Source organism: Ostrinia furnacalis, unplaced genomic scaffold (assembly GCF_004193835.3).
Source record: "Ostrinia furnacalis isolate ACB-3 unplaced genomic scaffold, ASM419383v2 OfSCF0710, whole genome shotgun sequence".
Taxonomy (NCBI): Eukaryota; Metazoa; Arthropoda; class Insecta; order Lepidoptera; family Crambidae; genus Ostrinia; species Ostrinia furnacalis.
The window spans coordinates 656,033-715,669 of record NW_021130949.1 but is presented as its reverse complement, the minus strand read 5'-3'; the positions used below and the strand labels follow the sequence as shown (position 1 = coordinate 715,669).

General features: G+C 38.3%; 9 protein-coding genes and 1 long non-coding RNA gene across 11 annotated transcripts; 6 read left to right on the top strand and 4 right to left on the bottom strand.

Moving 5' to 3' along the window:
* Nucleotides 1-2,058: 2,058 nt before the first annotated feature.
* Nucleotides 2,059-3,490, bottom strand: LOC114349875 (accumulation-associated protein). The gene is made up of 3 exons (XM_028300466.1): nt 2,767-3,490; nt 2,429-2,530; nt 2,059-2,224 (listed from the first exon to the last, which is right to left on the bottom strand). The coding sequence occupies exons 1-3, from the start codon at nt 3,307-3,309 to the stop codon at nt 2,084-2,086; spliced, it is 786 nt and encodes a 261-aa protein (XP_028156267.1). The 5' UTR covers nt 3,310-3,490; the 3' UTR covers nt 2,059-2,083.
* A 2,931-nt stretch (nt 3,491-6,421) lies between these two features.
* LOC114349836 (uncharacterized) lies at nt 6,422-8,932 on the bottom strand. Its single transcript, XM_028300407.1, has 4 exons — nt 8,854-8,932; nt 8,065-8,759; nt 7,938-7,992; nt 6,422-7,528 (listed from the first exon to the last, which is right to left on the bottom strand). Coding segments are annotated over exons 2-4 (1,089 nt in total). The 5' UTR covers nt 8,067-8,759; nt 8,854-8,932; the 3' UTR covers nt 6,422-6,496.
* Nucleotides 8,933-10,274: 1,342 nt separating this feature from the next.
* Nucleotides 10,275-10,769, top strand: LOC114349883 (uncharacterized). Its single transcript, XR_003655659.1, has 2 exons — nt 10,275-10,441; nt 10,544-10,769. It is a non-coding gene; the product is annotated as an uncharacterized LOC114349883 (long non-coding RNA).
* A 17,524-nt stretch (nt 10,770-28,293) lies between these two features.
* On the bottom strand, nt 28,294-29,478 carry LOC114349857 (DBF4-type zinc finger-containing protein 2 homolog). Its single transcript, XM_028300441.1, has 3 exons — nt 29,049-29,478; nt 28,660-28,965; nt 28,294-28,465 (listed from the first exon to the last, which is right to left on the bottom strand). Exons 1-3 carry the CDS (start codon nt 29,388-29,390, stop codon nt 28,418-28,420), a joined length of 696 nt encoding a protein of 231 aa, XP_028156242.1. The 5' UTR covers nt 29,391-29,478; the 3' UTR covers nt 28,294-28,417.
* A 189-nt stretch (nt 29,479-29,667) lies between these two features.
* On the top strand, nt 29,668-30,371 carry LOC114349872 (small proline-rich protein 2B). The gene is made up of 2 exons (XM_028300464.1): nt 29,668-29,980; nt 30,129-30,371. Exons 1-2 carry the CDS (start codon nt 29,747-29,749, stop codon nt 30,318-30,320), a joined length of 426 nt encoding a protein of 141 aa, XP_028156265.1. The 5' UTR covers nt 29,668-29,746; the 3' UTR covers nt 30,321-30,371.
* Nucleotides 30,372-30,785: 414 nt separating this feature from the next.
* On the top strand, nt 30,786-32,853 carry LOC114349877 (uncharacterized). Its single transcript, XM_028300468.1, has 3 exons — nt 30,786-30,821; nt 30,892-31,107; nt 32,523-32,853. Exons 2-3 carry the CDS (start codon nt 30,932-30,934, stop codon nt 32,716-32,718), a joined length of 372 nt encoding a protein of 123 aa, XP_028156269.1. The 5' UTR covers nt 30,786-30,821; nt 30,892-30,931; the 3' UTR covers nt 32,719-32,853.
* A 772-nt stretch (nt 32,854-33,625) lies between these two features.
* LOC114349826 (uncharacterized) lies at nt 33,626-38,223 on the top strand. Its single transcript, XM_028300389.1, has 6 exons — nt 33,626-33,846; nt 35,307-35,346; nt 36,348-36,748; nt 36,852-37,069; nt 37,163-37,370; nt 37,829-38,223. Exons 1-6 carry the CDS (start codon nt 33,804-33,806, stop codon nt 38,044-38,046), a joined length of 1,128 nt encoding a protein of 375 aa, XP_028156190.1. The 5' UTR covers nt 33,626-33,803; the 3' UTR covers nt 38,047-38,223.
* Nucleotides 38,224-40,335: 2,112 nt separating this feature from the next.
* On the top strand, nt 40,336-42,304 carry LOC114349866 (uncharacterized). The gene is made up of 2 exons (XM_028300454.1): nt 40,336-40,619; nt 40,987-42,304. Exons 1-2 carry the CDS (start codon nt 40,491-40,493, stop codon nt 42,133-42,135), a joined length of 1,278 nt encoding a protein of 425 aa, XP_028156255.1. The 5' UTR covers nt 40,336-40,490; the 3' UTR covers nt 42,136-42,304.
* An 856-nt stretch (nt 42,305-43,160) lies between these two features.
* Nucleotides 43,161-47,680, bottom strand: LOC114349844 (guanylate kinase). Of its 2 annotated transcripts, none has more exons than XM_028300420.1 (5): nt 47,535-47,680; nt 47,178-47,445; nt 46,017-46,240; nt 45,655-45,762; nt 43,161-45,111 (listed from the first exon to the last, which is right to left on the bottom strand). In XM_028300420.1, the coding sequence occupies exons 2-5, from the start codon at nt 47,432-47,434 to the stop codon at nt 45,074-45,076; spliced, it is 627 nt and encodes a 208-aa protein (XP_028156221.1). In that variant the 5' UTR covers nt 47,435-47,445; nt 47,535-47,680; the 3' UTR covers nt 43,161-45,073. The 2 variants fall into 2 exon arrangements, with proteins under 2 accessions (XP_028156221.1, XP_028156222.1); XM_028300421.1 differs by having other exon boundaries at nt 43,161-43,321.
* Nucleotides 47,681-49,819: 2,139 nt separating this feature from the next.
* On the top strand, nt 49,820-54,536 carry CycB (Cyclin B). The gene is made up of 7 exons (XM_028300434.1): nt 49,820-50,049; nt 50,137-50,348; nt 50,490-50,622; nt 51,617-52,048; nt 52,163-52,285; nt 52,647-52,867; nt 53,307-54,536. The coding sequence occupies exons 1-7, from the start codon at nt 50,023-50,025 to the stop codon at nt 53,710-53,712; spliced, it is 1,554 nt and encodes a 517-aa protein (XP_028156235.1). The 5' UTR covers nt 49,820-50,022; the 3' UTR covers nt 53,713-54,536.
* The last annotated feature ends 5,101 nt before the right edge of the window (nt 54,537-59,637 follow it).

Sequence of the window (59,637 nt, the reverse complement as noted above, 5' to 3'; positions counted from 1 at the left end):
GAGATTATTGCGACATTTTGGACTTGCTTATATCTCGCTAAACATAACATACTATGCCATAAAACAGAATATAATTTGACGATAAGGTACAACTTATTCTGACTTGCGGTTGTAAGTGAGGTGACGGTGTTATACTGGTTACATGCGTATACAAATTATTTAAAGCTAGACTGGGGATTTTTTAAACGTTTTTTTTTTAATTTGTTACTGCCCAATAAACTTTTTCTACTCTATTCTATAGCTAGACTTAACTTCAAATTGTATTACCTGTGATGGCAGATTAGGAAACACTAATTAATTACTAGACTAAAACTACAACATAAATATCATTAGTGTTTCGGTAGGTGTGCTAATAATTTTACTAAAAATAATTAGCATCATTAATTATATTAAATATCATAGAGTGAAGTACTCGTAATTAAAAAATAATACAGCTACACATTAAGAAATTCATGATAACTAACAACAGAAACTGGTAACACTATTGTATAATCTGTCATCGTAGATTCTGTACTTTATGTACAGATATTTTCCTATAAAAAGTGCATGAAAGGTAGAGTCATAAAACTGTAGATAATGCAGTTAATGCAGTACAACCGGACGAACAGGCACAAGCAGGATGCGTTTATGCAAATGTATCGAGTACTTATGCATGCATCTCTATAAATATTTTACATGAATACTTGTATACCTAGCAGGTTACCGAATGAATAACGGCATAATTATAACCTCTTGATATGATTTTTGCATAAATTAGTAACATACAAAACGTGTAGCATTACATTATGAAATCTGTGAAATATTAAATTATTTCCGTAATCGCTATAATTACAGACTTCGATTAAAAGTTATAAAACATTCGCATGGTTGTGAAACGCTTAACCCTTTACGGCGCAATAACGTATTTTATTATTNTTAATTAAAAGTTTAAAATTAATTAGTTTGAAATCGCACATTTTCTGAACATCCATCTTCTAATAAGTGAATTAAAAATAATAAGGCGAGCTAACTGGCAGAAAATCATCTGATATTAAATGTTCAGCTTCTCTCATATCGGTGCTTGGCTGCGAACGTAATACGTAACGTCACGTAACATGTCAGTATTACAGAGATAGATAAATAACTTTTATTTTTCCGTCTTAAAGTCAAGTAATAAGTTGAAAGATGTTTCGATCGGAGTAAGTGAAAATGTAATACTTTTTAAACAACGTGAGCAGCGCACCTGAACTGCAACGCTCCATCTGCGCGAGCGCATAGTGATGTATCGATTTCGTGCCACAACGATTCTGGGGTAATGCCTGAGCGATAACTATAACCAATTTCAAAAAATAATAGGTATCTAAATGGCGAAGAAATTGAGTATTCTAATGACTTTTTTTTAAAAGCACAATATTTTTATGGTACATAACTAGGTTAATCAATAAAACGGAACATCATTTCACGTAAGTGATTCTTTGTTTGATCGTTTATCAATTTTCAGAAAATCATTTTTCCCTATTGAATTTTCTTTGAAATTTTAGGACCGTCCGTTTTGTTATAAATTACACGAGCCTACACCGACGGAATCTCTAATTACGCGACTTCACTAGTAGCACTCATCAGCTTTCATTACTTTCCGGACTTAATCATGCTCAAGTCAGTTATTTGTTATTGAATTTTACGGTTAGCGGCCGCTGCCGAGTTATGGGAGCGATTTAAATCCATTTGCAAGTAATTAGCGAGATGTGGTGCATTCTACACACAACAGACCCAATCAAAGAAAGATAATGTAGGTTTCATTGGCAACGGCGAGCACGTTATTATTGCAATTTGCTACCAAGTAAGCTACCTACCTATTTTTAAACGAATTTCAGTGTGAATCGAACGTTAAAAGTGCGTCTAAGAGAAAGCAGTTAAGTATGTTTAAACTGCGTTTGTATGTACGTATGTGTGTTATTATGTTCATATTGTGTATTTTAAGACAAAAGAAATGCGAGGGTAGATTTAAATGAAAAGCGAAAATTTATAAAAAGTTACTATTTTTTTCGAAAGTTTCAGTTTTCCTTACGTTAAATGCGCTTTAATTTCGTCAGGTTCTCTTATTTTAAGGTTTTCTCCCAGTTTTGGGGCTCGGCTTGCGATAGCATCGCATGATGAGGTGCATGTCGTAGTACGACATGTGGTGGAATGAGAAGTATTCGGGATTTTTGTACATGCAGCACTTGCCAGCACCGAGGCCGAGAACCTGTAAAGGTAAAATCAGGAATCTTGTATGCTGTCGCGAAAGTCTATGGCTACGGCCGTATACTCGCGACACCACTCGGGCGATGACAGAACGCGCGAACTAATGAAGTTACTGATATGAAGTCGATTGATTGCCCTTACATGATGAATATTATTGCAATTTTTTTACTTACAAAACTGATAAATAAATAACACAGATACTAACTTCGCAATCAGTATTTCTGAAAACCCCAGTCGGTATGTGTGGTAATGGTTCAAAACACATGCCTACGTCGTTTTTTGGTAGACAATGGCCATACTTGCGTTGCTGAAAAATTAAGTAATTATTTCATTTCACACTAAAGGCAAGAAAATAAAAGGTTTTCTTAGTGTATTACAAAACAGACAGGGTAAAAAATTTAATACTTTTTAAAGTACCTATTAATTAATCAAGCGTGAATATAAAAAAAATACTATTGCTGCATGAAAGGCTGATTTATTAGATATTTTTTTTATCTAATTAGACAGTACTAGAATATTGGTATTATAATAGCCGTTACTCACATCGTATACTGTAGGACTCGATGGATTGTTATCAGATTTATCAGATTTGTCAGATTTGTCAGGCGGAGGGCAAGGGCTGCAACTCCAGTCACAAGGTCCACAAGGTCCGCAAGGCCCACATGGCCCACATGGTCCACATGGTTCACATGGTCCGCATGGTCCGCACGGTCCGCATGGTCCGCATGGTCCGCATGGTCCACAAGGCCCACAAGGTTCACAAGGCTTACAAGGCTCACAAGGCCCACAAGGCCCGCAAGGTTTACAAGGCTCACAAGGCATACAAGGCCCGCAAGGCTTACAAGGCTCACAAGGCTTACAAGGCTCACAAGGCCTACAAGGGTCTCCCGATTTACCAGTGCTTGAACCAGAACTTTGAGAACTTGACTTATCGGAGCTTCCAGAACTACAAGTTTTTGAAGAATAACACACTTTTAATTGCTTATAAGGAACGCCTTTTGAAAAGCGCGTTAAAATGCTACCTTCACAATATGCTAGGCCCGATTTGCACATAGGCGTTATGATAAATCTGCACATACGCGACATTGCTTTGAAGTTTTAGCTGGCGTTTGATTTCCTTTTATAGATTTTGTAAAGTTAGTGAGTTTTGTGGTATGGTTTCGGTTTTGTTTACATAATGTCGAGATTAATTATCTTAACTTACATTTCTATGGGTTTAATTTGGATTAGATTTGGGCTATTTTTTTTTGTTTGACTGTTTGTCACTTTTCAGTTGTCAGACCCTATTGACCACTATTGACAGTGATATAAAATGACCTCGGGGCGCCACCGTCAATACCAGTTCTCTGGTTCCGATTTTTGCCATGTTGGAAACTATACAGTTATAGTTCCAAAATACTGGACTGTCCTGTCGATGACATTGACAGTGGGGCGCCACCGTCAATACCGGATCGCTGGTTCAGATTTTTGCCATATTGGAATCCATATAGTTGAACGATGGTAGCGCCCCCCTGTCATTGAGTTTGGTGGGACAGTTCAGCGTGGTTCATCTATAAACGAGCCCCCTGTCAATGAGTTTGGTGAGACAGTTCAGTTTATATGTCATCTATAGCGCCCTGTTGTCAATGTCACGGTTCATTATCGGACATCTTTAGTTTTTGAGGAGGGCGCTACTATCAACTAGGGATGTTATGGATTATGTAGTTTCGTTTATGGATACGGTTACGGATATCGGAATAATATTATACCGGTTTCGGTTACGGATATTTTTTTATTTCGCATATCCGAAAGTTTCGGTTACGGTTACGGATATCTGTGCTTTAGAATGCAATTTGTAATAGTTGTACAACAAGGTTCATTCATGGCCGCACACTTTACATAGAATAAAAATAAAAAAATAAAAATTGATGCTAGATGGCATTATAAGCTAAGCGTGTGCAATGCGTACGATGCGGACAGGTGGACGCACTTATATGAGTTTCATTATAAATAATACTACGATCCGTTGCGTACGATACGTTCGATGCGTACGATACCGACATGTGGACGCTTAGTTTTAAAGGTAAATCAGGCTGTTATGCCTTTACATATAATGCTATACAAAAAACAATTTAAACTATCTACATCCGAAATTATCCGAAACTTTTGAATCGGTTACGGTTACGGTTTCGGATATTTTTTTTATTTCGGATATCCGAAAGTTTCGGTTACGGTTACGGATATCCATAACATCCCTGCTATCAAAACTGAAATAATGTATGTATAGATATACAGTGTGAGTCACGTTAAAGTGTACATATGAAAACAGATGAAACTAGACCTATTTTTATCGACAAAAAAGAGGTCAAAAAATTTTTGAGATTTTTTTTTATTTTTTTATAGAATTTTTTTTCTTCCAATTACGTATTGTAAAGAAAACGTAATAACTTTTAAACTAAGCGGTATATCCTGATAGAATAAAAACAGTGATAATGCTAAATAACAGGCAATACTAAAAAAATACATAAAATACACAAAAAATGCCAACAAATAATAAAAAATGATACTTTTTGAAAAAAATCTGCTTTAAAATTCGTGTTTATTTGGTTATTTGATAAATTTCTCCAAAATATGCCCCTATAACAGGTGATTTTTATTGTTTTGTATTATTCTCTATCGTATTACCTTTGTAAAACTAAAAATTGCATGTCTCTATCCCTATCACAACATTTGCTATGATAGTTTGAACAAAGGCCTACCACAACATTATTCTCCTCTTCAGGTAGGGACAATTTTAATTTTAACTAAAATGCTTATTTTACTTCGAAATCTTTTGTTTTTACTTGAAATCTAACTTGTCTTTATCAAAATTACAAATCTAGAGCCATTTTCAGTTTCGTTGTTAAGCGTTGAATGGCGCGCCCGGAGAGGCTTAGTTCAAACGATCATAGCAAATGTTGTGATAGGGATAGAGACATGCGATTTTTGGTTTTACAAAGGTAATACGATAGAGAATTATTCAAAGTAATAAAAACCACCTTTTATGTGAGCATTTTTTGGAGAAATTTATCAAATAACCAAAAAAACACGAATTTTTAAGCAGAATTTTTTCAAAAAGTATCATTTTTTATTATTTGTTGGCATTTTCTGAGTATTTTATGTTTTTTTTTGTATTGTCTGTTATTTAGCATTATTACTGTTTTTATTTTATCAGGATATACCTCTTAGTTTAAAAGTTATTACGTTTTCTTTACAATAAGTACATGAAAGAAAAAAAATTCTATAAAAAAATTAAAAAATAATCTCAAAAAATTTTTGACCACTTTTTTGTCGATAAAAATAGGTCTAGTTTCATCTATTTTGATATGTACACTTTAACGTGACTCACACTGTATACTGCCCTACCGGTAACTTTGACAGGGGGCGCCACCGTCAATACCGGATCGCTGGTTACGGTTTTTGCCCTTCTGACCCACCGCACTACCAAACCACACTACCAGTAGTGCCGTGGGGAATATTTTTTCCCTTCTACACTACCAAGCCAGTAGTGTCGTGGGTAATTTTTGAGGGCCTTACATCTTCATTCCCATCGACACTACTACCATAACTGAATGTAAAATTTGCAAAATTTTGGNCCCTTCGAGAGGCCACTGTGGAAAACGAAGGTTTCGTATACATAAAGATTTAGCAGGACCTCTAAAACAAATGTAGCCAGAATGATAAATTTGTAGGTGTTGTAAGTTGGACGCTACAACTACAACCTGCCGAATGTGGTCCCTCAGATGAACTATGTCAAATACGAAATTACTGAATCTGACCAACTAAGATGATTTTGATGAATGGTAATATTTAGGAGGTAAATCGTAGCCCTACCGGTAACTTTGACAGGGGGCGCCACCGTCAATACCGGATCGCTGGTTACGATTTTTGCCATGTTGGAAACTATGTGGAAACAAAGTTGAGCGATGGTGGCGCCCCTCTGTCAACGAGTTTGGTGGGACATGTGTAGGTCATCTATCACTTTGACGTCTCAGAAACGTTTGACAGCACTTTACCCACCTTGGAACAACACTAGTACCTACTTTTGTAGTACTCTTGCTTGTGGTTTGTGGATGACCTACCTATGTTTATAAAGTATGTATCCTACACTTCCTACTACAAAGTATGAATGGTCCTAAAAAGAAAAACTAAATTTAAAAAAAATATCTTTTATTCTTCACGATTAGTAAGGTATACAATAGTATTTTGCACTTTTTCTTAAGCCTTCGAACTTCGATGTGCGCCGTTGTACTCGTTAGCAGAGCTTCATCACCAACACCGGCAAGCCCGCCGCTGGACCGCCACTACTCGACGCACCACCGCCGCCCGACGAGGAGCAACCTGTGCAACATTCAGGCGTTAGCAATTTCATCCGCTCACGAGGCTGGCCTCCACCCTGGCCGCCTCCACCTCTACTTGAAGCTTGTCTAGATGCACTAGCACCACCACCTGTAAGTGGGTTGCGACCCGGCTGTATTCCAGGTGGGGTCTCGAAACAATCTGCCTTACAAGGAGCATCCCATACACATGGCGGCGGCGGCTGCCAATGTACACAACCCGGTCTCGTACAAGGCTCTTCTTTACTAACTGGCTTCGTTGCTTTCCGAGGACGACCACCCGGCCCTATTACCACGTCACTTGGTGCAAGTTCCTTGTTATCAAAGCGCTTCATTATCGTATCTAAAGTTTTCTCGTCAAATACATAAATTGACGACGACTGTGCTTCTGCTGCAGCTGCACTGCTCCCACATGGGCATTTTGAGACTTGAGGGCTTACAGCAACGGCTTTGGCTGCACCAGGTATGCTACTACAAATACAGGCTTGGCCACCACTGGAACTTTGCTTAGGAGGTGGAAACGAACTTTGACACTTACAGCACTTGCCAGACTTGTCCATGGAAGCATCTGGGACGATACCCTTGAGTTCGCACACAATGAACCTCTTGCCTCCCCCGGAACCGGAATCTGCTGCACCTCCCGATGCATTGCCGCCTTGGGCGCGAAGATGCGCTGCAAGGGGCTCAGGATCTGCGAGTCCTCGAGCGCGAGCCAACTGGCTGGGCGCACACAGTGGATCCGGCAGGACTAGACAAGCCGGCTCGCCGCCACATCCAGTGCGACGGCAGTCATGCTGGAGCCCATTGCGCTTGATGCAATGGCAGCTGTAGTACATAATCCCTCCGCGCAGTTCACGGCTCTTTGTTCGTTTAAGCTGGTTTTCTTTTTCATCCTTTTTTTCCGCGCCACCCTCCTCCGCTCTGGCCGCTCCATCAGAAGCTTTTCCTTTCTGGGAACAAAGATATCACTTTAGAAATGCTGAATTGAAATAGCCGGCCACCATTGTGAAATTTAGAATAACGTTACCAAGAGCTAAGGGCTAGGAGGCAAGGCGTCGTTCACGCTACCACTGCGATACAAGATCGAAGTCGCTGAAGCGTGTAACGTAGGTCTTGCCGGGCGGTGGCCGGCGGACGCACGGCGGACAGGGTGGCGGGCACGGCTTCGAACAGCTAGGGCCCGTCCGGCACAAGTACCGAATCGAGCCTTGCTGGAAGTAGTGGCAGTCCTGCAGTCCATTACGCTTGAACGCAGAGCGTGGCAGACACTGAAGCTGAGCATACATTCGAGTCATTAGAATACACTTTAAAATATATAGCCCCAGATGTGGTGTAGAAAGTTTGTGCTTATTAACTTACCGGAGGACCGCAGTCTTCATATTTGTAGCATATCATGGGACCGCAAGGAGTACACCTGAAAGGAAAAAATCAACATTATTAACTTGTGAATTCAAATAGACGTTAAGGAAACCAGAATAAAACTTACATGGTGGAAAATCAAGAAATCGCAGTCCTACCGAAGATGACAAAATTATACGGAGGAGGGGGTTTTTCTAAAAATTTATTGATATTTTAGCTTATACAATCATGAAAAGATTAGAAAGAGTTGTGTAGAAAAATCACTTGAAAAATTTAGAATTTTGATAAATTTGCAATTTTTTTACAATAAATACATCTGAAATAGTCGAAGTCAAAACTTCTTCTGTCAAAATGTTTGTTCTTTTGAAGTGTCTGTATTTTTGTCTTCTGAATTTAAAATCTTCTTATGTGACAGTATTTTGAGGTACTCTTGAAAAGTACGTATACGAATAAAGCTTGATATTCATGGTAATTCTTCAAACATTTTGGGTTGGGCCATCTTGAACTCTGGGGATAATCTTAATTCACTTGAGTCTTATTTACGAGGTTGCATTTTGCAAATGGACGACAATGCTTCAGCGTGAGGGTTTTTGCAATGCGTTTGGCATGCGACTTTAGATGGTTCACATAAAGGTGCCGGTATTAGTTCACATTCTGGTGAGTTTTGACAGCCACTCCTCTTACAGTCATATTGTAAGCCGTTTCGTCGCAAACAGAAACAGTCTGTGTAAAGAATTCCACCCCTGAGTTCTCGACTTTTGCTAGTCTTAACAGCGACGCAGGGTATGCACCGCCTGCATTTCACCATCGTGCTGAATCTGTCTACAAATATAACAAGATAGTTACGTATTTTATTTTGACTAATATCATTAATTAAAAAATCAAAACATTCAAATCTTTCTCCTCCTTTTCTTACCTGGTAGATCGGAATAAAAATTACTTTAAATTTTGATTTATTTTGATATTTTTAGTTAACTTAAAATTTTGTGTTACATTTGTGAACGTTATCCTAAAATAATAGAATTCCGAACTAGGGATAAAACACTATGGTCATGATTTTTACTTTTCAGCTAAAAATTAAACATGTCTAACGTATAAAAAGGATTATTGCGAATACATTCTGTTACGCCCATATCCAAGATGGTTTTATATTTTTCAATCCTAATCCTATACTAATATTATAAATGCGAAAGTAACTCTGTCTGTCTGTCTTGCTTTCACGCCTAAACCACTGAACCGATTTTGATGAGATTTGGCATAGAGATAGTTTGAGTCCCGGGAAAGGACATAGGCTAGTTTTTATCCCGGTTTTTGAAACAGGGACGCGCGCGATAAAGTTTTTCTATGACAGACAAAATTTAACGCGGGCGAAGCCGCGGGCGGAGAGCTAGTACTTTATAATTAACAGGAGACAAAGGTATAAGAATAATATACAAGTGTACATTACACTTGTATATTATTTCTATCTATACCTTTGTCTTATTATGTTATTTTTTTTACATGTAATTTGCATTTAGATACATGAATAAATGTTATCACGAACCTTATTCTAATTTTTCAGTACGACTTAGACAAGTCACGTATAGCCACGTATAGTCAGTCAAATATAGCCACGATAGCCGAACGGTGAAGGGGTCGGAGTGGCCGACTCGAGATCCGAGGAACGCGGGTTCGAATCCCACCGCCGCTCGACTATTGTGGTGAGCCCACTCGTAACACAAGCTTATTTAGCTTAACACGAGGGGCTAATGGGACTATTAGTAGTTTGGGCAATACAAATTGCTAATATCATCTTTAAAAAAAAGTTACCTACAAAACACTTCATTTTTATTATGGATTCGAGCCGTTCACACATTTTAAGTAAAACATTCAGTTTAATAATAATGATAATGAGTGATGGATTATTGATTAATGATGATGATATTATTCCTCCTTTCCCTTGAGTTTCAGTAAAGATGTGGCTCTTGAGAGAACTTGAAAAGCGATGTAGCACTGTTTTGTTTCATTTGCCTTCACTCATGCACGTTCACGAAGACTTATGGTTAATGATAATTATCCATCATTATTACACTACACATTACTAGTTGCGTAAACACAAATTTTAGGAAATTAAAACAAAACTGCTTTAAATAACGCTTCACAAAAACTTATCGTGAATAGCTTTTATGTCTGAAATTTTAAAAAGGAGGTTGTATAGACCAACATCCAGTAAAAACTCTACTTGGTTACTGGCAGTTGACAAAATGGCTAAAAAATATATTTCGAATATTGTGCACCAACTTCCACGTTCGAACCCATACAGAGATGATTTGTAGAAGTACTTTACTTAGGAAGGTCAGTACAATCAAATCCTTTGCGTGATACACATAATTTAAAAAGATCCAAAAAAAACCTCAAATCGTACAAAAATCTAAACAAGCCACAATTTCCACAAACAAACTAAGTCTTCTATAGACCTATTTTCTTTAGGCTTGACAAGTACTCCTTAACCCCAGAACCAAAATGTAAGTTCCCTCTAATTCCCTCTAGTTTCTTTTCGGTGACTCTCGAATCTTCGATTCTAGAATTGTCTAGAAGACCGCTGACTTTCATTTTTTATTCCCCAGGTGCTGCGGAGGTTGCGGACCCTGCTGCGGTGGGTGCTGCGGCGGTTGCTGCTGTCCATGCATCACCATCTACACGTGCTGCACCAAGATTTGCTAGTATCGCACGCTTGCCGTCGCGGGCGGGCCATGGACGCCCGTAGCGGTTTCTTCGGGGAACACCCGAAACTTGCTTCGTCTACGAAGTACCGTGCCGTTTTTGTGGAAAAATAAAACTACTATAAGCGTATCCCAGTTTTTTCCTTTACATCCCGAGGGCGTGACACTCAATGTAGCGAGGGCGTGACACTCAATGTAGCGAGGGCGTGACACTCAATGTAGCGAGGGCGTGACACTCAATGTAGCGAGGGCGTGGGACACTCAATGTAGCGAGGGCGTGGGACACTCAATGTAGCGAGGGCGTGACACTCAATGTAGCGAGGGCGTGACACTCAATGTAGCGAGGGCGTGACACTCAATGTAGCGAGNTCAATGTAGCCAGGGCGTGGGACACTCAATGTAGCCAGGGCGTGGGACACTCAATGTAGCCAGGGCGTGGGACACTCAATGTAGCCAGGGCGTGGGACACTCAATGTAGCCAGGGCGTGGGACACTCAATGTAGCCAGGGCGTGGGACACTCAATGTAGCCAGGGCGTGGGACACTCAATGTAGCCAGGGCGTGGGACACTCAATGTAGCCAGGGCGTGGGACACTCAATGTAGCCAGGGCGTGGGACACTCAATGTAGCCAGGGCGTGGGACACTCAATGTAGCCAGGGCGTGGGACACTCAATGTAGCCAGGGCGTGGGACACTCAATGTAGCCAGGGCGTGGGACACTCAATGTAGCCAGGGCGTGGGACACTCAATGTAGCCAGGGCGTGGGACACTCAATGTAGCCAGGGCGTGGGACACTCAATGTAGCCAGGGCGTGGGACACTCAATGTAGCCAGGGCGTGGGACACTCAATGTAGCCAGGGCGTGGGACACTCAATGTAGCCAGGGCGTGGGACACTCAATGTAGCCAGGGCGTGGGACACTCAATGTAGCCAGGGCGTGGGACACTCAATGTAGCCAGGGCGTGGGACACTCAATGTAGCCAGGGCGTGGGACACTCAATGTAGCCAGGGCGTGGGACACTCAATGTAGCCAGGGCGTGGGACACTCAATGTAGCCAGGGCGTGGGACACTCAATGTAGCCAGGGCGTGGGACACTCAATGTAGCCAGGGCGTGGGACACTCAATGTAGCCAGGGCGTGGGACACTCAATGTAGCCAGGGCGTGGGACACTCAATGTAGCCAGGGCGTGGGACACTCAATGTAGCCAGGGCGTGGGACACTCAATGTAGCCAGGGCGTGGGACACTCAATGTAGCCAGGGCGTGGGACACTCAATGTAGCCAGGGCGTGGGACACTCAATGTAGCCAGGGCGTGGGACACTCAATGTAGCCAGGGCGTGGGACACTCAATGTAGCCAGGGCGTGGGACACTCAATGTAGCCAGGGCGTGGGACACTCAATGTAGCCAGGGCGTGGGACACTCAATGTAGCCAGGGCGTGGGACACTCAATGTAGCCAGGGCGTGGGACACTCAATGTAGCCAGGGCGTGGGACACTCAATGTAGCCAGGGCGTGGGACACTCAATGTAGCCAGGGCGTGGGACACTCAATGTAGCCAGGGCGTGGAACACTCAATGTAGCCAGGGCGTGGGACACTCAATGTAGCCAGGGCGTGGGACACGGGACACTCTCTGTAGCTAGGGCGTGGGACACGGGACACTCTCTGTAGCTAGGGCGTGGGACACGGGACACTCTCTGTAGCTAGGGCGTGGGACACTCACTGTAGCCAAACGCTTGCATTTCTCTGGACGCAACATACGCTCGTGTTCGCGCGAATCCTCGCGGCAAATACACCTCAACTCTGCGGCACTCCAACTGCGGCACTCCTACACCTCAACTCTGCGGCACTCCTACACCTCAACTCTGGCTACTCTTATACCTATAGCGCACCTATTTCTCCTATTTCTATTTCCTGGCCCGATTTGAATTAACATTAATTTGAGAACTGGGCGAGGAATAGGGAATTTTTAATAATAAGAAGTTAAATCTACTCAATCCACTTTATTAACGGCACTATAACTGCATTCACAAAAGCACGGGCCCTGGCTTCAGGCTTCTTGGTCCGGGTCGACGTCGTCGAGTTGACGCTGGCGCCACGTGGGTGCGAGCCGGCCGCGGGGGGCGCGGCGTCGAATGCCGGGAGACATGCTCAGCAGATCTTGGTGCAGCATGTGTAGATGGTGATCTTGGGGCATCCGCAACCGCAACACCTGGAAAAGAAAGCATCAAGATTAGTTCACCATAGTACTCCAGAATGACATCCAACAAGTCGAAGTCCATTCCTTTCACTGACAAACCCACAACCTTTTCTAAAAGAAAAAGGTAAACAATAGGGATAAAACTTACATCTTCGTAGAGTTTTAAAAGCTGCAAAAGCAAACTTAGCTATATAGATATAAGTATATTTTCTTAAAATTATATTTTTATGCGGTCTTTAGGAAATATTTTAAAGTTTTTTTCTTGATTTTATGTTTTCTTCACGAAAGAATTTATAAAACTGAAGTTCGTTCTGAGTCAATGACGAACGATGACTTGACACATATTTAGAACTAAATTGAATTTCAAAATCAGCCAGTAACAAGACAGAAAAATATCCAAGAAGGTTTAACATTAACATCATGATCATGACAAAGTAAGGGTAATCACAAACCGATCAGGGATACGATTCTCATGCAATCGAATTTTTTCCGTATACGATCTCCTGTTTTTGACTCCAAGAAAAGTTAAACTAAAAGCACTACTGCGCCGTAAACAAATGTTTTGTTGTCGATATGTTTACATAATAAAGAACCTTAAGTTTCTTTTTTGTTTTACTTGGCATTCTAAAATTTATATTCGACTTTTGTAATTGACTTTTAAATAACATAATTATACCTACATGTAGTATATTACACTATTTAATAGAAATAATCATCACACTTAGTTACTTCGGAGTAAAAATTAAATTCATAGGTAGGTAGGTACTATCTATGCATATGGCCAGTCATGTCGTCTCGTTCTATCGAAAAGAATCACCATTTGATGAGAGCGAGAGCAAAAACGGAAATGGATAGTTAACACTGTGGCCGTGTGTACTTATTTCACTTACTTATTTTTTACTTGTTTAACATCTCTTTAAAAAATTACATAATTTTACCCCAAAAATGGGGGTGTTACACGGCGCTAGTAACACTAAAGGGGGTAGAGGGGCGCGGGAGGGGAAGTATTTTGGACACAAGTTGCCGCGTAGAAATGTTATCGAACACTCCTTCTGGTTTGTTCTGTATTCTGAGTCTACAATCTATTTTATAAAAAAATATCCTTGGTTAAATTTCTTGGTTTTATTTCACAGTTCATAGGATTATGAATTGGAGTACTTTGACAGGTAAATTCGTGTACGAATTTCAAGTTCGACTGGTACTTAGCACTCGTAGCGTTCTAGTGGTTTTCGATCGAACTTTTTCGATTGTGAACTTCTAAGATTGCACAAACGGTGTAAATAGACGAAAAAACCGAACAATACCCTTCGAATTATTTTTCGAATGTGAACTTTTTCGATTGCATGAGAATCTTTATCCCAGAAATGCAGAAAGATTACAAAAGCGAAGATTAATGTACAAAAAACTATTTTTTGATACCTGAAAGCCTGTGAAATCAAATTAAAAACCGTCGAAATTGATGCATCGACCAAATAAAAATATATTGTTTAATGAATGGGATATTTATTATTGCTTCGATTGAATACAGGTCATTTGCTTGAAAAGTCTATTAGTTTGTTGTTAGCTTGGATACAGATATTTAAACGACTGAATATGTTGAAAGTTGAATTACTGTATCGTACCGAATATAAGTTTATTAAGAATATTAATTATAATTTCTATTTTTTTATTTTCTATATTTAATTGAATCCCCTCAGGGTTCTTAGACCAAACTATCTAAATTCATGTGTAAAGAAGGCTAAAGATAGTCATGGATTCAACCAAACTATCGGCCTCTTCGGCTAATAGAAAGTTTATAGTCAGCCTAAGAAAAATAATAACTTCATGGTTAGAATCATAGACTGGCAGATTTTAAAGAAGAATAAAATAATAAACACCTGTCATTATTGACACATACATCAAAATTTCCGTGCAATTTTAAAAACAACATTTTCTAACTTATTAAAAATGTGCAGCCCTGTACTAAATTTACCGAGTTACAAAGAACCACCAGAATGCTTTCCATGTTATCGAGTTCAGGTAAAGACTTTAATTTTATTCTTCATTGTCATCATCATCCACTGTTATTCACAGCAGCCCACAGCTCATGGCGGACTGCCACAACCATGCTTGACACTTGGTTTACACTGCAAGTCACTTTTCCTTCCCGCCGACTTCGCAACCTCCCGTTACAAGGAATTTCATCTGTCCTCCGCCTAATTCACACCTAGGTCTCTCAGGTCTCTCATTAGGACATAATAGTGGCACCACCGATCGCAATTCGCACCACGGGTGGGTGGTGGCACTGAAGATCTAGCCAGCTCGGTAGTCGCTAGACTAAGCTAGGCTCGGTGGCTGTCTCCTTCTCTATTGTATGTGATAAATAATATAATTTGAATAAATTATAATTTATTATCATTTCCTTTCAGGGTCCCCCATGCCTACCCTGCGGTATGGACCCAGTCACGGTGCGGCGGCCCCTGATCGTCCACGACAGCACCTTCGACTACCGCCCCACCAGCTGGCCGGGCATGCTACTCAACAACCAGGACAAGAAAGTGCGGTACCAGCTCATTAACTATGAAAGACCAGTATGTTTAAATAGTATAATTATTTCCTCATAGGCCCAGAACAGACGGTGAAACGCAACTGCAACGAAACTGCAACTTTGTGATGATTCTGATGAATGAAACTGAAACTGAAAGTTTCAAACTGGTTGCGTCATGTGTGGTCTCTCAACGGACGCTATGGCAGAAACTTAGATGCAACTCAAAAGTAACTAGCAGTTGCAGTTTCGTTGCAGTTGCGTTTCACCGTCTGTTCTAGGCCTTAGTTTTAACATTAAAAGTTTGTCTCTGTTTCCAAAAACCAGGATACAAACTATTCTTATCTCATTTTCCTCGGACTCAAGAGTATCTATTCCAACATCAAAATCGGTTCAGTAGTTTAAGCGTGAAAGCTTAATAGGTGCTACTCGCCAGTTCTTGAACTTGAACAACATGAACTTGACTGGACACGCATTTATATTAATTTCGCATTTATATTTAAAAAAAAAATAGTAGGAAAGTATGGATTATGAAAACGGTTTTTAAATTATTTTACAGCTCTTTATTGAGCACTAGCTTTGCGCCCACGGCTTCGCCCGCGTGAAATTTTTCGGTTTTTTATGTAACCTATGACACTCAGCAATAATGTGGCTTTCTATTGGTGAAAGAATTTTTAAAAGAACACATCACTTTGACTAGCCTGCTTTATTGGTTTGTTTAATGTTATGATTTCTTTACAGGCAACATCCCACTATCCATCCTGTGCACCATCGTATAATTATTAACATTAACTATTGTGAGTACGCATTTGTTATTAATTTTTACAAATTTTTTATTTATTTACNATGTCATTCACCCGAAAAAATTAATACGTCAAAGGCCAGTGTTCTCAGTTATTTACGTGGGAAAATTACCCGAAATATGGGAATTTATAATTTTAAGACTTTTTAGTTGTTTATTACGGCATTACTAGGCATTTTCTTTTAAAATTACTTTTTTATTAAATTTTGTACACTAGATTTCCTAATGAAAATGAAATATGGAAAAATGATTGGATTCAAATAATAAGAAATTGTAACAACGACAACGATTGGATCCCAAGCAAACGTTGCGTCATTTGCAGTTGTCACTTTGAAGAAAATGANTTGCGATTATAATTTGCACTTTGTCTAGACCCACTGATGTCAAAAGGCATAAATATTACAAAAGCGAAGATTATTGTACAAAAACTATTTTTTGATACCTGAAAGCCTGTGAAATCAAATGAAAAACCCTCGAAATTGATGCATCGATCAAATAAAAATATATTCTTGAATGGGATATTTATTATTGCTTCGATTGAATACAGGTCATTTGCTTGAAAAGTCTGTGGCGACGCCACTACAAACTAGTTACCAACAGATGGCGCTGTCACTACTTCACTATGGCACACTCCGCCGCTCATACAAACCTGCATCGCGGTGACGGAGTTTTATATCCTGCCAAGTATATATAGACAAACCAAGATGGTGTAAATTGGACCTTGGTCCCCGAGCATAACACCCGCTCGGAAGGAAGCACTAACATCTAGCTTCCTTATATGTGGATGAACATCATATCCCACAAGTCTATTACTTTGTTGTTAGATTGGATACAGATATTTAAACGATTGAATAAGTTGAAAGTTGAATTACTGTATCGTACCGAATATAAGTTTATTAAGAAGATTAATTATAATTTCTATTTTTTTATTTTCTATATTTAATTGAATCCTCAGGGTTCTTAGAGCAAACTATCTAAATTCATGTGTAAAGAAGGCTAAAGATAGATAGTCATGGTCTCAACCAAACTATCGGCCTCTTCGGCTAATAGAAAGTCTGTAGTCAGCCTAAGAAAAATAATAACTTCATGGTTAAAATCATAGACTGGCAGATTTTAAAGAAGAATAAAATAATAAACACCTGTCATTATTGACACATACATCAAAATTTCCGTGCAATTTTATAAACAAAATTTTCTAACTTATTAAAAATGTGCAGCCCTATACTAAATTTACCGAGTTACAAAGAACCACCAGAATGCTTTCCATGTTATCGAGTTCAGGTAAAGATTTTAATTCTTCATTGTCATCTTCATCCACTGTTATTCACAGCAGCCCACAGCTCATGGCGGACTGGCACAACTATGCTTGGCACTTATCTTGGTTTACACTGCAAGTCACTTTTCCGTCCCGCCGACTTCGCAACCTCCTGTTACACGGAATTTCATCTGTCCTCCGCCTAATTCACACCTAGGTCTCTCAGGTGATCAGGTCTCTCATTAGGACATAATAGTAGCACCACCGATCGCCCCACGCGTGGGTGGTGGCACTGTAGATCGGGTTTCATATTTGCTATCGAACGTCGAAGTATCTATTGTCTAGATATCGACAACTATGCATCAACGGGTCGCTACATCTACGGTATTCTATATTAATCTGCTAGCTCGGTAGTCGCTAGACTAAGCTAGGCTCGGTGGCTGTCTCCTTCTCTATTGTATGTGAAAAATACTATAATTTGAATAAATTATAATTTATTATCATTTCCTTTCAGGGACCCCCATGCCTACCCTGCGGTATGGACCCAGTCACGGTGCGCCGGCCCCTGATCGTCCACGACAGCACCTTCGACTACCGCCCCACCAGCTGGCCGGGCATGCTGCTCAACAACCAGGACAAGAAAGTGCGGTACCAGCTCATTAACTATGAAAGACCAGTATGTTTATAGTATATTATTTTTTCTTCTTTTAGCATAAAAAGTTTGTGTCCCTGTTTCAAAAACCATTATACAAACTATTTTTATCTCATTTTCCTCGGACTCAAGAGTATCTCTATTCCAACATCAAAATCGGTTCAGTGGTTTACCTAAGCCTGAAAGCTTATACACGGTGCTACTCGCTAGTACTTGGCTGGACACGCTGCCGCGTGTCTAGATAACAGAGTTACTTTCGCATTTATATTAATTAAAAAAAATAGTAGGAAAGTATGGATTATGAAAACAGTTTTAAAATTATTTTACAGCTCTTTATTGAGCACTATTATATGATTTTGATTTAATATTATTTTTTCATAACAGACGTGACTCTATAAAGCGCAATACACACTGAGCTCGCCGGACCGCCGACAAAGCCCGGCGACACAACCCGGGCGGCCTGTATGAAAAGAATCATGTTGGCAACATGCGCCCGCGCGTGTTACCCGCCGACATGTTGGCGGCTTGGGTACGCCTGCACTTGAGTGCCGGCGTACCCAAGTCACGAGAGTGCCAATTGCCGGCGACGCTCGACTGTAGTGACGTGCTTGTATGCTGACTGCCAAATAAATTTCTCATCTCAAGCCGCCGACATACCGCCGACCAAATTTTCCGACTTGTAGTACGTGAAGCCGCCAACTAGACCGCCGACAAAAAGTTGCCGACATAAATGTCGGTGGCCCGGCGGGCTCAATGTGTATTTCGCTTGAGATTAGGAGGGGGACACCAATCGAATAATAAATAGAATTATGAAAACTGATGTTTTATCACCCGATACAGTTGACCTGTGTGCCACAAATGAACATATCACTTTGACTAGTCTACGTTATTGGTTTGTATAATAATATTATAATTTCTTTACAGGCAACATCCCACTATCCATCCTGTGCACCATCGTATAATTATTAATAGTAACTATTGTGAGTACGCATTTGTTATTAATTTTTACTCTTATTTTTTTTTATTGAATAATTCTACGTGACACGAGTATCAGGTTTGTTCAATATCCCGTTTAAATAATACGCTTGAAAATTAAGTTTCAGTTACATCCAGCATGCAAATAGCGAGGGCCAAGGACGGCCATTCAATAAAATCTTGTAGGTAGATATTGAAACTTTTTGCACCTACTTGTCATACAAACGTCATAATATTAGCAGCTTTTTGTTTTTTCACATTGACATTTAAAATTAAAGTTGACGTTTGCTTGAATCATTGCCAAACTTTTGGACGTGAACCAAAATTTTTTCNACGTGTAGGTGTAATACACATAGCGCGAAGACACTGTCCTTTCTGTCGAAAAGGACATCAGGACATTGAAGACCGCGGTAATTCCCTACTGAAGACTAGGAAACCAAGCCATTACATTCCTGAAATAGCTATATAATTTATATAATTTATTATTCATTTGACTTCAGCTAGACCTTCTAGCTGAAGTCAAATGAATAATAAATTGTCATGGTAAGAGGCAGTCAACTCAAACGTGTTAGCCGTAACGCCCCTTATGAATGTGTGTAAGTTAGAAGAGTTCTCAGCTACTTGTGCCTAGATAGGAATGTGCCTTTTCACGACTTAATTATGACCTGTAGGCCTAGGATTCGCGCCGCGATAAGCGTTTATCGCGCCATTAATCGATTTTATGTTATAACCCAATTCATTTTGACGTCTAAAATCATCGATTCGATATCATGGCGCGCATTCTAGTCCGGCAAATCAGGAAATTTACATCACTCACCTCACTCACATTCGTGTCATTGTTTCAGCGGCGGTTGCGGAGGTTGCTCGCCGTGTTGTGCGCCGTGTTGCGCGGCACCGTGCTGCGGCGGCGGCCCCGGCTCCCTCGTCACCGTATACAGTCAAGTAGCACATATCCAGTGACGTCGTCACTCGGACGCTTCTCCTTCCTAGCCAAGTCACTTATTGTTTCGTTTNCATCATCCACTGTTATTCACAGCAGCCCACAGCTCATGGCGGACTGCCACAACCATGCTTGACACTTGGTTTACACTGCAAGTCACTTTTCCTTCCCGCCGACTTCGCAACCTCCCGTTACAAGGAATTTCATCTGTCCTCCGCCTAATTCACACCTAGGTCTCTCAGGTCTCTCATTAGGACATAATAGTGGCACCACCGATCGCAATTCGCACCACGGGTGGGTGGTGGCACTGAAGATCTAGCCAGCTCGGTAGTCGCTAGACTAAGCTAGGCTCGGTGGCTGTCTCCTTCTCTATTGTATGTGATAAATAATATAATTTGAATAAATTATAATTTATTATCATTTCCTTTCAGGGTCCCCCATGCCTACCCTGCGGTATGGACCCAGTCACGGTGCGGCGGCCCCTGATCGTCCACGACAGCACCTTCGACTACCGCCCCACCAGCTGGCCGGGCATGCTACTCAACAACCAGGACAAGAAAGTGCGGTACCAGCTCATTAACTATGAAAGACCAGTATGTTTAAATAGTATAATTATTTCCTCATAGGCCCAGAACAGACGGTGAAACGCAACTGCAACGAAACTGCAACTTTGTGATGATTCTGATGAATGAAACTGAAACTGAAAGTTTCAAACTGGTTGCGTCATGTGTGGTCTCTCAACGGACGCTATGGCAGAAACTTAGATGCAACTCAAAAGTAACTAGCAGTTGCAGTTTCGTTGCAGTTGCGTTTCACCGTCTGTTCTAGGCCTTAGTTTTAACATTAAAAGTTTGTCTCTGTTTCCAAAAACCAGGATACAAACTATTCTTATCTCATTTTCCTCGGACTCAAGAGTATCTATTCCAACATCAAAATCGGTTCAGTAGTTTAAGCGTGAAAGCTTAATAGGTGCTACTCGCCAGTTCTTGAACTTGAACAACATGAACTTGACTGGACACGCATTTATATTAATTTCGCATTTATATTTAAAAAAAAAATAGTAGGAAAGTATGGATTATGAAAACGGTTTTTAAATTATTTTACAGCTCTTTATTGAGCACTAGCTTTGCGCCCACGGCTTCGCCCGCGTGAAATTTTTCGGTTTTTTATGTAACCTATGACACTCAGCAATAATGTGGCTTTCTATTGGTGAAAGAATTTTTAAAAGAACACATCACTTTGACTAGCCTGCTTTATTGGTTTGTTTAATGTTATGATTTCTTTACAGGCAACATCCCACTATCCATCCTGTGCACCATCGTATAATTATTAACATTAACTATTGTGAGTACGCATTTGTTATTAATTTTTACAAATTTTTTATTTATTTACTTAGATTAATAAAACCTAGATAGATAGTCAGTGCACGAAAGGTGAGGCAGTTTTTAGGGAGCCGGCACGGCTTACCCGTAAACGTCACATGAACTGTCAAAGTGAAAAATTGGTAAACACGTCCGACGAATTTTAATTATTAAAACGGTTTGTGCTGTGAAAGGGTGTCTAAAATACATCAGAAAAACAAAAGAAAGTGACCAGTGTTACATTTCATAAGTAAGTACTACGATTCGACGCGTATTTTGCTTGAATTTGGCTTTCAAAAATTAAATACGGGAATGATACCAGTTACAAGAAAATTTATTTCCCAATTGTTCGCCGTACAAATACACTTCCTTTTTTATGAAATCGAGACTTTTAAGTCGATTTATCTTATTGTTATTAGGTAGGTACTTTGAATTCAATAAATAAGTAAGTACATGATGCGTTTTGTTTTTGTTAATTATAAAATTATTAAAAACGTATTAAAAATTTCCCTACTTTCGGGAAAATCGCCTTCACTGTCTACACTCCCCAACAAAATTGACACTAATGACATAAGATTTTTGCCTCACTTTTGACGAAGCGTTTGTATGAAGACTATCCATCTAGGTTTTATTAATCTAAGTTTATTTAATAATTCTACGTGACACGAGTATCAAATTTGTTCAATATCCCGTTTATTACGCTTGAAAGTTTCTGTTGCACCCATCATGCAGGATAGTGAGGGCCAAGGACGGCCATTCAAAAAAATCTTGTAGATATTGAAACTTTTTGCACCTACTTGTCATACAAACGTCATAACATTAGCAGCTTTTTGTTTTTTCACTTTGACATTTAAAATTAAAGTTGACGTTTTCTTGAATCATTGCCAAACTTTTGGACGTGAACCAAAATTTTTTGAAGTAGATTTGGTTTTAAATAAATTGCAACGTAAATATATAAACAGAAACATGTGTGACCGAATGAGTCTTATTAATAGATTACAAGGTGTCATGTCGGCTTTAGGGTAAGTTTTAAAACTATACCAAAATGTAGAGTCTTGTCTTCGCGTTGTGTATCTACGTGTAGGTGTAATACACATAGGCGAAGACACTCTCCTTTCTGTCGAATAGGACACCAGTACATTGGAGACCGAGGTAATTCCTGAAGACAAGGTAACCAGCCAAGCCATTAGATTCCTGCAATAGTAGACCTAGCTGAAGTCAAATGAATTGTCCATAGTAGAGGTACTATCGGCAACAGTGTCAACTGCCCATTGCGGCATTGCCAGTCATGTCGTCTCGTTCTATCGCAAAGAATCGCCATTTGATGACAGCGAGAGCAATAACGGAAATGGATAGTTAACACTGTGGCCGTGTCTACATTGTCAACGCAAACTTTAGCCGTGATGGCCCTTGTGAATGTAAGGCGCCTTCTCACGGCTTGATTATGACCTAGGCCTAGGATTCGCGCCGCGATAAGCGTTTATCGTGCCATTATATCGATTATACATTTTGACGTCCAAAATATTGATAAGATTATCACGGCGCGCATTCTAGTCCGGCAAATCAGGCAATTTACATCACTCACCTCACTCACGTTCGTGTCATTGTTTCAGCGGCGGTTGCGGAGGTTGCTCGCCGTGTTGTGCGCCGTGTTGCGCGGCGCCGTGCTGCGGCGGCGGCCCCGGCTCCCTCGTCACCGTATACAGTCAAGTAGCACATATCCAGTGACGCCGTCACTCGGACGCTTCTCCTTCCTAGCCAAGTCACTTATTGTTTCGTTTAACTGTAGTTCGCTAAAGGCTTGCGTGCGATACGTCCGATGCGTACGATACCGATATGTGGACGCTTAGCTTTATCCAAGTCACTTATTGTTTCGTTTAACTGTAGTTCGCTAAACGCTTTTGGATTGTTTTGTTAAAGACCATCTTCATCTCATTTGATGAAATGCAAATAACACTTAAAACCCCCCATTAGGACCTCACCTTATCAAAATACAAGGTGTTAGTAAAATTTTCTTTGATATGTAGTGTCTGACTCTCCCGTTCTATTTTTGCTCTTTAATTTTTCTACTTTTTTGATAGCATTATAGGCTGCTAACTTTTTTTCCATTTTTAACATTTGTTTAGGTACTCATTGTGTCTTTTCCATCCAAACAGATGCCGTGCTAGCAGTGGGACAACCCCCTCGTCCAGTCGCAGCCTTCGACAAGGCGACCATAGCGATCGGACACCACGGCACATGCGTCAAAACTTGCTGACGGAACTCGGCCTTGAAAATATCGTCTAGAACTCAAGTTTCAGTGAAGTGCAGTTAGGGTAGTCCTGTTAAGTGCAAGTATTGTAAAAATCGTATAACGTTTTGCATAAGTGCTGTCTTTTGGTTTGATAAAAATTGTAACCTATATTATTTTATTTAATAAAAATGTTTATTTTTAATCTAAAAACTGTTTTTCTTTCATCTTTTCAAATCAAATGATAGGTAAGTAGGTACCTAAATTAAAATACCTATTTGCGCCTGGTTGCTATACCCTTTTCATGACCTAACCTAACTTCGAAAACAAACGCTCCATCTCTCACAGTAGTGTCCCACGCCCTCCCCTTCGCTACAGTGAGTGTCCTACACCCTCCCCTTCGCTACAGTGAGTGTCCCACGCCCTCCCCTTCGCTACAGTGAGTGTCCCACCACACTCTCCTCCTCGCTACAGTGAGTGTCCTACACCCTCCCCCTCGCTACATTTAGTGTCCCACACCCTCCTCGCTACAGTGAGTGTCCCACACCCTCCCCCTCTCTACAGTGAGTGTCCCACACCCTTTATTGATTTGTCACTCTCAAATTCATTTCGCACACGTATGTCTCTGGGTTTTATAATAGTATACCTTTATTTAGGCTTGTTGTACGCAAACCGTATTTATTATAACTACGCGATACACAACATTGGGTCTAGACAAAGTGCAAATTATAATCGCAAACCAGTCGAAAAGTGGTCGAAAAGCCCCTTTTTTGTATGGAGTTTTGACGGATTCGATTTTCGATTCGATCAAAAAGTGCGTTTTGTCTAAGGGGGCAGAAATACACTCGACAGCAAATAAATCGCACCACCCGCGACAAGCACTTTCAAACGTATGCATCCCCACTTCACACCAATATTGGTACCATTCAAAAGCCTAGTTCTAAACTTCATTTCATTATAGGAAAGGTTTTTACCCCAAAAATGTTTATTTAGAAGGATCCAGAGTCACTTCTTCAAAAAATAGATAGTTACGCTTGAGCCAACTTTTATGGCTATAAAACTGTTAAGTTGGGATTAATCGCTATCCATCTGTTAAAGAGGACACGTGTGATCATTATTTGGTTTTATAACCATAAAATTTGGTCTAATTGATCCCAGAGGTGAGCCCAAAGTGAGGTCTTTTTTCAAGTCACATTTATGGTATATGTTAATCATTTATTAAGAAATTAAATGTGTTTTTCTTTAAGGATATTTATTGGGCTTTCAAATAACACCAAAAAACTGACACGCGTCCGTCCTCCGTAAGCGCCACCGCGCGACTGATTGAGATTGTCCAAGCCGTCATGGACGATTTTTTCCACATTTTTTAACATAGTAACTAAATAAGACGCAATATAAAAATTTCATCCGTTAAAAGCCCTCAAGTTATTTCTGAACTTTAGTTTAGTAAAAGATTTAGAATCTCAAATCGCTTATTTTAAAAATAAAACCATAAATAGAAAACGAATAGAGGTAACTTTGGGAATTTATTCTATCGAGTCAACTTCATCAAATCGTGTTTCCATCCGTTAATAGCCCTAGAAAATATCCTCAACTATGCCCAATAAAAATCTTAGCCTTTAATTTTACTGTTTAGTACCTCAAAAATGAAAAATGAAAACCTCATTTTCGCCATTTTCTCTGCTACCCGGCCTTAACTGTAGTTCGCTAAAGGCTTGCGTGCGATACGTCCGATGCGTACGATACCGATATGTGGACGCTTAGCTTTATCCAAGTCACTTATTGTTTCGTTTAACTGTAGTTCGCTAAGGGCTTTTGGATCGTTTTGTTAAAGACCATCTTCATCACATTTGATGAAATGCAATTAACACTTAAGCCCCCGTCATGACCTCACCTTATCAATTACAAGGTGTTGATAAAGTTTTCTTTGATATGTAGTGTCACTCTCCCGTTCTATTTGTGCACGTGATTGTGTGCATTGATGTTAGAATTCTATATTCTCTTTAATTTTTCTACTTTTTTTGATAGCGATATAAGCTGCTAACTTTTTTTTGCCATTTTTAACATTTGTTTACTCATTGTGTCTTTTCCATCCAAATAGATGCCGTGTTAGCAGTGGGTCAACCCCCTCGTCCAGTCGCAGCCTTCGACAAGGCGACCATAGCGATCGGGCACCACGGCACATGCGTCAAAACTTGCTGACGGAACTCAGCCTTGAAAATATCGTCTAGAACTCAAGTTTTAAGGATTCAGTGAAGTGCAGTTAGGGTAGTCCTGTTAAGTGCAAGTATTGTAAAAATCGTATAACGTTTGCATAAGTGCTGTCTTTTGGTTTGATAAAAATTGTAACCTATTATTAATATTTTATTTAATAAAAATGTTTATTTTCAATGTAAAAACTGTTTTTTCTCTATCATCTTTTCAAATCAAATGATAGGTAGATAATTAAAATACCTATGACTTGCGCCTGGTTGCCAGATAACCTTTTCATGGCCATTGTCCGGGATAACTTGTGATGCCACTCACAAGTTATCCCGGACAATGGCTAATGACCTTTTTTTTTTTTTTTCGGGGAAAAAATGCATTGAATTGCATACCTATCCTGCGGGGACAGGGTAGGTTATGTGGGGCTCACCAAGTCAGAAGGACAAAGGCATACCCACTAAAAAGACCCCGGTGCTCCGTCATTCGCCTTAAGTGGGAAGGAACTGTGGGATTCCGGACAAAGCCTTCACTACCACAGTCCCTCCCGGCGATTGCCCGCCTACACGGCGGGCCTGTGCAATGCAGGCGGGGGCGCCCCCACGCCCCCGGCCCGCTGGCCATCACCGAGGAGAGGAAACTGGAGGCGATCATACTGTCGCCTCCTCTGACCCCTCCGCCGTCGCCGGAGTGAGGGCGCGTTTGGATCATCTTCGCGTCTTCGCGCTCTCGCTCCGCGGCCTCCTTCTGTGATATTACATCTTCGCAAAAGGAGGCAATGGCTAATGACCTAACCTAACTACGAAAACAAACGCCCTCTCGCGCTACAGTGGGTGTCCCACGCCCTCCCCTTCGCTACAGTGAGTGTCCTACAGCCTCCTCCTAGCTACAGTGAGTGTCCCACACCCTCCCCCTCACTACAGTGAGTGACCCACACCTTCCCCCTCGCTACAGTGAGTGTCCCACACCCTTTATTGATTTGTCACTCTCAAATTCATTTCGCACACGTGTGCCCCTGGGTTTTATAATATACCTTTATTTACTTGTTGTTTACGCAAACCGTATTTATTAACTAACTACGCGATACACAATAGAAATACATACAGGAGCAGTGCAACGTTTGAACTTGATAACGTAAGAACAATAACAGACTTAAATCGATAAATCGTGCTGCTACCTAATTCGAGAGTTACATTTAATTTTTTACACGTTTGTTGCATTAAAGCATCTAAGTACTAATGTAGGTACCCACTTGCGGAGCTGAAAAAACAGGGCGGAAAAATTTAATTTCAGGCTGTCGAATGCACATAATCACAATAACATTGTTTTAAAGTTACACTACAAAAATATACGAGTACGAGTAAGAGTAGGCGCACACCGTTGATTTTTCGTCGGGCAGTTGATCAGTATGGGCATGTATGGGAGTGCGCACACTACGCCGATTCGATTTGGCCGATTTTTCATACAAATTAAAATCGGCCACACTATCGGCCAACTAAAAATCAACGGTGTGCGCCTACTCTTAGAGGTATCGTAAGAAAATCCCTGATGGGCGTTATGAAATGGATATTTTCAATATATGTAGGTAGTTAATCACATTGGACACCTTCCTTACTAAGCCTACTGCAGTGGGAATACATTATTTGAAAAAGCCATAGCATACTTGATTATCATACTAGATTTCCAACCAAAAAGGGGTTGGTCTCGTCTAAGCTATAAATACTAGACAGATGGCTATAGCACTCTCATTTCACCAACCTCAACCCCTACGTTTCGGTCTGCCCCAAGTTCCAAATTCCCAAGTTCCGAAAATGCCTGGATATAGTCGATGCCAAGAGGAGAAGCCGTGTGTGCCCACGACCTGCGCACCGGCTGCAAACGTCTGCGGCCTGGCTGGACCCTACGTGTGCCAGAACAACATCCCAGAGACCAAGAGGTGCTACGCCGTCAACCCCTGCATCAATATCTACAGTTGTCACACCCAGATCATGTAAATGAAGAATCAAGTGGATCAAGCAAAGAAACTTTAACAAGTATTATCCTGGTGTCAGATCAATGTGTTTCGTGCTAGTATGCTATATTAAATTAACCATATACATATTGTGGCATTTTTATTTTAAAAGTGGGTGATGATAAGATACTATGTTTTGGGGAGGGATAAAATAGTGCGTCATAGAATAAAATATCGTGCAGGGTTCTCAGTTCTCACTGAAGATGAGCCCCTGTTCCATTATCAGTGTAGTTATACATCTAGGTCTAGCTAACTAGATTCTTATTATTATGCTACAGCTAATCATTCGAGATATGGAATGGATGGAAGGTAGAGACAAACAGCACTTTAGTCCTTATCCAGGCTCTGGTTAAATATAACTTTATGCTGTGAAGATACGGTTGGCTTGAAACCAAGTGACTTTTTTGCCTGATTATGGGTTAGGTAGTTTATGATCTATCTAAACAAATAATAAAAATCGGTTAGCAAGAAAAAGGTTTTATTTATTATAGACAGTAAATAGTTGCGCGTAAAAATAATTTACACAAAGATGCATACACAAATCACATTGCTTTACGCTACTTTAAACAAAGTACCAAGTAATGTTCCTGCACAAGACAACACCTAAACTTGACCCAATTAGTAATTTTGCTACCTTAGTGGAACATCCACATGATGACAGCAACCAGACTGGGGGCCCTGGAAACAAAAAAGTAGCACTATAAAACTCATAGAGACATAAAAACAAATGATTTGAAGTGAAGACTACACAGGTAATTTCTGCCGAACTGACCTCGAACTAAATAAGAAATAAAACAATGGAAGGTAAGTATCAACCTATCGGGATAATGTAAGATAACTGCATGTTCAAATATAGTAAAAAATTTACGAACCTGTCTTACGTAATTAGCGACAGTGTATCGAACGTTGGGATTGCGTCTCGTAAAGCACTCTACAGGTCTTCCCGATGGTCTCTTCGCGAAGACGCTGTCATACACGATCAGTGGTCGTCTTCGAGTCACCGGATCCATTTCACAATCGGGACAATCGCTTCGACAGACTGGGAGACAGGGATAAGGACAAGGTGGCGCTCGAGGGCATATCGGCCTTTGTTTCGGGAGAATAGGCGGTGGACACTGCGGATTGCAGCAGGGCAAGACTGGCTGGTAGCAAGGTGTTGGCTCGGGGCAAGGACGGACCTAAAATGAAAAGTAATTAAAAAAAACAGCAGCAAGTATAGAACAAGAACATTTCTTCTTTTTTTTTCTAATCATTAACTTACCGGTGGGGGGTCACATGGTTCTGGCGGTGGGCAACAAGGCAGCATAGGCGGGCAGCATACAGGTTGAGGCGGTGGTAGAGGAGGAGGATCCTTTGGTGGCGCTCGCCGTGGCCTACAGCACGGCAACATCGGAACAATCGGAGGAACCAGATCTGGGATGACAGGAGCTGGGCACTGCCTGAACACTGGCCTGCAGTTGCATGGCGGGCAAGGTGTGCATGGGCACGGCGGTGGACAGCAAGGCTGGCAGCAAGGAGGAGGAGCAGGACAGGAGTATGTGCAAGGACCTGTCCCGCATGGCAGGATCGCAGGACAAGTCGGGCAGAAACACATCGAACACATTTTCCTCGATACTTTTATTTCTTGTTCATAAAATTTTACTTGTTAATTTTCCCTTTTTTATAAATTTATAAATAAATAAAAATTAATTTTATTTAATTTTCTTGGCAGTTTATCATCTTTTGTTGGTAAATGACATTTTCTGTCAACGTGTACGAGGATTTTTTCTGTGCCAACCTGCCAGTGCTAGAAGATAATAAAACAAACTTTTTTCTGGAAAATAATGAACCACGAATAAAAAATAAAATCCACGAAATGATTCACTTGTCAAAAACTTTCACAATTTTTTGGTCAACCTGAAAATTTTCGTGTATTTTTTATAAAATATTTTTATATAAAAAAACAGCAAAACCGCCAAAATGAGCGCTCCTTTCTACAGCTACGACCCGTGTGTATGCACGGGGATGCCTTGCGGCGCCTGCTACCCCTACAGCACGAAGCCCTGCGTGGCTTCTAGGAACGACCTTGGCGTGTGCTCCGTGTGTCCTGGTGGCGGGTGTTCACCCTGCCCCGCTCCTGTGAGGCCATGTCCAGAACCATGTCCTGCTCCTCCCATACTGCCACTGTTACCTCCATGTCCTCCATGTGATAAGGTATGCACTTGAATGGACACTCCTTTTGAAGGTTGTAGTCCAGTAGTCAGTTTATTGTATTATTTGTCCATTGATTGTCTTGTTGTAAACTGTCCTTTGTAAAACCAATTAATTTGATAATTAATTTCATGAAATATTTTGTTCACAGCCTGCAACACCTGTTCCCAAACCGGTTCCGCTGTGCGACACATGCGCCATCCCTGTGTGCCGGCCAAACCGCTGCAAGCCATGTCCGTGCTACTGCTGCACAGAGCCGGCGGTCTGCTCGCCGAAGCGTTGCAGCTACCCAGGGGTACCAGTCTGTGGCGGCTGCTGCGGCCCGTGCATGCCTGTTTGGTAGTTGGTAGAGCGCTAAAAATGTTGATGTATTTGTACTTTGTGAATAAATCAAGCTGAAAATCGATGTTGTGTTTGAATACTTCAAATGAATTGAAAATACATCTTAATTATGAGAGTCTCAAAATATATCTAACGCAAATGCGTACATGCACACAATGTACTCTATCCTATCTCTATACATTTGGCAATACAGTTTTAATTTATTAGTCCCATATTAAAGAATTTATCCCCTGCATCTACTTACTTTGATCCTGAAAAACGATACACCAAGGGCCGGCCGGTTCCCACAGGATCCGTCCCTGACATAGACTACTTATCCTATTTTTAAAACCTTCTTCATGCATACTGGCTAGAAAGAATCTCTTTCTTTTCTTCATCATAATAAACGTCAAAAATAATAATGTCAAAAATTTATTTCTAAAAAATCCAGTTTTGCATAAAAATTTCTTAAAAATCATAAAAATAGGAAAATTATTTGCAGATATTAAAAAACAGAAATATTGTAAGTATTAATGCAAGTTTATTATGAAGAACGCCGAAGGTAGAGTTTACTAATATGCCCGTTTATTTAGTTACAGATCTTCAAAAGGACACTAGCTGCGATTCACAAGCATGTCAGTACTGCCCCGAGGGTTTGAGTGCGTCAGGCCGGCGCCTCGGTACGGCTGCGTGCAGGGCGAATACAGCATCTACTACAAGCGGCCCAGGTGCGGACAGCCGCGACCGCAGCCCTTCCAGAGGGAGTGCACGGCCTACTGCTCTGGCCCCACTAATGCTCCTTTAGAGAGGTAATATGCATAGTTATTGCGTCTCAAACAATTTGGAAGCCCACGACTATTCGCTTGCAAAACCATCAAGCAATATTCCTAGACAAAATTATAAGAGTGCCCTTAATTTTGTCTAGGAATATAAACTTTTCGGCTATGACGATTTTTCGCTTATATCGCTGAAACCTTAGATTAATAAAACCTAGATAGATAGTCAGTGCACGAAAGGTGAGGCAGATTTTAGTAAGCCAGAATGGCTTACCCGTAAACGTCACTTGAACTGTCAAAGTGAAAAATAGGTAAACACGTCCGACAAATTTTAATTAATTATGACGGTTTGTGCAGTGAAAGGGTGTCTGAATACTTCAGATAAAAGAAAGAAAGTGACCAGTGTTACATTTCACAAGTAAGTACTACAATTCGACGAGTATTTTACTTGAATTTGGTTTTCAAAAATTAAATACGGCAATGATACCAGTAACAAGAAAATAAATTTCCCAATAATAATTGTTCGCCGTAAAAATACACTTCCTTTTTTATAAACTCGAGATTTTTAAGTCCATTTATCTTATTGTAATTAGGTACGTGCCTACATCTTATTTTTGGTTATTACATTTTTTTAGCATTGCATTTCAAACTAAATTTTTAATTTCTATTTTAGTTTACATTTTTAATAAGCTTTAAAAATTATTTGTATTCAGACGCTGAACTAAATCTAAATTAGGGTGCATTACTAGAAAAAGATGTCTGTTAAAAAAATATTTGGTACCTTTTTTCTTGCAATAGTGCAACGATTTGTGCTGCTTCTGAAGGTGTAGAATCCCAGGTAAAGTGTCAAAAGAAGCGGAGATGTGTATGAATCAACGTGTGAAAGCAAAAATCTACAAACGCGTGCTTTTATAGGGGCTAAATAGGCCGCAACTCGCGACGTATCAAACAGTTCATACATGTCTTTTTCGTTACTTCTTCACATCAGCCGGGATATCTTTTTAAATACTGGTCTGATTTAAATAAATTTGGTATCAATTTAAAGATAAAAGTTTAATCTTTAAAATGGTGCCACTTTTTTTGTTACTAACAAATTCGTTAGTACACAAGTTCGCGTGGAAACAAATTCATGTAAGTGATTCCATAGTTTTGCTCGCGAGTGTAGATACAAACATTATGTAATGAAAAATTGGAGAACTAACTCATTAGCGAACTTAAAAGAGACCTAGAGAATATTTCTAGACAGTTAATAGGCGAGCACTGCGTGCGTATGTTATTTCTTAAAATTATTATTGGCTTGCATTCCGTCTCTTTCCATAAATACTTTGTTGACGGTCGCAACTCATAACTGTCGTCGAAAGTACACAATAAAAAGTTTCATGAGCACTAATAAGAAGATATTTGTATTGGAAGTTTGATGGCTGCTAAAAATAAGTTTGTTTTTCCAGGCCCTGCTGCTACGATTACCCTTGTAAGGCGCATTGCTTCAACCACGGTGCGTGTACTCGGCCTAGCGGGCGTTACGCTCGTACGGTGTGGTACCCTGGTGAATGCCGTCCCGCAGTACCTCCTTGCCAGGCCTTCACGTGTCCTAACCCGCCTTTCCATCCTTGCTGCTACCACACTTGTAACAAGCTTGTGTAACACCTACAAAACTATAACAACGTCTCAGATCAAATTGTGGCGCTGAAACTACTGAAGTCCTGAGTCTTCGTGCCTCTTGGGGTCGGAGATTGTGATGTGTTGTAAACATGTTTGTGAATCGTCGCTAATGTCGTCCAATAAACGTTAAACCTAATTTATGTGCATTGTTTCTTTTCATTCTTGTTGATACCTTGCTATTGCGATTGAGATCTAGCTTAATGGAAGTAGTAGAGTCAGTAGTAAGTTATTGAAAATATGGCCTCCCACTAAGTGGACCCGCAATCTGATGTGAAAGTCACGGGAAGCGCTTAGATGTGGGTAGCGCGCAGGACAGACATCCTTGTGGAAATGCCCAAGCTTTCCCAAGGGCTGCGATAGGCTGAAACGGTAGAACGAAGGAAGTTATTGAAAATGTTTGTTAAAAAGCTACGAGTACAATTAGAATTAGGTACATTTAACAATTCCTAGGCCTGTCTGTCTAATGAGCACAGTGTAGATCTGAAATATTGTTTGGTACACAAAACAGCTAGTTATTGCCAGCTTTATTGGTTTTAAACACTGTTTTGAAACTACACAAAATATACTACGAAAACCGTACAAAATCATTTCGTTGTGGTTAACAAACGATCGGAATAAACTTGCGGTAGGTAAGTCTGTAGAAGCTTTTACACCCTTTTAAAACATACATTAATATCAGTCGGTCTGTAAGTAAAATACATGCCAATAAACTTATCTGGCATGGACGCGAGAAGTAACAGTGCCACGACAGTGCCAGCCACTAGACAATCACTCAATGTAGAGACATAAAATGTAGCCCAGTGTACAAATTGCTCTTGCTACATAGCAAATTCTATTCTATACCCCGTACACAACACATAATGTTATTCTGGCATATGCGCACGATTCCTCCTACGATCGCATCATTCAGCTTCGCAAAGTTCGCAATCGAATAGTAGTTTTCGCGCGCTTTTCGCGGTCAGTTGCGTTGTATTTTCTTGTTTTCGAAATAGTTTGCGAGTAAAAACTTTTTGAAAACTTTATATTTTTGTGGCCAGTGTTTTATACACGCGAATGTTTTCCTCAAGATGTCTGTGTTTTTTAAATATTTTTTAATTGGATGTTTTATTGGTAAGTCATTTTCAAAAAGTTACGCAATTTAGCAGGGTTTCTTCTTTTCAAGTTTATTTGGATATATCTAAAGCTTAAAATCGGGAGCCTGTGCCATTTGATTACAACTATAGGCATTTACTTAATTATCTTACTACACTGCTAAATCATAATATACCTAAGATTTTGTGGCGTTGAGACAGACTCGTGCTTCTGTATTTTACTGCTAAATCATGCTTTTTGATTGTATCCCATCCCTGAAAGGACCATTTAATATTTTAATATTGACACTCAAGAAACTGCTTAACATTTCGCCTGCATCCGTCAGAAAGAGTTAGCTCCCGCTCGCATTCAAAAGCACGTTTAAATCAAAAATATTGTTTTTTTTCACGGAGTTGAGATATCACGAGTTTCTCCTGAAAAAAAATGTCTTAGAAAAATACTAAGTATATCATTAAACTATTTTGTCCTCTTCATGTTTTTATGTGACTCCTCTGAAGATCTTTAAGAAGCCACATGAACAGTAGGTATGAAATAAACAGACGACACGGTCTGACTTACTCTCGCTATTACTAATTAATTTAATACGTTTTATGCTGGTTACTGGACTTAAGTAAGTACTTAGCAGTAGTTTATGAAGACTTGTCCACTTACATACTCGTACCTATTACAATTAAAGATCAATTAGGAAGCTAATATCATGAGCCAGTCCGCCTACACGTTACATTCAAATTATGTAAAGTACTTACTAACTACGCCATATGAGTACATGCTTTGTAAAATGATATAAACTCCAGACAAGTACTTAGTAAACATTCTTAAGTTATGTTGATGACACGAGATGACACACCATTTGAATGTAATCATTATTATTTAAAGATTATGATGTCATTTTATTGGAGTTAATAATTGGAATTATCTTTCGGATGCATTAAGCATTCCGCGTTGCAGTAGGTACCATCCTAAATCGTCTTTGTTTACTAATAATAGCTTACAAAGACATCTGCTGAAATTGTAGAGTCATTTAGATTTGTGTACGAGTTTAATCCTTTAGTTAGACTCGTTGAGAGATAAATTATTTTGTGGTGTAAATAAATTACAACAAAGAGATTTTTTCAACGCTATTACCACTTTCAACAATTACACCTAGAGCTTTTTAGGTTTAACCATTTATTTCATTTTCTAGAATTTTTCCGCGCCATACAGATATGTGAATTAAAAATAAAACTACTTTACCAAGAAATGAGTACATTTAGTACATCAAGCGTGTAAAATTTGATAAAGTTAACAATGTCGTAATACAATATTTTACGCAATGAAATTAGACTGATGTAAAGGAAAAGGAACATAGGAAGAGTTCGAACTTAAGAATCGACTTCCCTCCAGTGCTAATCGTACAGAGATAAAAGTAAATGCGAGACGAAAAAACAAGGCAGGATGTGTGAGTGATTATAATGTAAACAAATTAAACGTTGTTGCAGGTCCAGCGGTAACCAGACAGGCGGATATAGACATCAACAGGTTAGTGCCATTTGAAAAGTGGCTGTCCATTTGGCACGCTTGGCGGCCGTCACCTTGGGGCATACCCAGCTGTCATAAATGTATGGAGTGAGCTTTTATTTTACTCGTCCGAAACTTTTAAGCCACTTCGGGCTCTGTCATCGCCATCAATAGGCGTGTCAGACGTTTTTATCTACTCGTAATGTACATACGGTTCAGTTTCGTTTCTTACACACTTTACTAATTTAACCGTAAAGTTTGTAGGCATTCTTTTCTTAACTCCGCCTTTAAAATTCTAAATAGCAAAGGTTTTCCTATATTAACATTATCTGTGGGCAAATAATTATGCGCTAACTGTAGACAACATGTGTTTTCAATCCCACTTTAAAACGGTATGTGACAAACAAACAGACCTATTCGTTGGCCTATTTCATAAAGCAGCTACTGAACATTGTACTGAACATCAGTATAAAATTCCACATTATTTATTAAAATAGATCGTGCTGTGAAAGCACGTGGATTTATGAAAACAAACAAGATTATAGTGCTCTTTGAAATATTGCATCAATGCATACCGATCAGGCTGAAACACTAAAACACCTAGCAAACTACGTCAATTCTATTCTTATATCAGTTATAGGTACTTTAAGATACCTTGATCCAACGTGCATACTTCATCTGGTATTCTGTTTTGAAAACTAACACCTGAGTTTGTAAATATTTACTTTCGACTCTTAAGAGTGAAGATTTCTACTATTTCTAGTTCCTCGTTTATTAATCCACCTGCCCGCAGAACATTTCAATGCCACAACTTCTGCGATATTTTATAAACAGTGGAATTAAGTACCGTCTGGTGTTTTATATCATAAATAGCTATGTATTAACACATCATAACAATTTAAGATTAAGCAGTTAATTTAATATTGTTCTAAATTCTTGGACGATCGCCACATCCTTGTGTTGATTATTTGAAAGCTTTACTTTATGATACCTACGTAACAATTAACGATCAATTGTTACAGAGTGAAGCTTGTATCCAACGAAGCAGTACCAGCACCCCCAGAATATACCAATCACCCGCGCAGATATCCTGAACCGTATTCTCAGTACAAAAGGAGCTATGATTATGACTATCGTAGCGGTGGGCACGCCCCACCGCTCTCGGCGGTACAATCTCTACAATCTCTACATGGTACCTCGGAGGTGCCCGCTGCAAAGACGATCGCGGTCTACCAACCACGGGAGGACCCCCGCCTCTTCTACCAGTCTAGTTCGTATCTTAAGGAAATTGATAGGAAAAACCTGATTGGGGAGGCGTCGTCTATATACCCAGGACGGGAGGTGGTACGTGCTGGCAAAACCTATGGTCTGAGGTCGCTAGAGACGCGACGGATGGATAGAAATGCAAATATGATAAGCCCAGGTACTTAGTATTGAAGAAATCCCCTATTATTGTTCATCAAGCTTATTTTACCACCTACTTTACATAGAGCATTTATTATCATACTATTTTACCTGCGTTACAGGTTACAAAAACGTCTGTGTCAAATGCCCTCAAGATAGAACCTTGATCGCCAAGCCTGGTTCCGACATGGTGGTCTTCCAATACCCTCGGTTAACGACATGCTCTGGGCTGAAAGTGCCTAGAGATGTGCGGTTTATTCCACTGTATGGGCCTAAGTTTGGATCTCTGCTTACTAAGGGATCACATATAGTTATTGGTCACATTTCATACAAAAACAAGGTACGACTAACGACACAATGATTCAAATTATACTAAGATTTACTGATTAAACCAGTTCACACTTATTATTTATGTATTTTTTGCAATTTTCAGGATATCCAAATGTGCAAAATGGAAGTGCATGTCATAGTGCAAAATTGTGCGGTTCCAAGTTATTTAATATCGAAATGCGATGAAAAGACCAAAGTGTGCAATTTCTCCTGCCGGGACCCAAACATGGAGCTGCAAGGCCACACAACGCTGTCCTGTGGAGACACGATGGGCTGGACGGACTGGACGGGGGCACTGCCTGTTTGTAGAGGTATTTTTTTATTATTATGTAGAAAAAAATCGACCGAGGTTTTTGTAACCGGTTGGGTGGCTATAAGGTTTCCACTTTTTTCTACAACACTGAACACACCTATTGGGGGAGGCTTTGTCCAGCTACTGAACCAAGGCTGCTGGACTCCATCAGTGGAGGTCATTTGGCTGAAAAGAACGAACGGATGAACCTATTATTAACCACCTACCTTTGCCTAACCTATTCAAACTGCTCGTCCTAAAAGACCATAATAAATATCCTCAAAACTTAAATCTAAGTCTAAAGAATATAGTTAAATTGATTATGTAAGGACCACAAATATTTTTATTTATTTGTTTTCACCATCTTAAACTATCTTTATTTTATTTCTCATCAACCGCTAATATCCGACGTAGGGAGTTACAACATCAATTCCCGCTTCAATTTTATTTATCTGGAATTTTCCGATTTCCTTCCAGCTCGAACCTGGTGCGAGCGTCCACTGCCCCCGGACAACGGCCGGCTGAGCTGCAAAGGCCTCCCCGAAGGCACGGGCCTAGCTGAAGGGTCTACGTGCCGCGTTCGCTGCGCCAGAGGTTGGCACTGGTCTCCTCGCGCAGCCACCGTGTGTCGACGAGGAGCATGGACCTTTAATATTACGTGCCAGAGGAGAAGTAATCATTCATTTGGGGGATAGAAAGTAATATTCTAACAGTCTTCCTCTTTATAAGTAAGTAGTATTATTCGTTCTAAGTAAAAAATAAACATGTAAGAGTAGGTACCTAGTACTATCGATACTAGTACTACAGTTACTACTCACCCGATGTATTTGTGTGATAAGCTACTTATTTGTTTTAAAAAATTTAGATTTTTAATATACACATAATAAACTTTTAACATTGTATTTAAGTAATTAGTGTATAATAACCATGATTTATTTTTGATAAAGGATTTATTTACAACTCTGTTTTATTCCACGTTTAGATATTAGATACCCTAGAAATTATGGTATAATATGAAATAACAGGACTTTTTGCACAGAAACTAGCGCGCAGGGTATCTCCAGTTGGTGAAATGCTCTAAGTATCCAAAAAAAATTAATAACGTTAACGTTATTATTATAATGTAACGCTACCGTTACTTTATTTCTTTGCCCAAAACGTAATTTTTAAAAATATAAAAGAGTTGCCAGTGTATAACTTCTCCCCAAAAATTTAGGAAGAAAATTGACCCAAATCTAAATAATAAATTAAAATGTTAAAATTGAACATTGCGCGTTTAGTTTTTTGGGATATTTTGGGAAGACAAAATGAACATTTAGTGTCTTGGTTGGGTAACCAACAATAGTTACACAAATTATACCTAGTTGGAGACACCACCACAGTTCACAATATAACATACTTTTATGAAGCTGTCAAAGTGCAATATTCTCGGTTCCACTTTTATACGAAAACGTCAAGCTAAGACCTTTTTTTTTTTTGGCAACTCAAGAAACGTTTTTTTGGTCTCAAAACTATTCAAATCCAATTTTTTACTTATTTTATTTGCATTTTTGAGCTAAGAATTTAAAATTGTGAAAATTTTCAGAAAATATTGGTCTTGGGATAGTTAGTGTCTTAAATTATTTTACTTTTTTATCGCATTCATATTTTTTTTCAGCACTGACTACACTATATACTATATATATACTATATACTATATATATACTATACAGGGTGACTGGAACTGAACCCGCCATAGCTAATACGCGTATAGAGGAGGTCATTTGCTAATTATTGAACCTTGCTTTCTATGACTAAAGTTTTATAGTTTAGGAGATATGACAATTTTTATACTTGTTTCAGATTTTCCCGAAATTTGACCTAAAAACTGCTTAATTTTTTTTTCTCGCATGATTTTAACAGATTTTTTTATTTGATACTAATATCGAATAAACCTTTAATCAAATAAAATAAATTTCAGATCTAGATAATCATTCAATAACTAGTTACGAGCCGCCAAAGTTCAACAAAAGTACAAACCACGATAAAAAATTCAAATTCGATTTCGATTTAAGAAAAAACTAATGGTGATAATGGATTGCCAATGATCTTAAAAATATCTCTACCTTCTCTTCTTTCCAATGACATATCACACGTAGTAATTAGATATTGAAATTTATTAAAAATTCAAAGTTTATGGAAGAAAATGGAGTAATTTACGAAAATTATCCATACAAAGTTTCTTCAAACAACTCATATTTTCTGCTATACTCCTTTTCATAACTATTTTCGTGTTTTTTTTTAAAATGAATTTAAAAATAATAATCACATTATAAAGAAAAAAAAAATAAAAAAATTCAAAATCAACTTTGTATGGATAATTTTTGTATTATTACTCCATTTTCTTCCATAAACTTTGAATTTTTGATAAATTTCAATATCTAATTACAACGTGTGATATATCATTGGAAAGAAGAGAAGCTGGAGATATTTTTAAGATTATTGGCAATCCATTATCACCATTAGTTTTTGTTTCAATCGAATTCGAAGTACAATTTTTTATCGTGGTTTGTACTTTTGTTAGACTTTGGCGGCTTGTAACTAGCTATTCAATCATTATCTGGATCAGAAATTTATTTTATTTGAATAAAGATATATTCGATATTAATATCAAATCAAAAAAACTGTTGAAATCACGCGAGAAAAAAAATTGAAGCAGTTTTTAGGTCAAATTTCGGAAAAATCTGAAAAAAGTATAAAAACTGACATATCTCCTAAACTATAAAACTTTAGCCATAGAAAGTAAGGTTCAATAATTAGCAAATGACCTCCTCTATACGCCTATTAGCTATGGCGGGTTCAGTTCCAGTCACCCTGTATAATGATATCGAAGCTAAATAATTTTATTGCATTAATGTTTTCACTATTTTAAAAATATATACTTTTTGTGGGTAAATACATATTTATTATGTGGTATCCCCAACCGAAGTTTTAAAAATGGAACAAAAAGTTTGACATTTTCGGCCGTTAGATGTTTTGGATTTTTTGCTTGCGAACCAACCAATGGTTTTTATTTACATTCAATCTTCGTGTAAAATGTATAATTAGCTAAAACTGTGCACAAATAAAGTGATTAGGGATTGGGATATAAAGGGACAAAATGGGAACCAACTCAAGTAAACCTCACAACGAGGCAGCTGTTCACATACATAAAAACAACGATGCGGATGTTGGAGACAATTTCGATCCTAGGTCACCAACTCCAGAAATAGTCAGAACACCTCTACAAGTAAGTATAACGTCTAATTAATTGAAGTTATAGATTGTTACAAGATTAACATTCCTAATAAACATTTCACACTGGCTTCAATCAAAATTGGCACGGTTCTAGCCAAAAACAGCATTCATTTAAACTATTAGGCATTGTTTATTTAAACCATTATTGTTGACCTTATAAGCTACTTCATAAAGTTAAATTATTATTACTTGATAAAGGATTAAGAATTTTCGCGCCATATCACATACAAAAGTCGCCTTGTAACCGTTTAATTCTAATAATAATGATACTACACAGTTTAAATCAAACATAGTTAGTTCATTATGTATTTCAAGTGTTTAAAGTTGAAATTAACCTAGTTTTGTATGTCTAATTCCAGGGGAAAGGCGGAAGCAAGCACAATATTACAAAGAATGTTGACCTAAGAAAAACATTTGAAAATGCAAAAGGAGATGAGAAGCTCATTCACAACAATCCTATCTTATCAGCTGTCATTAAAAATCACCTACAGTCTTATGATCCTAGGTCACCCAGTCAGGACTTTGAACGAACCCCCATTGTTATTGCATCTAAAATAGACGAAGCTGCCAGTGACCAACATATGTTAAGAAATAAGAATGAAATAAACTGTGGAAGTCCATGTCTTCGAGATGATAGTGACATAAATGATTATTCTATTGATGCCACCAGAAGCCCAGATTTAGTAGTTCCCAAAAACTTGTGTGATGGATTTTTTGACATGACTCTAAATGAAACAATTAAAGAAACTGAAGAACCATTAGGTTCTTCAACTGCGTCCAATGATGCTATACAAGAAAACATTTCTCCAGGTGCTGAAAGACCTACTCAATTATTAGAAACAAACTTTGATTATGTGGAAACTGATAGTGACAAATTTGAAGATAGTGAAGAGAATGTGATGAAAAAGGAAGAATATTCCATTGACAACCTAAAGGGTATACCACAGTTTGAAATTCTGGATGATGATCCCAGATCTCCATCTGTTGGTATTGAGAGAACACCTATAGTTGTCTCCAAAACCAATCTGGAAGAATCAGCTGAAGAAAATGTTGAAGAAATGTCTGATGACACCCTTATAAAGGTTTTACAAAGCACAAATGCTGAGCTTCGTCAAAACATAGCTAAGCCAGAAGACAAAAACTCAGAAGGCTTAATGATTTATGAAGATGAGTCACTGAATGACACTCCTAAAAAGTCCAAATCCACCAGTAACAGTGGTTGTAGAACACCCTTATCTTGTATGAAGAACAAAACAGAAACGGGTCATACCAGATCAAAATCAGCTAACACATTGTATGATCCGAAAAATCAAAAATTGGTGACTAAGCGTGCATCTCACATTCCCAGGCTGAAGTCTCTGTCTAAACAAACTAAATTGCTAACCACTGGGAGTACTGTATCGCTGAAGAATATTTCTCGTGCATCAGTGATAAGTGGAGATTGTGAGAATACTCCACCACATTCTCACCGGGACAGGTGGGACAAGGACAGCAGTATTGTGCTTTAAACATGAAACCTTTAGTAATATTATGTATCTTTTTATGATTAATGAAACATGGAATATAATTTGAACAATATTTCATTATTCTTTTTGTTACAACTAAATTTAGTGTTTACTATGACTGTAATGATGACAAACAAAATATGTAATGATTATGATGGATGACCATTGTTGTTTACCACAATGAGTATTTTCAATTTTGCAACCACTGAAATAAACTTTTTAACCATTTGTTTTTTTTTTCTTCAATACACTAAATAAACATCGACAGCTATTTGACCTGGTGGTGGTTCATGGCGCATACCTACCTAATATGAAAGGCCAGCTGTTGCGGGTTCGAATCTCGCTAGGGAAACAAGCGACAATTTTTGTTGGTTCCACCAGTTCCACGATCACCCATTGCCCATGGAAGGGAGGGATAAGATGACCTGGGTGTGGACTTCAGTATTATCATTTTAGTTTCATTTGATCACCTGTAAATAAATCGCACCTCGAAATAGTCACATGTCCAATTTGTTATTGTACGTATTTTGTTATGTAATATTTTTGATATTTTATAAAAACCGCAAGAAACTTTTTTTTTTTTTTTTTAATGGACATGTAATGTGACTATTCAGAGGTATAATTTATTTTATAGGTGATCAAAGGATACTAAAATAATAATTTACCTTTTCGGCCCAACCATAAGCATGCCATCGTGCAACGTTCGCGCGGTGGTAAGTAAGTACATTCCACGCTCTATCTCCTTGCAGGGGATAATGGAATGCTATTTCGAAGCCGAGCTTCGATGACATGCGCTATTTCATCTCGTCTGTCTTGCAATTTCCTACCTCAAGAGAGTCAAAATAAAAAGNATAAAAATCAAATTTCTATATTTTATTACTTTATTGATGTCATCACGTTATACGTAAAATACACTACATAAGTAAATTGGTTTAATAACAATTCATTGTTACTTGAAATACCTTTACAAAAATATGCAAAATCACAAAAGGTACATAACATAGTACATAATAAACCGTTAGTATTCGCACAGTTGCTAATTCTTTATGGAATGGTTTTAGAACTCAACATCGAAATGAAGATGATTTATTTGGATTATTCACGAAAATAAGCCACAAATATAATAAATAGGCAGTTAATCTTATACTAAACAAGTAACTTCTTCAATCTCCTTACAGGCCACGTAGAGCTAAAAAAGCAAAACTGTGTATTAGATAATTGATCATATTTTAAACAAATTAATATTTTATAACTTAGGTATTTAGTATTTACATTTATGCCACTGAATTGTCTAAGTACGAGTATTTAAAGACAATCATATTGTCTAAACTCTAAAACATATACAGGGTGCTCGGATGTGAGATTCTGGAAATGTAGGTATAGTAAGCAAATACATAATAACGGATTATGGACCTATAAAAATACAGGTCCATGTAACAGGTACGATTAAAAAAGTGAAATTTTCGAAATCCGCAAACACCCATTTCAAATAATTATCTATAGGTACTCCAGTATTCTTACATTAAAAAAAAAATGAAATGAATTTCGATCAATTTCTTAACTAAACTTATATAAAATTATACACCTCTAGAATAGCCAAACACCCTGTGCACCACAACATCAATAATTTATTTATAGAGGAGTTAAAATCTAAACATCAAAAACATGGCTTTAGAACATGTTTTAGTGGTCTTCACAGTCCATTATTTATTTTGTGAAATTGTTGAAGGTAAGCCAAGTAGGCATAAACATTCATCGAAAATGTCTAGTAATTATGTCGCTTGTGACTTGTATCTAATACAGTTTTAAGAGAAGGTACTATTGATATAATTATTATAAGTTTTATGTTAGTTCAGAGATCTTACACACAAAGAATTTGATTAATCTTAGTTTATTTATATTATTAGTAATATTCATTGCATTGGCAAGCTGAACAATTCCATGCACAGTCATAATAATTAAAATATATAAAGTAAAACAATTTAAAAACAGGCAAAGTTAATAAAATGATTGTCAAAGAAACCATTATGATGACCAATAGCCAATTTACCGAATAATTTGTAGTAGGTATGTTTTTTTTTATCGTTCGTCTTCGTTTCAGCCAAATGACGTCCACTGCTGGACAAAGGCCTCCCCCAAGGTTTTCCACAATGAACGGTCCTGCGCTGCCCGCATCCAGGCTCTTCCCGCGACCTTTACTTTTTTTTTATATTATGCTATTAAATCTGAAAAATTTGGCACCCTAAATTTTAAACGTATGACCAATTATTTAGGCCTGGGAATGTAATTGTATCAAATAATAAAATATTATGCAGATGCCGCGCTAAAAAGCCGGCACTCAACATTGATTTAAATGTTTTTAGCAGAATTGCACTAAGTTACTATAATCTAACATTGAATACATCTATTCTCAACATTTGTTGAGTTAATTGAATGGATTATTAACCGAATTATCCTGAACCCTTATACATAGGTACAATCTTTATTTTGCTTTTTGATTTCAGTTAGCAATCCATTCTTCCAACTCTGTAATTAACAATAATATCCAACTACATAATAACATTTACCTATATTAAATGCAAACAAATTACTAAAGTACACAGTTGATTTCACACGTGAAATGTGTATATTCTGATTATGACTTGCTTTAAAAAATAATGAGATAACAATGTAAACAAATAAATGACTTGTACAACACCATCAGGTACTAAACAGTAAATAACATAAACACTTCATATTGCAATTTCAACTGTTCATAAACCAACTATTTTCAATTTAACCATCACATGGTTATAGATAGAATACTGTCCATATTATTAAGAGGTAGTTTATCAAAATTCATATTGTATTTTAAAATTCTTTAGTTTTGTTGGGGCGATCAATAGCTTTAACAACATTTATAAGTAACTTTTAAACTACAGGAATTTTCTTGCTGTGGTATTTAATTGTCCTTGGGGTCATTTGCTTCATCCACGGATTCTGTCGAAATTGTTAGTAATGTTGTTAATAAAAAATCACACACACACACAAACACAAATCAATTTCAATTAAGTAACCAAATAATAACAATAAAATTAAAATAACCATGCCATGTTATTACATTACTAGCAGATGGTCACAACCAAATCTTGGTAACAACTTTGATTTTACCAGATTAATGTTCTTTTCAGGTTTTTCATGAAAGCATAATTAACAAACACTGAGTTTGATCTGGTTAATTAAACATTCTTGGGCACAAAACTGAGCCCCGATTACGGTAATTTTTAACGTCAACAATCCAGACACGCTTCTCGATTCTGCGATACGATTGGTCGTTCAACAGCGTACGTCAGCTGTTTTGACCAATCGTATCGCAGAATCAGAAACGCGTCTGGATTGTAGACGTTATAAAAGTTACCGTAATCGGGGCTCTGATTTTATGGCAGTCTTTTCTCAGGGTAGTTTATACAAAGGTCAAGTTTCTAACGTGTTGGCAGAATTTGCACAATACAAGATAATAAATGAATGCACTTCAAATCTTACCTTCTTCTTTGTCCTGAGTATTCTGGGCAATAAACTCGCGCAGATCTGAATATGCCTTGTCCAAATTGTCATTCATTATTATGATGTGAAAATTGTTTGGTAGCTTGCCTGTAATAATTGCATAAGACTACACATTAACATATTTTATGTAAGAAACCAGTAAACAATTAAATCATAACTGTAACAACAAAGATAAAACAAGATATATTAGATATATTATAGAGTTTATTACCTAAACAATGGTTAACACAAACATTATTGAGAATTAGATAACTATGAGAAAGAGATAACAGCAATATCTTACATAACAATCATCATAAATTATGTATGTAAACAATAAAATATAGTAACTCATTACATACCAAATTCAATTTCTCTGATAGCAGTATCCAAGCGTTTCCTCAATGTTTCCTCATTTTCAGTGTTACGAGCTCGTAAACGTCTTTCCAGCTCCTCAATTGAAGGCGGCATCACGAACACTAGCAGTGGATCGAGATCTGTTTGCTTGACCTGCTTCACACCCTCAATTTCGATGTCCAGCACGCAAATCTTGCCGGTGCGGCGAACGTCATCAACAGCTCGTTTGCTGGAAAGTTATAAAGGAGCCAATTAGTTTACTGAACTTGGGCTAGTACAGGGGTAGCCAACTAGATTAGACATAAGATCTACTATTTACTAAGGAAACCTAGGCGATCTACCACTTACATACTTCTTGAAATCTTAAATGAAACATCATAGTTTAGTACACAATCATGTAGTATTTTTTGCCTTGCCACAATCGACTGTAATAGTCGCGATCGACCGGTTTGCCACCTCTGGGCTAGTAGATAGTTTTAAAATTAAAAAATAAATAATGACTTAAATCAGTGAAACCATGGACCTGAGAGGTCCATGAGTGAAACATATTAAATGTAAGATGGATGAAGTAATAATTAGCTACTATTATTATTATTTTGAACTATACCTTCAGTGGGTAGTAAATAGATATCATTTGAAAAACATTTGATTTGTCTACATATTCCATATAATATACAATTGAAATTGTAAACATTTTCATAGTGAGACCTATTGGAAGAACCAATCAATCTTCTTGATTAAATCAAGTGACTTCATTCAAGATTATGATACTATGGATACAGTTGCCTAACAACTTTTGTGGCAATATTATTAGCATGAGCAAACAGTTGTGGCAATGTTTTTTACGCGAGCAAAATATTTACTTTATAATGTTATAAACTATTGATTTATCTCAGGATTTTAAAAAGGAAGGCTATCAATCAGATATAATTTAAAAGATATTAAATATGGATAAATTGCACATCCTCCATAGTTTTACAATGTGCAAATAATGTCATATACATTCATGAATCCGCATAAATACTTAACCATAGTTTGAGCAAGGAGGTAAACAATGACGAAACTGAAGCGAATCATTTTGGCATTTTGCCAATGCTCTCAAAACAACGAGCACATGGCCAAATCCAATTCTTTCAATAGTACTATGGAAACCACATGAAACTTACCTTGTCCCATACATATTCCCGCTGAAAGTCGCGGTCTCAATAAACTCGCCCCTTTCCACCGCAGCAATCATGTCATTTTTGTTAGTGAAGTGATAGTGAACTCCATCTTTCTCACCCGGTCGTGGGTTTCTCGTTGTGTGTGACACACTAAATCCAAACTTATCTGGAAACTCCTTGAGCAGACGTTTCAGTAATGTACTCTTGCCTGACCCTGAAGGACCACACAGCACCAAAGGACGAGGCCCTTTCTGCACCATTGTCGCAAAAACTGCGGGAAATTAATTTGATTAAAACTAGCCAGCCGCATGGGTTACTAGCGCTTTAGACGTATGTTATTAATAAATAAAATAATCTTACGTCTGAAGAACTTCGTGATAAAAGCTTTAATTTGATATTAGAAGCAAAATCTGGTCAATTCGAGACCCTTTGTAGAAACAAATAATTTATTGAGCGAGAAAACCCATTCACCATGCGCGGCTCAAGACGTAAATTATGACGTTAATGACGTTTAGACGTCAGCCCAGCCAGTCTGACAGTTGGCTACCCATTGACATGTATACTATGAACCAGGCAAACCTTTAAAATAAACGTGCATAATGCATACACGATTTGGGAAGGAACATGGCCGTGCCCGCAACACAGGTATACCTTGATTTTTTAGAATCCAGCAAAGATGTTAACAAATACTTTCATACACAATTACACCATAATCACTTACGTGTTCATAATATCATACACANGCAACACAGGTATTAAGTCCAGAGCACCGATTACTATAATTTTTAACGTCTCCAATCCAGACGCGCTTCTTCGATTCTGCGATACGATTGGTCAAAACAGCATACGTCAGCTGTTTTGACCTCTTTCCCACTGGACACTTTGGGCACGTGCCCAGGGCCCCCGCCAACGAGGGGGCCCCCATCTGCTAATAAGATCTGTTTCCAGATGATAAGGGCCCCCCTTAATCCTTAAATGCCCAGGGCCCGTAGGTTAAAGACGGCCCTGATTAAGTTAGCGCCCCGATTGCGCTAAATAATTATGTGACGTCACTCACGTCACTGGACGACGAACGAAAATCAGCTGTGAGCACATCCGTATCGCGGCGGTGTTGTTTTGTTGACAGCTAGTTCAAACGAAGCTGTAACGCACATGGAATGGAACGTATTACGTGTAAAAGCTGAGCCCCGATTACGGTAACTTTTAACGTCTACAATCCAGACGCGCTTCATCGATTCTGCGATACGATTGGTCAAAACAGCTGACGTACGTTGTTGAACGACCAATCGTATCGCAGAATCGAGAAGCGTGTCTGGATTGGAAACGTTAAAAGTTACCGTAATCGGGGCTCTGACAGAAAGCTACTTTTTCTCACACGCAAGTCAAACGCTTCACAAATATTTGCTGTGTTTTAGTTAAAAAAATAAGGTGTTTGGAATTTGAATGGAAAGTTTTTGTCTTTGCTTGTTTGCGCGTGAACTTTTCCGAATTGAGGGCTATCGTTTTTATACTTAACAGTTGGCATCCCTGGCGATTGACAGGACCTTACTCTACAGTGGCGCCATCTTGAGGAGTGCAAGTGCGATAGTCCTCCTACCACTTTAGCGCTCACCAGTTGGTGCCACTGTCTTCACTACTAGCAAGCGACAGGACCTTACTCTACAGTGGCGCTAACTGGTGAGCGCTAAAAAGATAGCCCTCAATGAGGGAATGAGGGAAAATCAGCCGGAATGAAATTGGAGCGTGACTAGAGTGTGGACTAGAGATGAGACGCAAATAAATGTAGCGTCTGTAAATTTAGTTGTTACACTCCTTGCGAAACAATAGGTACCGACAAGGATGCAACCATTTAATATATAGTGTGCTAGAGAGAGACATTAGTCAGCCGTTTGGTGTAGTCGTTCAGAATGGACTACCTACTATACCGAGAGGTCCCGGGTTCGATTTCCGGCCAGGTAGAAATTGAAATGACGAATTTTAATTTCTGTGACGGGTCTGGGTTACTATGTATAATATTTTGTTTGTATTAAAAAAGTATTTTTAAGTAGTATTCGTTAAGCTAGCACCTATAGGTAACACAAGTATATAAAGTTGTTTAGTTTGAGGCTAGCTGGCCCTGTGCTTTATTATTTTATTTATAGCATATTATTATGCGAAACTTTACTCACTATCATTAATTAATAACAGTTTTTTCGTCAAGTCGTTTCGCTACCGCATACAGAGAGCAGAAGTTATTTCTGCTCTCTGACCGCATACGAGTAATTTTACGAAGGCGTATTAACGCTTTCTATTAAAATACAATCTCAATGGAAGTATTTTAAACATTAATATGTTATGGAATAAAGTGATCTAGAAATAGGTCATAAGCTGTATATTCGTTTATATGGTTGCCACATCATTGAAAAAGTATGAACACAGCTGTTTCCGGTTTTTAGTAATTTTCGTATTATTTAAATACTTTGAAGTGTTTAATGACTTTATATACAAAAAAATAATACGAAAAATCATATTTATTTATTAAAGTAATTTTTGGTTTTAATTCCTATTTAATAATGTAATCTTGAGATAATTAAATACTAAAAGTATAGCCCATGATTGTCCGGCAAACATCACTCCAATCACAACGTAGCATTTGATTTGAATTTGTATCCGTTATTTCCAGTCAACCCGTCCTCCTGAAGCAAACAAATCGGAAAACGAAGCTCGGTCGGCGGCTGATCGGCTCGATAGCAGACAAGAAATTAAGTTCAAAAGCATCAAAACTGAAAGTAATTTAGCGTCCATTAAGTTAGGCGTGTGGCCTTTTTGTGTTACTTTATATAAACGTGCCAGAAACTGTTCACAGAAAATGGAAATCGCCAGGAGACAAAGACCAGTAAGTTGAATACTGTTGCATTTTTACCATTTTATTTGCTATGTTTGGGTATTTCTTTACAGTTGTATTGTTTTAATAATATTATAGATGCAGATCCATGATCAAGAAAATGTGTTCGCCGTCAAAGGGAAAAGTGGTATGGCGTTGCCTGCGAAACGGCAAGGGCTGACGATGCGTGGAGCACTAGGAGACATCAACAGCAATGTGCAGGCCCAGCGAGATATCCATGTCGGCAAAGTTGCCGTGGCGACTGCGGAATATGAAAAGAAAACTTCACTTTGTCGAGGCAATGCCAAAAGGTATAATTTTTTTATTCCTAGTTCTACCCTCTGCAAAAATATTTTCTTTCTCGTAATAAGGGCTGACTACCATAATAATACAACGAATCTAAACCTCCATATTTTACTTATACCAAGCAAATAATAATTTTTAATTTGCAGTAACTACAGCCATGTGCAATCCAAAGTCGACACAGGACTTCCCAGCAAGCTTATTCAGCCCTCTTCAAGACCACCTCTCCGAAGAGAAGAAAGCACAGCTAATCTTGCTGCTAGGGCCGCTGCTCGTTCTAAGGTAGGCTATTTTTCTGTCTAGCATGGTATTATTCCTCAACTATGTCAGATTTTAATTATATTTTTCTAAGATAAGAACTTTAATTTCTCTCTAATTTATTTGCAAAAATATGTAGGTACTAGAGATGAAACGGATATCCGGTAACTATCCGGTAGGCCGGATATCCGGCCTAAATTTACTATCCGGCCGGATACCGGATAGTAACTCACTATCCGGCCGGATACCGGATATTAAAAAACTACGAAAATTTCCTAATAATAAAATGAAATGCATTAATCTTTGAGGTAAATGTCAATAAAATGGCTTACAATAATGACGAATTTCATTTAAAGTCCAAAAAGTTACAAAAAAGCCATATTAAGGCCTTTCAAAAAACTAATTTATTTTTCTGAGCTATTCACTCTAATGACAAATACATAAATATTGCCAAATAAAATAGGCGATCTTTTTTTCACTGATGGTCTGATGACATGATGCAGTTCAGTCAGATTACGCAGCAAGTAAACTAATTTAATTTTCGCTATTCAATCACACACTCACGAAGGCAACCGAAATCGCCCGGATTTATCTGCCCCCTGGACAAGTGGCAAAATCTGACATTCTATTCGGACGGATTCGATTTTCGAAAAGTTTGACTAGTCTAGTCTACTAATAGACCCCACTGGTCGCGTTCGAAGCACCTGTGCGGCGCTAAACTCGTCACGACATGCAACGAGACAATGGGCCAACTATCCGGCCGCCGGATATCCGGCTATCCGGCCTAGAAGCTCGCCGGATATCCGGTATCCGGTATCCGGCCAAACAACTATCCGTTTCATCTCTAGTAGGTACTAATGAAAAAATAAATAATGCAACTTAGATGTTTTAAAATGTTTTTCTTAAAACTCAATAGTTTGTTGTTAAGAATGGGTTTTGTTGCATTCCTTTTTCAAGTGATACCAGAGATATTTTTGCAGATTAATTGCAACATTTAATTATATTTCTTATATTCCAGGCCAAGGAAAACAAGCCACTGGAGGTTAAAGAATCCATAAATATTATGATCCAAGCCAAAAAATGCTTTCAAGATACTAAAAAGTCCTCTAAACTGCCAACCGTTAAGGAAAATATTGTCAGAGAGAGTAAGCTAAAGCCTATCCTGAAAGACCCGACCGAGTCCTTGGGGAAACTGAGGTTGGCTGAATCCACAACGCACTCTGAACAAGTTCTGGGCATTATTGACCAAAATAAAGTAGAAAAGAAAGCAGCACAGTTACATTCAGTTTTGCAAAAGTCAACGCCCGAGTTGCCCGAGGATATCGAAGACATTGATGCCGGAGACAAGAACAGCCCATTGCTTATGTCCATTTACATAAAAGACATTTACCATTACCTGACTGAATTGGAAGAGAAATATCCTATTGAATTGGACCACTTGAAGAAACAGGTAAAAAACGTTTGACTTTATAGAATCATAAGGGAAAATGGATTTAAAAATTAATTATGTATTATGCCACTTGCAACTTTCACATAGGATTTTAAATGTTGTTTTATTTTTCAGACTGTGATCACTGGAAAAATGAGGGCCACTCTGATTGACTGGTTGGTTGAAGTACAACGTCAGTTTTCTCTGGTACTCGAGACATTCCACCTGACTGTAGGAATAATTGACCGATATTTACAGGTAAGAAGTTTTGTCTAATTTATTAATTCAACAATTTTTATCAAGAACATAATTTGAAATTAATTGTGTGCGACTTCCATGATGATAAGGATTGTGTTTATTTTTATAATATTTTATCTTGGGTTAATTTTTGAATTCTATATGTGTACTATTTAATATCTTTATCCTGGGCCAAAATTGTTTCATAACAATGTTAAAAACTGGATTCAATGTCAATCAGACTTCCCTGTATTTGGTCTAAAAAAATTACATTGAGTCAATGAAAGATGTCAATGAGATTGAATTTTGTGTCTTTTTGTAAGATTGCTGTAGTGGAAAACAATCTTTCTACAAATATAAATAAAATAATATTTACTCTCAGGCCATGCCAAATGTGCAGAGGAACCAACTCCAGCTAGTCGGTGTAACTGCCATGTTCATCGCCAGCAAGTACGAAGAGATCTACCCACCAGACGTTGGAGACTTTGTCTACGTCACAGACAACGCGTACAGCAAGTCTGATGTATTCCAGTGCGAGAGGGAAATCATGTCGAAGCTCGGCTTCTGTCTTGCCAGACCGATACCACTTAGTTTTTTGAGAAGGTATACTATCTTTTGTTTCTACTTGATTTTTAGTTTTTGTGATTTAAAAAAAGTTTTTCTTGCCTATTCTATCTGCTGAAATAAAATACCACAGTAGGAAACATTACTTGTCATCTCCAGAGAATTCCATGGCATTGAATTACAGTAAATAATTGCACATTCGAGTGGCGACCACGAGCCGGAAGACGTAGTGTAGGCAGGTCACCCACTAGGTGGACCGACGATCTGGTGAAGGTCGCGGGAAGTGTCTGGAATTCTGGATGCGGGCCGCAGGACCGGTCTTGTGGAAATCTTTGGGGGAGGCCTTTGATTGTCCAGCAGTGGATGTCATTCGGCTGAAAACGATTGAAATATTTCCACAAGTCAATCTTTTAGTAGTTATGGATGATCTAATTTCTATATTGCCTGAATGCTTATTCGATTTTTTATTTGTTTTCAGGTTTGTCAAAGCCGCACATGGAACGTCAAAGAACCACCACTTGGCTAAATATTTCGTCGATCTTTGCTTAGTTGAATATTCAATGGCACACTACCGACCGTCGGAGCTCGCGGCCGCTGCGATTTGCCTGTCGCTGTACCTACTATCGAGCAAGAAACTAGAGGATGTCTGGACCCCTACTCTGTCGTACTACTCCTGCTACTCCCTAGAACACATTGACCCCATCATCAGAAAGCTAGCGAAAATTGTTATCAACGTAGAAAACTCAAAATACAAAGCTGTATACAACAAATACTTAGACGCGACGTTAGCTAAGGTGTCGAGCCTGCCGCAACTGAAAGGAGAAGCTATCTATGAACTGGCGAAGATTCCCTCTAACTCAAGTATGGTCTCATCTACCACGTAAAACTAAGATTAGTAACAAGGTCCTGGAACAAACTATTTTGTTTTATGAATTTGTGTGTTGCTATTAGGAGCTTGTGATGACTGCTTGTCTGCCGACACGATGTTGTATTCAATTTTTACGTGAATGTGACAATGGACTGATTTTTGTGTAAGTTTGGTTTTAGGTGTACCTGTTCCACTTACTTATAATGTTAGTTTTAGACGTAATATTGTATGACGGTGAGATTTTAGATATTCTTTAGTTAATGTTGACACTGATTAATTATTGTATTTATGTATTGCATTGATAAGTCATATAATCCATTATTTTATTTCAATTTTGAATTGTAATAGATATAACTTGATGATGTTTTTGTAACGTATTTATTTGTTATAATCATTCTGTGAAAGTCCTGTGTGTTCTGAGGTTTCAGAAATCTCATCTATTCTACTTTGTAATTAGCATATCTAATCGGAAAATAAATATTTTTACGCTTTTCAAATGTTACCTATAAAGTTTAACAATACTGCCACCTATTGTTTCGTTATCTGTTACGTAAAAATATATTTCTGGTCAGTACATGTTTAATGAATGATTATAGAATAATGGGTATTCTAATAATTATGTATTCATGACATTGAATCACAGTTTGTAGGTATGATTATAAATTTTAGTTTAATGACTCTGGACCAAAAACTCTTGACGTTTGCAACGAGACTTGTGTACTAATATTTTATATGGTAAGGCATTTTTAAGATATTTTGAATAATTGTAATTTGATAGACCTGTGATTAGAATATACGCTGTAATTTGTTGAAAATAAAATATGTTTTACGAATACCTACAAACAAGTGTTGTTATTTTGATTCATAATGTTGAAACTTTAAAAGTAAACAAGGAAATCCGAACATTGTTTGGTGTATGTAAATTCGCCTGAAATTTTTAGGTCTGATTTATTTTTAGTTTTTAATATTAGCTCTTCCAATAATGTTTATGATGGGTGGGTCTAGTTATTTCAATCTAAAATTTCCCCGTTCTAGATACCGAGCGCGTTTGAAAAAAATTTTTTTTACTTCCCTGACTAGTAAATTGAACCCACTATTTTTAGAGACGTCTTTTTAGAAGAACTAATGAACGTTTATAGCCTTGCATCTGATTAACCTAATGCAAAACAACTGCATTACCATTAATCAAGTAAGTAAATTAACGTAAAATTTAAGATAGCATTCAACAAAAGAATTTATCCTACTCGAATCGCTCGTGAACCGCAAAGATAACGCGTTTCCAGCTGGCGTTCTGCCGTCAACCGAAAAGTGCTAACTAAAAATTTCCAAAACCAGAACATTCCTCTATCCGCGGGCAGCGTTGTGTGGCAGAGTGCTAGTGTCCGCTCGTGCGTCCGCCATGGTTCCCGTCGCCGCAAATTCGAAGAATTTATTAACGCTTGGCGGTTAGCCGAATCGTTTTTGTTCCCGTTTTTTCAGTGACCGGCGGACTCCTGCAGTGGAAAAACAAAGAAATTTGTACGCCTTTCCCGGGCTTTTTTGCGGATTTTAGATTTTGTAACGCGGTTTCCGAGTTTTAGGACGATGCATTTGGGAACTTTGCTCTAGGTAGATAGATTAATATCGTAATTAAGTATAGACCTAGAAAAAAAATTTAAGTGACAGATAGAAGATAGCTGCCCCCCTAGACAAAACGCACTTTTTGATCGAATCGAAAATCGAATCCGTCAAAACTCCATACAAAAAAGGGGCTTTTCGACCACTTTTCGACTGGTTTGCGATTATAATTTGCACTTTGTCTAGACCCACTGATCTATCAGCCGATCTTTGTGCCTGATCTAATAAAAACTAGGTGCTGGATATTAACGGGAGAGGCTTATTTTATTTACTTTATTTTATTTGTTTAACAATGTTTCAACAGCATTGAATTCCTGTTTCCTTTATTTTGCAGTGTACGTACATACTACAGCTATTAACATGTCGATCATAATGACGGTATACTCAACGTGTGATATTGTAAATAAATCGTCAGTTTTTACTTACATTGTGGCGGCGCCAATAAACATCGCAGTTATCTGGAGGGTGGCGTATTGTTAATGCAATAGCGCCATGTTGTTGCATTTTTGCAACAAGCGAGCGGCGCAATGTATGCACATAGTCGCCGTAATGCCGCGAAAGCCTGTCTCGTAAATATTTCGCTCACGCAATTTACAGCTTTGGGAATCCTCTTAACGGAATACTGGGGCAGTTAGTGAGCCCCTGGATATTTATAATTTTAACGGCGCCTACACTAAACCGCTATTGTTCTGTTCATTACTCCCAGTTATTGCAAGTTGATGTACGAACACGAACCTTACCAGCTCTACTTTTAGTTTAAAATTAAAATGTGTAAATTAGGGTACATACTTAACGATAATTTGAAAATTGTAATGTACATAGAAATGCGAATGACGCTTTACTAAAAAAGAGGAACGTTACATTACAATTTTCAAATTTTTACGAGGTTTTAAGCTATGCCCACAACTTGTACTCGACTTTAGCTTGGAAATCGTTTTCCATTCAGTCATCAAAAATAGCAGTCCAGCTAGAATTTAGACTTCTAGGCACCTAAGTATGCTAAAAAATACAAACTACTACAGTAGCAATAAACGATTTTAACAAATTGTGTAAGCCCGACTCAACAAAACAAATTAGAGGCACATCACAAAGACTTTTATCACAATTATTCACGTAAGTAGAGTCTTTTGGCGTAAATATTATTTTTATCTTTTGTAAACCCTAGTAAAATTTACTCTGAGCTGTAAGCCCGCTATACTTTTTGACGCTATTGGTAGTCAGTTTTTCATCGTAGTGACAGCAAAAAATGTTTCCTCCGACCGACTAAAACACTTTCCTTGGAAGCACATTTAAACTGTGAAAAATTAAAAAGTTCGCCGTCTAGTCTAGGTATCAGCTTAAATATCGCGAAGTTTCGTCGCAACAAAATGTTTCATATTATTGTTGCGTTATACTTTTCTACTTAACGTCGCAGTCGGGAGTGTCTCCGTTGTTTCCCAAGTTTTAACGAGTTTGTCGGACACGCTGTGCGCTCGCGCGGCCGTCGTGTGGCGTGCGCCGAACGTTGGCTAATACGACTACTGTCTACGATTCACTAAGTTGGGTTTCTATTGTACGATATATGCTAACAAAAACATACAACAGATTTACACAAATTCCTTTGTAAAAAAAGTTTCTAAAGTAAAAAATTTACTGTCGATATGAGTACAAAAGTCAAAAAGTCAAAATTTCTTTATTTGTTTAGACTAACAAATAGTTCTTACAAATCGTCGTTTTGCTCTTAAGGAGCCTCTACATGTCTCATAATCTTTTTACCCTACCAGCCCTTCGAGACCAACATTTGTCAAGTGCTGAGAAGAAGCGCCGCAACCAATGATATTATATAAAAACGTTCTATAATATCATTGGCCGCAATGATATTACAGAACTACTTTTGTTTTTATATAATATCATTGATTGGCCGCAACAAACTCAGTCACCACTGTGTACAACTTACGAAACTTTTTACTTTTGCTTTGAATCCATAAATTCATGTGTTCATACATTATAATGATTACGGATAACGTATTTTAAAATCAATTACTTTGTTTGCTCGTAAAAAAAATAGTTAGTACTTACATTTTGCCATCATCGTTTGGGTTTATGGTACAAGTATGAAGAGTGTTGAAAAAGTTGTTTTCAATATCATTGCGAAAAGTTTGAAAAGACCGACAAAGGAAGTATTCATTATTAATAAATAAATTAATAATTAATAAATCACATCTCGTAGCATTTCGTAGCAACCGGTCGTAGCAGGTGGTCATACTTAGCTCTCGTAGCCGTAGGGGTCGTTATGCGAAGCTTGTCGTAGACGATACTACGAGACATGTAATATTAAATTTTTTCAGTTTCATTATTGAAGCTAAGCCAAGCACGATATGGCAGGAATTAGGGTGTCCCGTCGTTGTATGGGAAAAAATTTTTTTTGAGCTACGGTTTCGCAAGAGGTANAAGGAACATACATGGTCCGTAGTGCTTTGGGTTAAGTCATGACTACACTTAATTCCTAAATACTTAATGCAACGTATGTAGGAAGTGTGTGAGAAGCGTTATTAAAATATCGCAAATCACGCGCATCTCTCATGTCCAGGTAATCAACATACAACGAGAAGCTTGAGCTCAATGGTCACTTGCTTAGGTACCGTCCAAATCGCGATCGCTTACCTCTCGCACCGAGTCGCACCGCACCGCAGCGATCAGCGATGTACCGGACGGCCGCGGGTAGCACTTAAAACTGCCGTTAAAAGGGCCACCGTTTCAAAAGCCCCGTATAAATAACGCAGCCAACAGCATTTACGTTAGCGACGATATTTTACGATATTCTTTCATTTCCATTTAGGTACCAATTCAACCGTGCGGTTCCTACTTATTTATGTTGCTGTACGGTGTACTTGTAAAAGCACGGTATACGACATGAAAATGTAGAGCAAAAAGACGGTTTTTGAGATAAATAACTATAAGACAAGAAGATATTGCCAAGTAAATGTCATAAATATGATAGGTTACCCAAAGAGCCTGGCGCCAGCCAAGCTGCAAGAACCTGCTCATGAACTTTGACCACGAATTGTAGTCGTATTTATCTAACCCTTGCTTGCGACTCTAGATTGTGAGGATCTTTAAGTATACTCGTAAGGCAGAATAAATCACTTAAGTTTTATGAAAATTCGCCCAGTAGTTCATTTGTAAGTAGTAAGATGTTTGCCACATACAAAAATAAGCGACTCAATATAAACAATGTTGTTAAGATGAAATTAACTGTGACAATTTAATATAGTGTAACGAAAATATTATATGATAAGAATTTATATCCAGCCAAAATAAACTATTCACAATTAGGTAAGTACCCCAGGCGTCTGTGACATCGTCACGTTGCTTACTTAGTTTTCATTACCACAAATTAGTTGAACTTTGCTTCGTAAATTGTATTTTTAATTTACGTATTTCTCTTAAATAAATAGGCAGTTCCATTACTCGGGTAATTAAGCACGCACAAAAATAATTGAGTGCAGAATGCCGACGGTGGTGAACAGGCTGCGGCTTGTTTGAAATTATGCACAAGAGACGAAGAACGGAATAATATTATAAATAACAGTGCATTAATCACAGATTTTTCCCAGTGATCTCAATGGAAAAAAAACGAAAGTTTATCCTATATACAGGGTGGAAACGTTAAGTAATCTCACTCGATTATTTCGAAACTATACAAGATATCGAAAAACTGATTACTGATTCTGAAAGTGCTTTACGAGCTCTTTCAAACGATATCAGTAATAGGTTACAGAATTAACTGGATCTATCCGAAAATTCAATGTTTTCAGCCTCCATACTAAATGTATGCCACTATGCCAGCCACACAATATTAGAAGTGTTAATTTTTTTTATTTTAAATAATAAACACTTAAAATTAATTCGTGAATAGCATTCTTATTTAAAATTATTCACGGAAAACATTGGTTTTAGGCTTTACTTGCTATAATATTATCAAGACATGAGTGCTATGATTGTGGCAGTATTAAATGTATGGAAGCTGAAAACATTGAATTTGCGAATAGATCCAGTTTATTTTATAACTTTTTATTGGTACCATTGGATAGAGCTCGTGAAGTACTTTCAGGATCAGTTACCAGTTTTTGGATATCTTGTATAGTTTTTAATATTATGAGGTTTTACTAAATGTATGGAGGCTGGAAACATTGAATTTTCAGATAGATCCAATTTATTATGTAACCTATTATTGGTACCGTTGGATAGAGCTCATGAAGTACTTTTAGGATCAGTAAGCAGTTTTTGGATATCTTGTATAGTTTAGAAATAATCGAGTGAGATCACTTATCGTTTCCACCCT

Excerpts from the sequence above, each read along its gene's own strand:
- LOC114349875 (XM_028300466.1), bottom strand. The coding sequence starts at position 3,309 with ATGTCGCGTATGTGCAGATTTATCATAACGCCTATGTGCAAATCGGGC. Across the intron at positions 2,531-2,766 it reads CGAGTCCTACAGTATACGAT|CAACGCAAGTATGGCCATTG; the intron begins GTGAGTAACGGC and ends TTAATTTTTCAG. Across the intron at positions 2,225-2,428 it reads TCAGAAATACTGATTGCGAA|GTTCTCGGCCTCGGTGCTGG; the intron begins GTTAGTATCTGT and ends TTACCTTTACAG.
- LOC114349836 (XM_028300407.1), bottom strand. Across the intron at positions 7,529-7,937 it reads ATGAAGACTGCGGTCCTCCG|AAAGGAAAAGCTTCTGATGG; the intron begins GTAAGTTAATAA and ends CTTTGTTCCCAG.
- LOC114349857 (XM_028300441.1), bottom strand. The coding sequence starts at position 29,390 with ATGTGTTCGATGTGTTTCTGCCCGACTTGTCCTGCGATCCTGCCATGC. Across the intron at positions 28,966-29,048 it reads AACCATGTGACCCCCCACCG|GTCCGTCCTTGCCCCGAGCC; the intron begins GTAAGTTAATGA and ends TTTTCATTTTAG. Across the intron at positions 28,466-28,659 it reads TCGCTAATTACGTAAGACAG|GGCCCCCAGTCTGGTTGCTG; the intron begins GTTCGTAAATTT and ends TTTTGTTTCCAG.
- LOC114349872 (XM_028300464.1), top strand. The coding sequence starts at position 29,747 with ATGAGCGCTCCTTTCTACAGCTACGACCCGTGTGTATGCACGGGGATG. Across the intron at positions 29,981-30,128 it reads CATGTCCTCCATGTGATAAG|CCTGCAACACCTGTTCCCAA; the intron begins GTATGCACTTGA and ends TTTTGTTCACAG.
- LOC114349877 (XM_028300468.1), top strand. The coding sequence starts at position 30,932 with ATGTCAGTACTGCCCCGAGGGTTTGAGTGCGTCAGGCCGGCGCCTCGG. Across the intron at positions 31,108-32,522 it reads ACTAATGCTCCTTTAGAGAG|GCCCTGCTGCTACGATTACC; the intron begins GTAATATGCATA and ends TTGTTTTTCCAG.
- LOC114349826 (XM_028300389.1), top strand. The coding sequence starts at position 33,804 with ATGTCTGTGTTTTTTAAATATTTTTTAATTGGATGTTTTATTG. Across the intron at positions 33,847-35,306 it reads TTTAATTGGATGTTTTATTG|GTCCAGCGGTAACCAGACAG; the intron begins GTAAGTCATTTT and ends ACGTTGTTGCAG. Across the intron at positions 37,371-37,828 it reads GGCACTGCCTGTTTGTAGAG|CTCGAACCTGGTGCGAGCGT; the intron begins GTATTTTTTTAT and ends ATTTCCTTCCAG.
- LOC114349866 (XM_028300454.1), top strand. The coding sequence starts at position 40,491 with ATGGGAACCAACTCAAGTAAACCTCACAACGAGGCAGCTGTTCACATA. Across the intron at positions 40,620-40,986 it reads TAGTCAGAACACCTCTACAA|GGGAAAGGCGGAAGCAAGCA; the intron begins GTAAGTATAACG and ends GTCTAATTCCAG.
- LOC114349844 (XM_028300420.1), bottom strand. The coding sequence starts at position 47,434 with ATGGTGCAGAAAGGGCCTCGTCCTTTGGTGCTGTGTGGTCCTTCAGGG. Across the intron at positions 45,763-46,016 it reads TATCAGAGAAATTGAATTTG|GCAAGCTACCAAACAATTTT; the intron begins GTATGTAATGAG and ends CAATTATTACAG. Across the intron at positions 45,112-45,654 it reads TACTCAGGACAAAGAAGAAG|AATCCGTGGATGAAGCAAAT; the intron begins GTAAGATTTGAA and ends CAATTTCGACAG.
- CycB (XM_028300434.1), top strand. The coding sequence starts at position 50,023 with ATGGAAATCGCCAGGAGACAAAGACCA. Across the intron at positions 50,050-50,136 it reads TCGCCAGGAGACAAAGACCA|ATGCAGATCCATGATCAAGA; the intron begins GTAAGTTGAATA and ends ATAATATTATAG. Across the intron at positions 50,623-51,616 it reads GGGCCGCTGCTCGTTCTAAG|GCCAAGGAAAACAAGCCACT; the intron begins GTAGGCTATTTT and ends CTTATATTCCAG.